General features: G+C 39.3%; 2 pseudogenes; one reads left to right on the forward strand and one right to left on the reverse strand.

The window, feature by feature from the left end:
- The first annotated feature begins 3,907 nt into the window (after window positions 1-3,907).
- LOC149174141 (indole-3-acetic acid-amido synthetase GH3.5 pseudogene) lies at window positions 3,908-38,720 on the forward strand (annotated as a pseudogene).
- A 3,562-nt stretch (window positions 38,721-42,282) lies between these two features.
- LOC149174142 (transcription factor WER-like) lies at window positions 42,283-43,996 on the reverse strand (annotated as a pseudogene).
- Between the last annotated feature and the right edge of the window lie 28,093 nt (window positions 43,997-72,089).

The raw sequence follows: 72,089 nt of genomic DNA on the forward strand, positions 1-72,089 counted from the left end.
GATCCTGCAATACCTGTAAATATATATTGGATGTGATGTGTGATTGTGGATTGCAATAATGAAAATAAAGAATAATTAGGAGCGTACTGGACGATGTAAGGACCTTCAGGGAAGAAGTACAGTTCATGAGAAACACATGATCCTTTATTGAGGTTAAAGAAGCATTAACACATAATATTAATTAATGATTATGTCTATATTGATCTAGACCTGCAAGGCACTAATCATTAGGTACCTTACTGAAAGCGCATGGACGTTGGACGACTACGATCTACAGAACCAAGATTCTACAATGTCTGTTAAAAAAACTTTGTCGAAAGAGTTGTAAAAGTTCAACTACAGATGCAACTTCGTGGAAAGAGTCGTAAAAGTTCAACTACAGATCTTGCAATACCTGTAAAAGTTTGTGGGAAAATTTGTAAAAGTTGATGCATGGGGTAAGCGGCCCTTTATCGCAATAATCACCAACAGTTGCTACTTTCGCTTTTGCCACCTTCACTTTAAATGTTTTCGTTGTCCTTGACATGTCCCCGCATGTACACTCCTCAAATATAACGGCAAGAGTTAACGGGCTTGCCAGCGGGCATAAATGCCCGATTATATGCGTCTCGATAGCTGTTTAACACGTGCGCGGTGATAAATACTGTGTGTGTTAAACAGCTATTTGTGCCCACATATAACCGGACATTTAAACAGCTATTTGTGCCCACATATAACCGGACATTTAATGCTCAATGGCAGGCCTGTTAGCTCTTGCCATAACAAAGCTCTTGCCCTAACAAATATAACACGGGGTCTCTCTTTTTCATCAAAGATTTTATGCTTTTAAGATTTTCATCAAAGTAAATATGTTTTTAAAATTTTCATTACTTCCGTTTTTATCAAAATATGAAATATTTAATGCTACCAATGCTTTAGAAGCTAAACACTTCACAAAACTACAGCTAGGTAATGACCGCATCGAGTCTACAGTTTGGTTCAAGTCTAAACCGCATCCAATCTCCATTTGGGTGTAAGTGTAAATTCATTTTAAGTTTAGTTTTAACTAGTTCCTTTTATTTTAAGGATGGTATGGTAATTTTTTTATTTTAAGGATGGTATTGTAACTTTAGAATGGTTAGAGTACAATTAATTCTAGAATTCTTAGACTATAATGATATTTAATAAGGAGTATAATTATTATAACAATATATCTAATGTGAGTTTAATATATTATAATAATTGATAGAATATATTTTATAGTTAATTTTGTTATTTTATATGGATGTGTAGTTTGGGGTTGTAATGTTTTTAAAAAATTGTGGAAGAAGATATAATGGATCCAAAAGTGGTTTACAATTTATAATCTCAAGATTAAAGGAAATACTTCCTATCTTGTCCTCCAACTTGAAGCAAGCATTTCCCCCATTGAAAGCATGACTATGACTAGGTATCTTATGCATAAGAAGAAGAAGTTAAACAACATGGAAGCAAAGAGGTTTACTGAAATTGCTTCTAACTCTAGCCTAAACCCCCACTTTAAGCTCAAGCAATGATGGTATAAGGATCACAAGTCTTGGCTACATCATTGGGGGTTAAGGAGGACATCATTTTGTAGAATAAAGATAATATTAAAAATATTTTACTTCCAAATTTAAGGAGAAATTGTCGCGTGATAAAGAGTTATAAGGAAAAAATCAACCCCAATCTCAAAAATCAAAAGTATATATCTGCCTTGACTAATGTTAAGAAGAGAATGAACATTGGTAAAATAAGAATAAATTCTCATAAGCTTCATAGTGAAAATCAAAAGTATCTATCTGTCTTGACTAATGTTAAGAAAAGAATGAACATTGGTAAAATAAAAATAAATTTTCATAAGCTTCATAGTGAAATTGGGCATTGATCAATTCCCAAAACACCCTAAGCTGAAAGAGTTTGTCACTTTTGCAGTGCTAAAAGATTGAAGATGAAAAACAGGTTATCTTATATTGTCTTAGTTCAATATACTCACATTCGATCTGATTTTCAAAATATTTATCACACTACTAACCTTTTTGACGTTTTAAGTCAACAAAACTAAGGTGATCTTGGAACGCTTCTCTTAATGTTTTTTAGCATATAAATAAAATGTTAAAGAATTCTAAGTAATCTCTTACAAGGTCGGATAGACCATATTGGTCTTAATGGACATTAATTATCACTAGCATAGATCCTTCTTAAGCACGTATCTAGCATGCACCAAGAGGAATCAAATATATTCAAGTGCAAACCACTTTTAGAGTGCAAAATTTGAAAAAATATCTCTCTCTCTCATTATGTACTTTATATAGCATTCAAAAATAAAATTTAAATATATATATATATATATATATATATATATATATATATATATATATATATATATATATATATATATAATGCGTAAATTTTCATTGTTTAAATTTTATTTTTGAATGCTATATAAAGTACATAACTTAAACTTGTAAGTCAAATCTTTGTTGGATTTCAGGGAAAATTGGCAAATTTTTTACCTAAAAAGTAGTGAGACTACTTCAAAGGTTTTAACCATAAAGACTTAATTTTTCAATTTATATTTGATAAAAACTCAATATATTAACTAAATGACTCTTCAGGTGAGGTACCTGGAGAGTGTGAGAGCCTATATGTACTAGGTTCTCCTGATTGAATAGAAGTGTATTATGTATAATGCTTGGGCACTCTCCAGGTATCCCACTTGGAGAGCCATTTAATTAATAGAATATTCAGTTTTTATCAATATTAAGCACAGATCTAGCTTGTGTCGAGAGGGTTCAAATCTCTTTAGGTGCAAACCTCTTTTAGAGTGCAAAATTTGAAAGAAAATTGCACCCCTCTTAATAGATCCTAATGAATATGTAGTGGCGCTCTCTCTCTCTCTATCCAAAATATCTTTGTTAGATTTCAGGAAAAATCGACAAAACATAAAATACCTAAAAAATATCAAAATATAAAATAGTAATATTATTTCAAATGTTGTAACCATAAACTTTTATTTTTTTCAATTGCTTTGTATGATATATACACTATTTTTTTAAACAATATATAATATATATGCATAGTTGACATAAAAATGTTTTACATAATATATGCCTATTTTTAATGTTATATAGAGTACACAACATCAACTTGTAAGTTCAAAAAATCTTTGTCAGATTAAAGGGAAATTTGATATATATATATATATATATATATATATATAACCAAAATGTTAAATAGTGAGACTACTTCAAATGTTTTAACCATAAAAAAATTCATTTTTGGATTGTCTTATATGACATATGCATAATCTTTTTTAAACAGTACATAATATATACATAGTCGACATTAAATTATATTTATGGACTACATTGTCCACATTAAAAAGTTTTTATGTTATTAACATATTTTTAAGTATACATTAATATTTTCCACCGATCGGGTTGAGTGCCTGAACCAGGCGAGGACGCTGGTCAGACATGGTAGTTATGTTATGTAAGGGAAGGGTACCACCCACCGCCCCCCACACGTTCATGGCGATGGGTGCGGTGGCCTCCCGCATGCTACCTGACAGAAGACATGGGAGAAGTGGCAGGCAGGGCCAGGGCGGAGAAGGAGGTGAGGCGGTTAAGGCAGGATGGGTGATGCGACAAAGCAAGGTGGAATGGGATTATGAAAGAAGTCGGGACAAAGAGAGGAGTATAGTCGAGATTACGGGAGGAGGAAGGAGCGAGGGCGCAAGACTGTGGAGCTACCAACAACGACCTCTACGAACCGTTTACGGGTATGTTTGTTGGCCTTATAAGCCCATTACTATGGTTACTATGTTAATTCATGGCTGGGGGGTGCGGGAGATGACAGGGGAGGGAAATTGGGGGGAAGGCCGGGGAGACCAGCATAAGCTAGGGGGATGGTGATCGCGTTTGGGCCAGAGGCTAGAGTCGAGAAAGAAAACCAGGGCTGGAACCTTGAGAAACCTCCTGTGAGTGAACGAGATAGTTGGTATACCAAAGAGGGTGGGGAGACTGCGACTAAGCATGCGCGATGGCCACGGGAAGAGAAGAGAAGAGAGGTAACTCTTCTTGGAAGAGATGTGAGGCAGCAACACTGGCCAGAGGGGCGAGGGAAGGCAATGCAAGTGGGAGTGATGGTAACCTGGCTTGATGGACTGGTGGTGAGAGCCGTAAGCATAAATTGGGTCTGCCACCGAGACATCACCCCTGTGAGTAGGCGAGAGTATTGGCATAACCAGGGGGGTGGTGAGACTATCGCAAGGCAGGTGAGAAAGGAAAACGAGAGGCAGAAGAGAGGTGCAACCACATCAGGTAGAGGAGAGACACTACATCTTGGGGCAGAGGGGCATCTGGGCAGAGGCAATTGTGATGAGAAACATGAGGGGAGGGGAACCTGCATCAATCTGAAGAGGCATGAGACCACATCCTATGAGCTAATGCATCTCGTGTGTGAATAGGCATGGAAAAGAGAAGAGATGGTCTGACCTGAAGGGGAGGGAGTCGACTCAAGTAGCAGACCCGAGCACGTCGGAACCTAGGCATGGGAGGAAGCCTGTAGAATGCCTCATTAGCGACGCGACAACAACTTACAGGGAAGGAACGGATGCAGGAATCCATAAGATTTTGGACGAATGGGAGGAGAAGATAAAAAAGGAGGAGTTCGAAGAGGAAATGGAGAATTGGTGGGTTGTAATCTCGGATCCTGGGAGTACCAGGGGCAGACTCAACCAATTTAAATAGATGCTATATCTGTACTAGCTCATGAAGAGCCTCATGGGGAAGGAAATTGAGCAAATGTCAGTGGGGATGGCTATGACCCTCCAGGACATGCCAAATTACAAAAAAGACTTGCAAACAATCCAATTTCAGCTGTGTAAGTAGGACATCCACCTTGATCAAATCCAAAGCCACATCCCTTGCATTATTGAGCTTGCTAACATGTCTGGAGACTTAGCCAAAGACCCGGCTCCAGTGGAGTCTTCCTCAGAAGAACAACAGGATTAGTCAATTTGTTGGATGTTTTTTTGTTTCTTGTGGATAGCATCTACTTTTACTAATGCATGCTTATGATAGATAGACACATAGACTCTTATCATGATACTGATACGTATATAGCTTGGTTAGATCAACTAAAACTATATTATTTTTGGATGGTTTATAACGAGGATAGGTGGCCAACAGACTTGGTTTCCCACTGGGCAAGTTGAGGCCACCTATCTCACATATGTGGTGTAAACTTGTGTTTTATAAATAGAAAAAGAAGGTCCTGCCAAGGTTAACAAAAAAAAAGTATACGTCAATATTTTTGAAAAGTATAAGGTTTAAACATCTTTCACTTTACTTCTAATTAGTTTATCTATGTTTAAAGTTGATATGAAATAGTATTACATCATGTGGACATTGCAATATTTTATTTATGACTGCAAGTGAGTGAACTTTTTTACCACATTGGGTTGCAATATCAACAACAAATCAAGTGACCATAATGAGCTTGGGATTATTGATGTTTTATAATGATTTCAATTAAAACCCATGAGGTGTAGACCAATTGGTTTGCGTGGGGTTTAGTCCCCACCAGGTCATAGTTTCAAATCTCATGGAGAATGCGAGGGGTGGAAGCCACTTTTGGGAGAAAATAATTAAAACTTTCCCCACATTGGATTGTAATACTAACAACAAATAGAATGACCATAATAAGGTTGGAAATATTGAAATTTATAATGTTTTAAAACAAAACAAACAAGTAATGATGATACACAATTTCTTATATCTATATCTTATAAAGGACATCTTTTGTAATATTTTGAAATACATTTTGCTTATGAAATGGGGAAGTATAGAAAAATAATATGGAATTGTCTTTTATAATCCTAAAAAAGAGGATATATTATTAACATGTGAAAAATATAAAAATATTTATATAAAGATGCAATATGCATGAAAAATATAACTTTATTTTTAATTATGAATATAAATCAGAATATTTTTCCTCCTCTAAAAAATATAAAAGGAAATTATTTACTTTCACCATCTTTTTTCTTGGTCTTTGACTACAATAAACACCTGCAAAGTACAAAATGAAACCGTCACATTCTCTCAATCTTTGAGATGTTCTCCATGTATGCTTCATTTATGCATCAACTAAGTCATAATCACGTAGTGAATTAGTTGACACAATTCACCAAATTAAATGTTATATTATTAATTTGATTAATTTGTGTTAGAAATAATATCCAATCTCTACATTTAATGTGTGCCAACGGAAATTTTTCCCTATCAAATTGAATTGAAATGAACATGTTAGACTCATAGGGGACATGTCTTTCTATTGTAAGATGTGTAATATGTTTAAAATGTATGAAATTTTATAACTTGAATCTAATTTTTCTGCTGATAATAAACATTGTTGTGAGTGGAGATTTTATAGTCATAAAACAATTCTAAGTTAGGTTAAGTGTTAGAAAAATCTATATGTTTTGAGTAATTTATGTATGTTTTTTTAAACTTTTTAATGTTTTGTACATGGTATCAATGCTATATGGTGTGATTTTAATGCTATAGTTGTTGCTATAAGGTTTTGCCTAAAATGTTGTTGGTGGATATTGTGAATGAGACTATTCAATCCAAGAGATAAGCCCAATGAGAATGGTGATCAATCAAAGAGTAACCAATTATGAGTATATAAATATTGTTAGATCTGAGAATTTTGTGATCCATATTGTAGATAGAAGTCTTTCGGATTAATCACATCATTAGGATTTGGTCGACGTTTCGAACCAACTAATGTAGTTCATTTTCAAGACAAGGTGAGAGAAATCATAGAATCTTCATGAATAAATAGTAAGGATGCATCATTGCCCAAGGTTAGGTTGGAGACTAGTCAAACAAGTAAATAAACTCTTTGAAAAGTTAGATTTAATATTTAATATTTTTAAATTCATAAAAAAGGGGGGTTTAATATTTTAAATTTATAAAATATTTGATATTCTAAAATTAGTTATAAAATAGATGTTAGGAGCACAGATTAAATTAATAAAGGGCGAGGGCGGGGCCGGGGGCGGGGGGGGCGCGTGGGGGTTAAGAATTAATAGTTGTTATAATAATAATGTTAAAAATAGTTGTTATTTAATATTAAATAATAAATAAATTAATAAGGGGGTTAAGAATAAGTAATTAATAGTTGTTATAATAATAAAGTTATAAGATAAAAATAGTTGTTGTTTAATATTAAATAATAATTAGGTTATAATCACTAACGAAACGAATAAAGAGAGGTTAAGAGTAGGTTAATCACTTTAGTTATACATTGGATTTTGGGAATAATATATCATAAGGAATACTCATAAATTAACAACAAAGAATAAGCTATAAAACTAAATAAAAAGGGGTTCAAGGAGATTAAAAATAAAAAGTTTAGATCTAAATAATATCTATTGAAAAGTAAAGAGAGGAAATGTATTATGAGGAAATTAGGAGAATGATAATCGATTTTAATTAAGTTAAAAAGGGTCAAAAAAGGATAAAAGTTTAAATGAATTGAGAGACGGGAAAAGAGAAACTTAGGAGCAGGAGGGTTTATTATAATTATATACATATATACCGAAAAAGAGAAAAAATATATATATAAAGGAAAAAAGGGGGGTAAGAGGATCATAAGGAGAGGGCTGGAATCCAACTCTTACTTATCTTCCAACCATCATCTCTGTTGAGATTCCTAGCATGCCTTCAATCTCAATAGCCTCCCTAAGCTTCCTATGGTAGAAATGGTCAACCCTAGCTATGACACTCGAATCCTCAATATAGACATGGTGCTTGGATTTCTACGCATATTCAGCAAGAGCCGATGAGCAGGAACGATTGTGCCTTATGTTTGTAACGTGCTCATGGATCCTTTGGTTAATCGACCGACCTGTTTCTCCAATATATGGAGTACCGCAGGAACATGGAATCAGGTAAACGCCTTTCATGTCTTTCGGATCAATAGGGTATTTAACTGAACTAAGAGAATTTATAATGGTCCTTAGAGGCTTGAACGAAGAGGAAACATTATTTCGTCTAAGGATATGGGAAATCCTATCTGTGGTCCCTTGAATAAATGGGAGATGAACCTTGGATATAGGATCAATACGAGCAGTTTTAACTCTAGATTCTTTACAGGCTCTTTGAAAGGCCTTGAGGCTCTGAGTTCTGTTGTACCCATTATTCTTAAAGACTTCAAGGAGATGAGACTTCTCTTGCTCAAGGTGGTTATCATCAGATATTCTCAGCGCACGGGTAGCAAGGGTGCTGAGAACACCAAATTTCTGAGCGGGAAAATGATGAGAACTAGCATGAAGATATTGCTCCGTGTGAGTTTTTTTGCAAAAAACATTGTGAGAAATGGAACCATCATCCATTCTAGAGAGGAGAATGTCAAGGAAAGGAAGGCATCCATCCACCTCTACTTCCATCATGAACTTAATGGATTTAGATTGGGAGTTAAGGTGGTTTAGAAATAGATCCAACTTTTCACGACCATGAGGCCAAACGATGCAAGTGTCATCAACAAACCTCTTCCACTTCTTAGGGTGAAATTTGGCTGAGGCTAAGGCCTTGGTTTCAAAATACTCCATAAAAAAGGTTAGCAACAATAGGGGAAAGAGGGGAACCCATTGCAACACCGCAGGTTTGCTCATAGAATTCACCTTGGAAACTGAAAAAAGTCGAGGTGAGGCAGAGGCCAACCAATTTGGCAGTGTCCTGGTTAGTGATTCGAGTAATGACATCAATGGCCTCTTGAATGGGGATTTTGGTATAAAGGGAAACAATGTTGAAACTAAGAAGCAGATCCCCAGGGAATAAATTATTAGGTTGAAACAAAAAAGAGTTTGGATCAAAATCCTATGTTTAAATATGATTGAATGAGACTAAAATTTAGAGTTGTCAAAGAAGGGAAGAGAAATAAGGATTCTATTGTACCCATGAGTCAATATAAGAAGTCAAAGAGAAAGATAGCATATCTAAGGAAACAATCGATTAATAGAGGTACCAAATACATTATTAGAAAAAATAGCAATGAAGAGGCGCACTTCATTGATAACATTATTGATAAGGTCAATGATGAAGTTGTCACACTATTTTAATAGTTGTTATATGCATTAGGATTATCAAACACCATTAAAATATGATTGTGGGAAATATAGCTTCAATGACATGCCTCCAAGTTGGGTGTTAGAGGATGTATGCATTTGAGGTTTCATAAGGGTAGAGGTGTGCCCATTTTTTAACTTTGTGTATGCTTAGTTGTAGATAGGGTGTTGGAAATAATCTCCAATATCCACATATCATGTGGTTTACTAATTGTTTATCGTGATTTAGCAAGTGTTGGTTGAAAAGGTGTGGGTTGTCATACTTAAATGAATAAATGTTGGAGGAAAATAGGATTGAGGTCTAATAATGGAAAATTTGTGTCCCTTTATCAAGTGAGTTGATCATTAGTTTTTGGGAGGTGTTAGAATAACATCCAACATCCATATTTCTTGTGTCTAAACATGTGTTAATTGCAAAAGTGTGGAAATTGAAATGAACGTGTTAGTAGGCATAAGACAAGTGTTTATTAGTTATAATATATGTAATATGGGGGGAGAATTCATAGTGTGTTTAAGAGGAACACTAACTTGCATATATTTTAATTAAAAACAATTATTCATCCAACCCTACTACTGAAAAGAGAGTGAAATAATTCTCATGACTCATAGCCTCAACAACAATCAGCTTATAAAGAGTGAAACATACATAATTGCATATAAAAGAGCATGTAAGCAAGTAACTTAAACATATAAAAAGAAGTAGAAATCATAAAGAAACCATGAAATCAAAGTCACACAAATGATTTGATTACGGATTTCACCCAATGTGGGTTATGTCTCGGGGCCTTGCTCAAAGTGGGGAATCATTCTTTCATTAAATGTAAGCAAAAATGAATTACGATCAACTTTACATAAATTACCCTTATACCTCCAATTTCTGTTATGGATGAAAAATGCAAAGCTCAGATGCAGAAACGAACATCACCATTGGATTCATGGCACAAAATCGAGTCAAACGACTATAAAATCGACCATATTCTGACAGTGGAACTTCTAGACCCCAAAGGAATCTTCTCAGCATCAAAAGTTACCCCTCTTCAAGGTTCCGCTCTAGACTCCGCTCCGCTCCTCCGCTGATGGGTCCAATGGAAAATGTGAAGGGTTCAAATGATAAGTGGGTGGCGGACCTTCCAACAAAGGCTTAATAGCTTGTTGGTTGGCGGTGTAAAAATAAGGCATTTTCTATTGGGAGGTCATGGGTTCCAAACCGCGAGACTCCCATTTTGGTTCCTCCGTGTTACATTTAGCATGTAGTGAGGACTTTGTTGGTTCCGCCGTTATGAATGGATATGAGGCCACACTTTTTGGCGGGTCGACCCACCGGGTCGGGCAAGTACGAATCTCGTCAGCCTCATGGTTGGTATATATATATTCGTTAGTGGTTGTGGATAGACCGTGCTAATGCCATACTTGACTTACAGTTAGTCCATGCTGGTTGGAGGGGTTTTACCACCCACCAACTGGTCAGTTTTTTTTCAAACTCTTAATATAATATATTTGTGGAGGGGTGGTGGGGTTGGTGGCCTGGCCCCTTATATTTTTTTTTAATACCAACCTTATGAACAAAATAGCGGATTTTTAGGGGTCATTAGGAAAATTAAAGAGGCGAAAAATTCACCCTTTCCGACTGCCATTTTCCGTGTGCTATCCCTTCACCAAATTGCCACCTCGTTAGTGATTGCAACTTGGCCTAGTTTGACGAAATCTTTGAACGGCTATATCTTGAGCATATGAACTTGGATTTGAGTGTCGTTCACACCGTTGGAATCGGGGCGATGAGAACTATGATCTAGTCCTAGTTTCACTTCCATATAATGACTTTGATTTTTGATATTTTTCAAGGCCACTTCTATTTCTAGAGCCACCTGGATCATTCCTCCCCATTAATGATTTTTTGGGATTCCAAAATCTTTATCAGTCAATTGGAAAGTGAGAGAATCACTCCCTCACTTTCTCCTTTTCAATCCATCGAGCCTTACTTGGATTCATTCCTTTGAAACCAATACGAAGGTACTCCACATCTCCCCGTCATAAAGTCATGTTCTTTCTGTCAAGAATGATGCCCTACAGTAGCTTGTCCAAGTATTCTGGTGCAAAGTTGTCCACTATAGGAACTTGTCCAACCTCTCTGGTGTCCATGATCAAAGGAGGCTCATAAATCTTCAAGTTTTCAACGTTCACCACTAATTAAATCTGCATGTATGTTGAAAAATCGAGATGAAAAGCATTGTTTCCAGTCTTCTCTAATATGGTGAATGGGCCATATTGGATTGGTCTCAACTTATTTCCTTCCCCTTCCATTTTGTCTTTGCTGATGTGGAGCCACAATTTGTCTCCAACCTGGAATTAGTGATCGAATCAGTGATTGGCATGTCGAGCTTTCTATTGAGCTTGACTTTTCTCCAACTACTCATGCACTGCCTAGTGAATCATCTGAATTCGTTGAATGAACTTTAGCGCTTTGTCCCTATCATCATTCCCACTGGAATATTCATCTTTCCCAAAGACCATGTCTAAGGGATCCCTTGGAAAATAGCCAAGGCATGTCTTGAACGTTGAGCTCTGATTGGATGAATGCACAACCTAGTGTATGCATGTTGTACATAGTGAAGTTACTCATCCCACAACTTGGGATGCTTGCCACAATAGCCTTGAAGTAAGTGTATCACTATGTGGTTGACAACCTCTATTTTTCTATCAGTATGCAGATGAAATTTCGTGCTCCTCTTCAACTTGGTGTCCATGATTCTCCACAAACTTGTCCAAAACTATCCAAGAAAGTGAGAGTCTCGATCAAACACAATGGATGTGAGCAACCCAAAGTGGACCCATACAAATTGGAAGAAGAGATGAGAAGTCTTCCCTACAGTGACCTTCTTTTTACAAGGCATTAAGACACACATTTTTCTAAATCAATCCACAACATCATACAAATAGTCATGACCTCTCCTAGACAAAGGCAAACCCCCTACAAAATCCATTGACACACTTTCCCATGGACGACTCGGAATAGGAGGTGGTGTCTAAAGCCCCAAATTTCTATTAGTGGGCTTACTAACTTAACACAACACAAATCCCTTTACATATCGAGTCACAATATTTTTCATGTGAGGCCAATAACACAACCTCTACAAATGACACAAAGTTTTCCCTACACCAAAATGACCTAACACAAGAGAGGTATGTGCCTCTCTGATTACATGTATTCTATAATTGGTGGGGATACAAATTTTGCAAAGGTGGTACAACAACTTTCCTGCAAATGGTAATTATCCACCTGTGATCCATGAGTTAGATTTGCATAAATATCCTTAAAATCATCATCATCAACATATTGTTCAGCATAACTTTCAAAAGATAAAGAAGCATTTTACAAAACTATAGATGCAGAAATAGGAGGGTGAGAAAGCATATTTGCCACTTTATTGTTGGTGCCCTTCTTGTATTTTATTACTAAGTGAAACTATTGGAGGAATCCTGTCCATCTGAAATGACGTGCTTGTTGAAGCTTGGTCTGCGACTAGAGGTACTGCAAAGGCTGGTGATCTGTGTGAATGATGGTCTCCTTGCCAATAAAATAGTGCTTTCACTTCTTCACACTTTGAACCATTGTATACAACTCCTTTTCATATGTGGGATAGTTCACAACATCTTGGTAGAATGTCTCTGAATGGTAACATACAGTTTTCCTCTACTGCATCAATATTGCTCGCATGGTGTATTCACCGGCATCGGTATCAATCTCAAAAGCTTTCATGCTCAAAGAAGCACAATCCTCTACCTCCAACTTATAGAGATTCTTAAATCAAATCCCTATCTTCTTTACCTAGCCCGTGGCTATGTGTCGAAGGAATGCCTTTCCTTTGCTAAAGACCACATCATAGCCTCTATCCTCCAACATGACGACTGATACTAAGTTCTTCTTCAACCTAGGTAAATACATAACATCTCTCAAGGTGAGAGGAGCACCCTGCTCCCTCTGAAAAGTAACTGTGCCCAATCCAGTAGCACTATACCTCGTGTCGTCACCCATCTCGATATGCATCTGGAGATCCTTCTCCTCTAGGTCACTAAACAGCTCCTTGTCACCAGACATGTGGAATGAAGCTCCACTATCAAGGTACCATACACTACCCATAATTGGTGACACCATGCATGCAATGAGAGTAAATTCCAATTGGAATTGAGAGGCCAAAGCCTCACCCACCTCTCCTCCTAAGGACTTCTTCTTGGACTTCTTGAGTGGACAGTTTGTAGCAAAATGTCCCATTTCATGACAATGAAAGCACTTAACTTTCGATATGTCTTTCTTCTTGCCTCCATGACAAGAATCTAATTTGGAATGGGACACCTTCCATTTCCCCTTCCTTGCCTTACCTGTTGTTATCTATGATAACACTTAGAAATAGTTTTTGAGTCAATTGGTCAAATTTGCTATGGTTTTAAATTTTCTCAAAATAAAAGTTCACGTACAAAGTGTCATTTGGTCATCTTGTCATTATGTAGGGTCAATATGATTTTAAATAGGGTCAGTCATAAAGGTTAAAATCCAAACTTCCATGTGTTCCGAGTTTATTTGTTCATGATTGGCATTTTGACAATTTTGCAAAAATTTGTAGCAACTCCCGTTAGGGAAACCAAGAGTTTGCTACGAAAGTTCCTCACATTTCCATAGTGGATCTGTCACTTGGAACACTTGTCATGCTACGAAATTGTGATGCTGTGGTAACGATACTTTTTTTTAAAAACACGTTGTGGGTCAAAGTCACGGTGGGTCATGAATACATGTTATTTTCTTTTATCCCCTAAACATTCACACTGTATAAATTCATTCCTACCTTGTTTTCTTTTCACTTTAGATTAGTTTTGTTGTCCATGAGTTGGTCTTGCTGTCTTTAAGAAAGAGTCCATTGTTGTCATAGTTGGTCTAGTTGTCTTTAGGGTTATTTGCAGGGGAAAAGTAGCTCTCAACGTTTTGAAGCTATGATAGCACATAAAAAACAATATAAAGGAGGCCCAGTTGTGAGATATGAACCAATGGATATGAAACTACTGGAGGAGGACCCTGCCTTCACCCAAGCATTTTCCAATGTGGGTTGCCTTCGTTTCTGTTAGAGGCTGCAGGGTTACCATGGTCAAATTTCCAAAGACTTTGCTATCAATTTCTCAGGGACAAGTCAAAGCATTAGAAACTCAAATTGAAATGATCAAAGCTTAGCTCTTAAAGAGAAATCTCAATATTTTTGTTGTAGTAGATGGCACTCATTGAATATGGTAAAACCCTCATTTTTTCCTATACTGTGTTTAAATAATAGTTTCAGCATTGTGCATAGTTGAATAGGATATTAGGAGTAATAAGGAAGCACAAGAAATCATGAAAAAAACAAAAACTCAGAAAGTTCATAGTTTCATAGCACCTCCCCATAGTTAAGCTAGATATTTGCTACAGAATTGTTGTAGCTTTTCATGGAGGAGAATGCAAGTAGAAATATCAGCTAAGGGTGTGTAAATGGAATGTATTTAGCTAATAAAAATCAATGAAGACTTCATCACTATCAGAAAGGTCAAATAACTAGTAGAAAGGTGTTTTTTGAAATTTTCTACCAAAATTTGCTACAGAAATTCTCGAAATGACTGTTTTAGTAGTCAATTTCGAGCTCAATTTTTGGGAAAATGGAAAGGAATTTTGGAAATATTAAGGAGGTTTTTTTTTCAACACGAGCTCATCTACAAAATCCTCTATTTGTTTTTACACCGACATCAGGATTTGGAAGATATGTACTTATCTTTGAGGCCTATTTTACAGAATTTTTCCTGGCCATATTTGTTGCAGAAATTTTGAAATTTGACTTGATGGAGGTCTAGGTCAGAAAAGTCAACTAGGTCAGCACATCCATGTGGCAAGATCACATCAGAAGTCCAGCACACTCAGCATTTGGTTGGATTCGATAAGGTTCAACAACAAAATTTGTTGATCTCATAAATGATATGAGACTCCTATTTGTATTGAAATTGTGTAAAACAGAAAAATCCCTACAAAGGCTCAATGTTTCCTAAGTCAAATAGAATTAGGTATCTTAGCTATGAATCAAGTCTATCCTAAGTGGTAGATTATTAAATAGAGACCTCACTCTATATATGTGTAATTTTTTCACTTTGAAGAGAGGTTGATCGAGAATGTGAGAAAGACCACTTTTGTATATTTTTTCAATTAATAAAAAGTACAGTTGCAGCAATACTATGTTTTTAACCTGAGATTTATTTTTGGTTTCAATTCCATCTCATCATGATTTTATGTTGTTATCAGTTTTCATAGCTTATTTGATTACTTGGAATTCAATGCTATATTGCTCCAACTTCCTTCAATTTGTTGTGATTAACTGTAAATGTTCATATTAACATTAGTAAGCCAAAAATGCCTGAGCTTCCACAAAACATTTTTGTCTGTAATTGAGTTTTCCTTTTGACTCCATGCCCATTGGTGATGATTATCACACTTTCTTTCACCTGCAAGAATCACAAAAAAATCCAAAGTTAGCCATCTATAATTGAGTTTTATCTAGAACATAATATTATTTTATTTGAGAAATCCCTCTTGTTATAGACATTTTTGTGCCTTACAGCATTAAGCATGAAATGTCCATAATCCAAGGGATCCAAAGTCCCTAAATGAGTTGTTCCTACCCCTAAAGGAACAAGGTCAACCAAAGACAGCTTCTCCCAGAAGTTCTCCACCAAAAACCACTCAGAAACAGTCAATTCAGGATCAATTCAGAGGTTCCACTAGCTGTCTGTGCTGAAATGCAAAGATTACACTGGCTAGGTGCACTGCAACGTAGGTAGAAGCACTACCAGGGTGTGTTGAGCGGGAAATGACAAATGGCAAGTTCATTCAACGAGGTGGAAAGACCCTGGAAACTTCCAGAATCTTCTCCAATGACACTTGCCTCAATGAATTCGACTAGTGATGAGTAAGAGGTTCTCAACCTCCAAGTGGAAGCAAGAACTGACAGAGAGAAGCCACAAGTCAAAACATGAGCTGGCTCATCCTCTCTGCTCACATCTATATATGGATCTCTCACCCAGAGGTTCAGGAGGCTGGAATTTTGTACTTTGCAGAGAATTGCTGTTGGTTTGAGATTGACATTAGCACATTGGGTGATGTATGTTTTGTTGGAGGAGAGGAAGGGATTCCATCGCTGGTGTAGGAATTTACAGGGTAAGTTCCTCAGAAAGAACACCAAAAGGACACCGCTCACAACCAGATCTCAAATCAATACACCAGTATTTTTGACGTGGTTAAAACCCTCAAAGTGCAAGGAGGGAAACAGTCCACGGCCTGTCCCAACGTGGGTACTACAGGCAATTTATTAATCAAAGAATGAAAATTTACATAAGCTTCTCTCATGCACGGATTACCCGAACAATGACCCTCCATGCGCTTTAAATAGAACTCATGGACCAATCGGGTGTCAAGCCACGGATCAAGTGTCGGTAATACCGAGGTGAGAGTGAACCGTCGGATCACTACATATCGTGACCGTCGGATTGTAAGTTACAAAATGTACAACGGTAAAGAAACACACTTTACCTAACTCTAACCTAACTCTATACTAGACCAAGTTGAACTTAACTATATCCTATGTGTCGGAATATCCTAACATCCCCCCTTAAGAACAACTTGGGATAGGATTGAAGGATTTACAAATATGACACAATAGGAGAAGGAAGGAGGCACTAGAGCCTATCCCCCCTTAGTGACAACTTCCTGAACTCCAAGCATATATCGAAGTTTAGTGAACTTCGCCTCTGTGAGAGCCTTTGTGAAGATGTCTGCAACCTGATCATCTGTTGGACAATATTGCACTTCAAGAACATGGTCATGAATGAGCTTTCTGATGAAGTGCATGTGTAGTTCAATGTGTTTGCTGCGCTGATGCTGGACTGGATCTTTGCATAGCTGAATGGCACTTTGATTATCACACCAAAGTGTGGTTGGATGCTGCTGCTCAAAGCCAAACTCTGATAGGATCTGACGAAGCCACAAGGCTTCCTTACTAGCTTCCACGGCACCACGATACTCTGCTTCTGCTGACGAAAGAGAAATGGCAGCCTGTTTCTTACAAGCCCATGTAATAGGTCCTGAACCAAGAGTGAAGACATAACCGGCAGTAGACTTCCGATCATCAGGGTCACCAGCCCAATCAGAATCAGTGAAACCAACTAACAGAGGAGCTGCTTTGGCACTGTAATGAATCCCAAACTGTACTGTACCTCGAACATAACGAAGTATTCTTTTAGCTGCTTTCCAATGACTTTCACGGGGGTTTTGCATAAAACGAGCAACAAGGCCAACAACAAAGGAAAGATCAGGACGAGTATGGGTTAAATACAAGAGTTTTCCGACAAGTTGACGGTATAAGGTAGCATCAACTTCAGGAGAAGTACAAGAGACTGAAAGTTTGACTCCAGACTGAAAGGGAGAAGGGGCTGGCTTACAGTCTTCCATGTGAAAATGACGAAGAATATCACAAGCATACTTGGACTGGGAAAGGAAAATACCCTCTTGGGATTGCAAGACTTGAAGACCGAGAAAATAGTGTAAGTGTCCTAAGTCTGTCATTTCAAATTTCTTTTTAAGGCTGGACTTCACATGGTTTATAAGGTTGGGATCACTACCAGTAAGAATAAGATCATCAACATAAAGAACAAGGATGATAAGAGAGTTGCCCACTTTCTTGGTGTAGACAGTATTGTCAGAATGACACCTAGAAAAGCCAGATTCTAAAAGAAAGCTATCCATTTTGGCATACCAAGCCCGAGGAGCTTGCTTGAGGCCATAAAGGGATTTCTTAAGTCGACAAACAAGGCTGGAGTCTGTTTGTATGAAGCCAATGGGTTGTTCCATATAGATTTCTTCCTGCAAGTCCCCATGCAAGAAGGCAGATTTAACATCCATCTGATGGACTTCCCATTTTAAAGAGGCAGCAAGGGAAAGAACAAGGCGGATAGAGTTCATTTTGGCAACAGGGGAGAAGGTTTCAGTGTAGTCAATGCCTTCAACCTGTGAAAAGCCCTTAGCAACGAGACGAGCTTTATGTTTATCAACTTTCCCATCTGGTCCATACTTGGTTCTGTAAACCCATTTACATCTAACAAGTTTGCGTCCCTTTGGTAGAGGAACAAGATCCCATGTATCATTTGTCATCAATGAATGATATTCTTCATTCATAGCTGCTTCCCAATGTGGATGGCCTGAAGCTTCTGCAAAAGTGTCAGGATCATGATTTACTGGAGCTTGAGCCAGTAAAGAAGAGGCTCTTTCAAACTGAGAACGTGTACGTCGCTGATCTGTAGGATCACCGGCAAGATCACCTGCTGCATCCCGAGTAGCACGGACCCATCTTGGAAGTTGAGGATCCTGAGAAGGTGGGGGAGGATTATCATCCTCGCTTTCATCATCTGAAGAAGAAATGTTTTCAAAAGTAGAAGAGATAGGAAGAGGTGGCACATCCGCCGGACTAGGCTCGCAGGCCGATTTATTTTCATCAAATTTTACATCTCTTCTAATGATAACATTTTTGGACTTAAATGGAATAAGTCTATAACCTTTTACATCTTCAGAATATCCAACAAAAGTACATTTCTCACTCTTAGGTTCTAAAGCTTTATGCTTTTCATCTGGAATATGGGCCCATGCTTCACTTCCAAACACACGAAAGTGACTTACATCTGGTTTAATGGAACTCCAAGCTTCTTCTGGAGTGATATTCTCTAGAACCTTAGTAGGAGTGCGATTGATTATATAATTTGCACAATTAATTGCTTCGGCCCAAAAACTAAGACTGAGTCCTTTAGATTGCAGCATACAATTAGCCATTTCCTTTAAGGTGCGATTTTTCCTTTCAGCTACACCATTTTGTTGTGGAGTGTATGGAACAGTATGTTGCATTTGAATTCCATTTTCGGTGCAAAAGTTGATGAATGTGTTTTTAACATATTCTCCACCATTATCAGTTCTTAGCTTAAGAATTTGATGTCCAGATTGTTTTTCAACAAAGGCTTTGAAGGCCAAAAAAGTGTTAAATACTTCGCTCTTGAGTTTTAAGAAGTATACCCAAGTGCGTCTGGAGAAATCATCAATGAAAGTTAAGAAGTACTTGCAGCCAGAGAATGAAGCAACAGGAAGAGGACCACATAAATCACTGTGCACAAGCTGTAAAGGGGCTGAGGCGTGCCAAGAGGCACGTTTGTCAAAACTGTCCCGATGATGTTTTCCGAGTACACATCCGGAACAAACACCATCTCTGCAAGATACCATAGGAAGACCTGTCACCATATTTTCTTTACATAGATGCTGAAGGGAGCGATAGTTTAAGTGACCAAATCGCTCATGCCAAAGTTTGCTCACTTCATCATTATGAGCAACAAATACTGAGGGAAGATTTGATGACCCAAAGTTGTGAAACTTATACAACCTTTTGGAATCATCAGCAAGACCAGTAGCTAGAATCTGTTTAGGATCTTTTAGATCCTTGATTACAACATCATGAGGTGAAAATTCAACAATTTTACCTTCACCTGAATGAGTTATCTGATAGACAGATAGAAGGTTGCAGGATAAGGTTGGAACACATAATACATCATTAAACTGACCATTGTCTAGATGAACAGTTCCAGTCCCTACAACATTAAGAGATCTATCATCACCAACATATATATTTTTGGTGTTACAATCATTTAAAGAAGAAAACATGGCTTGGTTTTTGGCCATGTGACAAGAGGCTCCAGAATCAATGAGCCACTCATGAGAATGAGAAGAAGAAGAAGATACATTTAATGCATAACCAGACTGAGATGATTGACAATGACATGCAGAAAGTGCCATTCCGGAAGTTGAAGTTGAAGTAGGCTCCACATGGATGTTATGTTTCTTCATTGCGGCTTCCAAGGCTTCCATCTTCTTAAAGCATTTAGATTCTAAGTGGCCATCTCGATTACAAAAGTTACAATGTCTATCAGTCTTCTTCCATTTGTTTTTATTGGTCTTATCATTTTGCTGAAATGATCTTTCATTTTGAGGCTGAGATGGTTTAGGACCATTCTTTTGAGGATATGACTTCTTAGGATTCTTTGAATTTGGTTGCTGCTGGGCGGCTAACGCTTTCGTGGAAGAGTTTCCAAGATTAAGAAGACCAAGGTGTAAGAGTTTTTCTTGTTCTCTTATTAAGGAATCACAAAAGGAGTCAAAGGAAGGGGCTTTGTAGTCTTGTCCTTGACAAATGAAAGCTTCCCTTGTAGAATGGAAAGTGGAAACAAATACAGAGTAGGCTGGTCCCAACTTAGTAAGGATGGAATAAATAAGGTTACCATCTTCTTTCTTAACTTTAACACCTTCCAAGAGATATCTAAGGGTCTTGAATTTGGACAAGAAATCTTCAATGCAAGAAAAATTATTAGGATCCAAAGTAAGCAGCTCATTTTCAAGTTGATGGGCTCTAATTTCATTTTTAATCCCAAAAACTTTAGCAAGTTTTTCTAATGCTTCATGAGGAGTCTCAAGTTCTGCAATGTGGAATCTAAGATCAGGAGAAATAGACATCCCTATCAAACCACGTGCTTGATCTTGTCTATTTTCCCATTTTGCCGCCTTGTCTTCATCTTTTGGTTTCTTCTCTTGGTCTGTGGCTATTCTGAAGAGACCTTTACTTCTAAGTAAATCTTCCATGTAGGCTACCCATTGGAAGTAGTTAGTGCTGTCAAGAATGACTTGGCATGGACTTTCCATTTTTAAAAAAAACTGAAGCTGAAGATGCTGAAAGTAAGTGTTCCAATGGATAGATCTCGAAAAAATAGGCGGTTTTAAAAAAAACGGCTCTGAAAAAGGCTTCCGGATGAAGAAGTTATGGCTTTTTGAAAAAAAATTGTTGAAGTTGCCGGCAAAGTGCGCGAATGTGCGGGAATGAAAAAATCCGCCCCCACAAAATGGAGACTTGAACCCAAGACCTCTACTCTCTTAAAATAGCTTTGAACCAATTGATCTATACAAAAAATTTGAGAGAGAGAGAGAGAGAGAGAGAGGGGGGGGGGGGCCTTGGTTTGCGTGCTTGCCTTGAGAAAGCTCTTTTTCCCTACAAAACACAAAACACAAAACCCAACACGAATATGCAAAGAAAAACGAACCTTGCGGCTCGAAGTTAGCTTTAGCCAAAAAACTAGAAATTTAAAAAAAAAATCTCAAAGTTAGCTTTAGCCGAAAAACTAAATATTTTTCTCAATGTTTCTGATTTTCCGAGATCACACTAAGGTGCAGGGAAAAGAGCATACGCATGAGAAAAATCCTTCCTTTCTGTTTCTGATTTGCCCAGATCGCACAGAGTCGCAGGGCAAAGAGCATACGCAGAAATGAAAGGTATAGATCCGGTTAAAAAAAAGGCTAAATAAACTGAGACCGAAATAAGCAGAGAGAAAATAACAGTAAACTGCAAAAAAAAACTGTATACCTCCCGATCTGAAAAATGACGCAGCTAGGGCTACCGGAAACCTTTTCGCGTGAAACGAAAGGGGTTCCTCACTGGAACAGATGCTCCGAACGCAACAGAGCAGTCCTCTCGGCCCGAAAGCAGTCAGAAACAGCAGATCTAGGAAACGACAGCCGCATGCAGTTCTACCGGCTTCAGATTTGGATCACCAACGGACGCGGCCCTCAAATAGCTCTGATACCATGTAGGAATTTACAGGGTAAGTTCCTCAGAAAGAACACCGCTCACAACCAGATCTCAAATCAATACACCAGTATTTTTGACGTGGTTAAAACCCTCAAAGTGCAAGGAGGGAAACAGTCCACGGCCTGTCCCAACGTGGGTACTACAGGCAATTTATTAATCAAAGAATGAAAATTTACATAAGCTTCTCTCATGCACGGATTACCCGAACAATGACCCTCCATGCGCTTTAAATAGAACTCATGGACCAATCGGGTGTCAAGCCACGGATCAAGTGTCGGTAATACCGAGGTGAGAGTGAACCGTCGGATCACTACATATCGTGACCGTCGGATTGTAAGTTACAAAATGTACAACGGTAAAGAAACACACTTTACCTAACTCTAACTTAACTCTATACTAGACCAAGTTGAACTTAACTATATCCTATGTGTCGGAATATCCTAACAGCTGGGAGGTAGATGCTGGATCGGAACTCACTTGGTTGTATCTCCTCTCAGACTTTATTATCTTATCAATAAACTATTTGAGTTTCTCCTACATGTTGTATACCAATGATGTGTTGTTATGCTTACATGTTTAGCTTAATCTGATCTTGAGCTTTTTATGAATGTATATCTGTATCTTTGTGTAGTTTCTCTCTCTTGTGATCTTGCAGGAATTCGGTGAAGCTGGGCCGGTGAAGGAGCAAGAAGCTGGGAGCTACTGAAGAGAGGAGTGATCTGGATCGACAAACTAGCAGAAGATACAGGTTAGTTAGATCCTTCTTCCTCACTTGCATTCCATAAAGAAGAATACTCGAATAAGTTTACCTGTTTGTTGCTAAGGCACTATCACCTCTTAGAGTGGGATAGGGGCATTCCGTATTGGATACTTTTCCCAACAACAAATTGGCGACTCCGCTGGGGAAGTATCTTGTTGGTTTATTTGTGTTTCTGGTCTTGTTCTTCTCATAAACTCAGAAGTGCTGAATCGAAATGCACTTGCCATTTTCAAGTGCAAAGTAGAGATCTGCCACTCTAGTCCACTCACTGGGCCTGTTTTTATGATCTGAACAAACTGATCCACAAGTGCTCTAACAGCCCTTTGTGATAGATCTTAGTCCTCCTATAAATCATCCTCCTAATTGTACCTAATTGATAGCTTTGATTTGGCCAAAAACTGTTGATTTAACTGCAAACCGTAACCCAGAACCCAGAAACAACTCTCGTTTCTGCTTCAGCGCAGACTCTGTGAAGAGGTTCTGCATTTCAACGCAGGTCCCGTGAAGGCTACCTGCGCTGAATGTCAAAACCTCTGTGTTGGGAGTGCGCTGAACAGTCTTTGCCTTGTGCAGCTGTGGTTCCCTGCTTCCTTTTGCTCAGTTTGATCTCTGTTTTTTGCAGCCTGTTATCAGTCAGTGTACCTATCTGAAACCCCTTTTCTTTGCCTCAATTCCGCCTCAGTTGTATAAAGAAATTGTATTTGTTCTTTGTGTATTTGTTACATCATTTGCAGTTTCCCATCACAAAAGTAAACTAGTCATACTGTCGCCTTAGATCTAGACCTGTCGTAAGTGTCGTTTTGATCTTAGGAGTGAGTTTGTTTGTTGTTCACAGTTGATTTAGCTTTTACTTTTGTCATTTGGTTTGAATTTATGCATTTCTAGTGTCGAAACAAGTAAATCATAAGGTGTCGTAATCGTCTTTTTGATTTTGAAAAAGGAACTTGTTTATGTTTTCACTTGAAATCGAATTCAAATTTATACAACAGCTTTCTTTTTAGGCATCAATATTAAGGAAGCGAAAACAAATACATGCATTTGTGCATTTGCATTTTGATAGTTTGCATGCTTTGATTTAGGAAAAAGTGCATTACAGTGTGCTCTATGCTCTTTGAGAAAAGTTGTATCTTCCTTTTCCCCTTGTAGCTAGGATTTTCATTGTTGAAAAGATATAAAAGCTTGCTTATCATCTTTAGACTGCATTTAGGAATTGTATCATACATCTCGTGGTGATCCAAAAAGGCAAACTTCTAAGAAAGATCAACCTAAAATAAATTGAATGAACTTAACAACGCTTTGTAACTTAACACACAACATAGAGGTCTAGGCTAGAGACGTGTTCCGGCGTCGTAAAACCTGGTGACTGTCGATCTCGCTGATGGTTGGGTGATTCCTCCTGAGGGATGATAGCGCCAGTACGGATTGTGCTCCCAGGTACCGTCGAGTATATATTGGGAGACCCCTATAGGCATAAAACATTTATCCTTAGGAAGCCGTGTCGGCTGCCCTACTGATCGCAATGCACTGAACACAGCATTTAGGAAGATTGACCGCCCGTACCTTAAAAAGTATTCTGCGGTTTTGCGAAAAGTTTGGCACACCCTCTACCTAGAACTCCAGAGCAGTTCCTTTTGGCCTTTTTTAGACTCTATAATGGAAAAAGTCCATCCGAGCATTTGTCACTTCGGGCTCGTTAAAACATCGAAGGAGACTAGAGTCATCTTTAGCTTTTTCTCGACTCTTTAAAACTGAAAAAGCAAGTTGTGTCTAAAGCGTCGTTAAAATTTATTTTAAACGGAACAATCACCCCTTTTTCCTGCGTTGATCTTTAGGTTGAGAAAATGGAACCCACCAACCAAGGAATTCCCCTTGGTGGAAATCCTAGTCCCTTCTCCTCTTGGGGAGATGTTGGTGCGCCCCATATGGCCACATTGTCGCTTCCAGGACTGACAATTGGCTTGCCGGTCTGGCTCTTCTCAACTAATGTCGTTCAGAACACCAATATTCCTGAACAGTCGAATCAACAGTTAGATCAATCCAGAGTTGCCCACCAGCCTTCTACATCCTCTAATTCCTCCTCTCCTCCTTCCTCTTCGCTTGACGGAACTGGTAAAACAAAAAACCAGGTTCCTAAGGAGAAGAAGGAAAAGAAGAAGAAAGAGAAGAAGAAGAAGGAGCCAAAAGCAACTGGGGGCAAACAAGTGTCGTCTGACAGAAATCCACACACAGCACTGACTAGGCCTAAATCGCCATGTGTCATATGCAAGGGAGACCACTTCCACAGAGATTGTCCCTGCATCCCTCGGATACTAAGGGACTGGTCTCCCCGTTTGCACAATCTGGTGGCATCAACCTCTGATAGCCATGTTGAATGCATACCGTCAACTAGCGAAAGTGAAGTCCCTGGACAAAAAGGGAGAGCTAGATCTCCCTGTAGACTGTGCGAAGGCAACCACGCCATCCACTGTTGTCCCTTCTTAGATGAAGCGAAAAGAGTTTTGGATGATCGTCCGGTTTCACCGTTACGACTGAATCCTCCTGGATATAAAAAACTCTTGCTGAGTCCTTCGTTAGTTGAAAATCCAGCTGGCCTGCTCAAGTGGTCAGCTGAAGCGCCGGTCATTGAAGATGAACCAGCTGAATCCATACCTGACGAAAGTCAAAAGGTCGAGGCGGCAGTTGACCCGGTTTTGCCTTCAGAGGATTTATATTCGAATGATACAGTCACTGAAGAGGATAAAGATGACACCATCCAATTTCTCTTCATCAACACAGACTCCGACGAGCACGGGGGCACTCCCCCCATTCCTTTATCACAGGAAGGAAGTTCGTCAGAGCGATACCCGGCCGTTTACTCGGTCCCACCACCAAGCAACCTGGTTGTCTCCTTCGACTGGAACCAACTAGGCAGACCCCGTTTGCCAGCAAGCATACCATTCAGAATTATCGTCCAAATATACAGAATGGTCATGGCTGGCACCATCATTGATGAAGGGGCATCTGTGAGTATCCTTTCCTCCACTGCTTGGAAAGCGCTTGGTTCGCCAGCGCTTTTGCCTGAAATGAGAAATCTGACAGGCTTTGATAAAGGAACCAGTCGACCTTTAGGGATCCTCCCCGATGTGCCTATCACATTGAAAGGGAAGACCGTTCAAATGAACGTGATGGTCGTTCAATGACCCTTGGATTATAACCTACTCCTTGGATGAGACTATATATATTGCATGGGAGCCATCGTCTCCTCACTCTTTAGAGTAATGTGTTTTCCACACGAAGGAAGAGTGGTCAAGCTCGTGGACCAGCTTTCATTTCCCGGATCACGCATCGCAAATAGTCATATACCTTCCCTAAATGGTCTCTTCACGCAAGAAATGTCTCAACCTACAGTCCGTCCTCCCGATGAGCGCGAGTAATTCGGAGGGATATGACTGGAACCCAGGGGGCATGCGTCCTGGTCTGCTTCGGCAGGAAAACTTTGGGTATAGGGTAGGTTTCCGCGGGAGAATATGACTAGTCTGTACCCCGTCCGTCTTGGAAGAGGGGTTATTCTAGAATAAGATTCTTTTGTCAAAGTTATGTGAGTTGACAGACGGAGTCTCTCACCTTTGTCTATTTCGGTAGACATTGCCGAAGAAGTGTTTTGTTCGCTGCATTGATGAAACAATCTTTGGGTAACCTGAAAGAGGTAGGCCTTTCCTGGTAAAACAAATGTTTTATCTGCAAATTGAGGGGTAACCTTGAAATCGTACTTTATGCCTGGGGGCATGCAAACCTTTTGGAGTGCAAGCAAGGGGCAACTATTTATTTTTTAAATTTTTAGGTCCTCCCTTTAAACCTGTAGGTCTAACCCTTTAAACTCGTAGGATTAGTCGTTGCCGAACTTGCATAACGAAAGGATGCGCGGCATAGCTTTGGTAAGGTGCAAGCTCCATAAAAGATGGAATCTTACATGAGACATTCTTATCATATGACTGGATAATCGAACAGTTTTAGCACATAGTTCATGCTCGTTAAAAAATAAACATAAGATTGAGCAGTGTTTTTCCGCGTTTAAGCTCGTTAAAAAATGAACTATCCCCCCGGTAAATAACCACCGTGAATGTAACATTATCAGCCATTAAAGCCTTGGTCGTGTTTGCACCGTCACCTCCACTTTTCCATTGGCCAATCATTCACCTCCATATGATTGTTTACCGATTTTGAGGAACAGCTGCGAAGAGTGATTTCACTAGCCATCCTTGTGACACTGCCGTGATTGGAAAATTCCAACTCTTACCTGGAATCAGCTGCTAACCCGTTTTATCACTCGTTCCTCAAAAGACGAGTCTTCTTTAAGCTCTTTTCATTTGACTCGTAAAATATGAAAAGATTGCCGAGTTTTGGCCTTCCAGCTCGTTAAAGCGACCGGAAGTGCTATCCCTCCTCTAGATTTTAATCTTTTTGGACCTGAGGGATTATTGCACAAAAAGATCGAGCGCTTGTTTTGTTCGGCTCGTTAAAACTATTGAAAATTCATCCCTTCTGTATTGTTTTATACTTTTTTGGACTTAAGGGATAAGATGACGAAAAAGGACTTTCGGAGTTGACTTTACGTACCGTTTTAGACTCTCTAAAAATGAAAAGGACCGAGTTATCTTTGTCGTTAGACTCGTTAAAAACATTAAATAGCGACAAACTTGTCTTTAGACGAGAACGAGTTTCACTATCGCTAGGCTCGTTAAAACATAGCAATGGGTTTGCCCGAAGGGAAAATTATAGAACAAGCATATGTTATCCTCCTCAAGCTTGACAAAAATAAAGAGGTACTGGTCAGCAATGACTGGGGAAAAATTGGGAAGAAACTCAAAGAACTTTATTAGTAGCAAGTCGCTCTTGAACATGACACTTCCACTCCGTGCCTGAGTCGGGTTGGGTTGTTTCATTCACCGGTCACATCACCATGGTCTCGCCATACCATCCACCTTTGGGGTAAATGCTACCAATCCATCACACAAGTGTCGCCGATATGTTCAAGAGAAGTCATCCAGAGAAGTCAACCGTGTCCCGTCCACTACCATACATTATCTTTCATCCTTTCATGACCGCCACCCTGAACCATATATCATCAGATCGTTTTCACCTCCATTAAAATCATTTGCTCCGTTCCGTGTCACTGATGTGGGATACATTAAGGCCCTCCTTTGATGGATCGCTTCTTGTCGACATCAGCTCATTATCCAAGAAGTTGATCTAGGAACAACCCCTTCAGTACTTTGAAGCTTGCATGCCTCAATGACAAGTTTCTCACTTCCAGCGACAGGTATACATCAATGACCTTCGACCGAAAGATTTTGCGTGGTGTTCGACGCCAAGTCCTTTATTCACACCACGTGAATTTTACTGCAGTACCTTGAGGGTCATTATCATTATTGGTGATTCCTCTCGCGCTTGTTAACGGTTTACCTCATTGACCGGTAATCAAGTGATGTCTTTCCATGTTCGACTTCAGAACATCTCTCACATGGATCGACTTGTACTTAGAGTGAAGATTGAACGAGTTTGAAGACCCCGGATCTAGTTTCATCCATCCGGGCTGCGATATATATTCAGGAAAGATAAAGACATTGACATGTACAGCATTACAACAGATAATCATCCTACCAAAAGGATGATGATTTCATCAAAATTATCAGTCTATCATCAGACGATTGTCTGTTCTATGTACAGAAAAATGAATTTATAAAGCTGAGCATGGGAATGCCCGCCTCAGCTAGATCATGAAAGCAGTATGAAAAATAATGTATTGTATTGTATCTTATTACAGGTCTCCTCCCAGCATTGGAAGAACTTCGGATCCTCCTAATAAAGCATTTCACCCGATAAACGGCCTCATACTTTAGGGGGCAACTGTTATAGACATTTTTGTGCCTTACAGCATTAAGCATGAAATGTCCATAATCCAAGGGATCCAAAGTCCCTAAATGAGTTGTTCCTACCCCTAAAGGAACAAGGTCAACCAAAGACAGCTTCTCCCAGAAGTTCTCCACAAAAAACCACTCAGAAACAGTCAATTCAGGATCAATTCAGAGGCTCCACTAGCTGTCTGCGCTGAAATGCAAAGATTACACTGGCTAGGTGCACTGCAACGCAGGTAGAAGCACTACCAGGGTGCGCTGAGCGGGAAATGACAAATGGCAAGTTCATTCAACGAGGTGGAAAGACCCTGGAAACTTCTAGAATCTTCTCCAATGACACTTGCCTCAATGAATTCGACTAGTGATGAGTAAGAGGTTCTCAACCTCCAAGTGGAAGCAAGAACTGACAGAGAGAAGCCACAAGTCAAAACATGAGCTGACTCATCCTCTCTGCTCACATCTATATATGGATCTCTCACCCAGAGGTTCAGGAGGCTGGAATTTTGTACTTTGCAGAGAATTGCTGTTGGTTTGAGATTGACATTAGCACATTGGGTGATTTATGTTTTGTTGGAGGAGATGAAGGGATTCCATCGCTGGGAGGTAGATGCTGGATAAGAACTCACTTGGTTGTATCTCCTCTCAGACTTTATTATCTTATCAATAAACTATTTGAGTTTCTCCTACATGTTGTATACCAATGATGTGTTGTTATGCTTACATGTTTAGCTTAATCTGATCTTGAGCTCTTTATGAATGTATATATGTATCTTTGTGTAGTTTCTCTCTCTTGTGATCTTGCAGGAATTCGGTGAAGCTGGGCCAGTGAAGGAGCAAGAAGCTGGGAGCTACTGAAGAGAGGAGTGATCTGGATCGACAAACTAGCGGAAGATACAGGTTAGTTAGATCCTTCTTCCTCACTTGCATTCCATAAAGAAGAATACTCGAATAAGTTTACCTGTTTGTTGCTAAGGCACTATCACCTCTTAGAGTGGGATAGGGGCATTCTGTATTGGATACTTTTCCCAACAACACCTCTCATGCTAGAAGGGCTAAATTCTAGCTACAAGTGGTTTGAAATAGTTACTCTTTGTTGGAGGTTGACATAGCCCAACCTATCTAGCCTAGTGATAACACCCTCTAAGGTACAATTTTCCTCATCATCAGTCTTCGATGAGGAACCATCTATGGTGTTCCTTCTGATCTCCTCCTGCATCAAATCCGACCACAATCGTTCTCAATCTGGAAGCTTCTCCCTCCCATTGACAATGTCCTGATAGCTATTCCAACTCTTGGGAAGTCTTAGGAGAGCTAGGCTCACCATATCATCCTCGACAACAATTTTCCAACAATTCCAAGCTCATCATGAAAGTGAGTGAACTTGGTCAAGTATTTTGGAATGGTCTTTCCTTTCTCCATCTTTATTTTTTGAAGTTTTCCTTTCAGTGCCAACTTCCTATGGCCACTGTTGTTCTAGAATAGGTTCGTCAATGCTTTCCACATAGCATATTGAGTTTCCTTCCCATGGAGACTCGAGACAATGTGGTCTCGAACTCCCTCAAGGATTATCTGCCTCGCCTTCGCCACACACTTCTTACATTCACCTAGATTATGTGCATGCGATGTTATTGGCTTAGGAATTTATTGATCAATGAATTCCTTAAGGCCATTATCCTCCAGAACTGCCTCTATCTTGTCCTTCCAGGCCATATAATTTGAGCTACCTTCCAAGGCATACTCGAGCCTCAAACCATAGAAAGTCGTTGCCGATCCGGAAGTATGTATTGCAAATTTGAATTTCACTTGTAACCCGAAACTTAAAAATTCGAATTCTCCTCTAGTATCCCGTCTTCAGCTCTGATACCATGATTTTCCTATAGATTCACAGCTTATGTAATGTATGAAAATACAAGATAAGAATCTACTTTACTCTTTAAACAAAAGAAACCAATAGATCTATGAAAACAATAATCGACAAGAGGAAGATAATCAAAGACACATAACACATTTTTTCTTTGGGGAAAGCCACTGCTCAAAACTCTGACTATCTATTGCATTAATCATAAATCTGAGTGATAATACAAGGCTTTTTCTCACTAGAACAATTCCTACACAAGTATGATCAACTCTCTTCCTCGCAAGCCCACTATAGCCAACACTTATCCAATTTTTCTACTTGCCAAGCCCCTATTTCCTTACACAATTCCAGTGAGTATCAACCCATATTTAATTTGGAAATCCTTTCTCCATAGCTACACAATCCAAAAATAGGTCCTTCTTTAATTTCATGCATGACCTGTACAACTCGGATCATCACACAACTGGTAATACATTGTCCCTGCACTCTAGTCTCAACTGGGTCTTTCTCTAAACTAACATGCATGAGTTTCTCATGACGGAATCTTCAGTTAGTTGGAGTAGCACTAAGGATGCACTAGTGCACCAACTCATTAGTAGACCTCTACTAGTTCCACAAACAGTTAGAACTAGTTTAACTATGTATAACTCATTCAAATTGAGTTGTTATCTAATTACAACTCAAATAAACTCATCCTGGACCCCTAAAATTTAGGGAGAACATATACATGACTACAGAAATACTTCCAACTTGAAATTCCTAAGCTAATTAAGTTAATTAAACTTAATTACCTATTTACAAGTTGTTATGAGTATAGAATTCGATTTTAATTCAAAGTTTAATTCAAGGGAAAATTAAACTGGAATTTCTTGTTACCATTTCTCAACATTGTGGAATCTTAGGATATATATTTAGTTTATAGAGTTATTGTACATTATAAGAGACCCTTCTTGGGCTTTCAAACCATGTAAAAAGGTTTTGTATCAAGTCAAAGATGAATTATGTGTCCTCCACATCATGTCGGCCTAAGGACCCCCATTCAACCCACTAGAAGCCTATATATTGAAGGAGGTCGAAGTCATTTGAAACACTCACTCTCAAGCATGTTCAATATCTCAAGAAGAGCTAGAGAAGTGTGAATTCTGTTGTCGGGAGGACGAAAGAAGTGTGAGTTTGAGGGAGTCTCTAGAGAAGAAGAAAATCGAACATTTGGTGCCTCTCTCTCCGTTTCGTGGTCTGGGTTGGGAGATTGAAGTCTCCTAAGATTTCATTGTTGTCGTAAGTTGCATGTTGCCGGAAGCTATTGCCTAGCTGAAGTTGCTGGAAGGGGTCAAAGGTCTTGGAGGCTGACAAGGTGTGGAGGGAAAGTCTAGTCTTGTTCTAGGGTAAATAATCTCAAAGAAATTGAAAGGAAGAATTATCTTGACTGGGTTTTCCCCTCAAGGGGGGCTTTTCCCTCGCATGTGCCTATATCTTGTGTCTCTTGTTTTGTGATCTTCATATATGTATGATTGCTTGATGAAAGATAAGATAATAAAGAAGTAAAAGAAGCCAAAGCACTCACAAATAATTATTAAGAAAGGAGAACCAAACCCTAATATAATATCCTTGATTTTCCAACACAATGTTCAACACGAGAGAGTAATACATAGGTAATTTCGGATTAGCAAGTGAGTATGCCTTATGGTTGTTCAGTTGCAGAATGTATTAAGGTTCTTCTGCAGAAGGGGGAGAGAAAAGTGATCCTTTTAAAGACAATTAATAGTAATAATCTATAAAAGACGCACAAGCATGACATATAAATGAATAATTGGAAAACTAACGAAATAATTCACTTAGAAGCAACGATTGTAAAAACACATACAACACACCTTCAACAAGATAAGCATCAAAGCCACCAAAATATTTTAATTTCCTTAGTACATATGAAAAAAGAATACATCGCAAACATTCAAAGAATAGCCTTACAATATTTACGACATACGCATGAAAGTGTGTTGGCTCAGCGAACTTCTGAATTAAGTAAAAGTTACAAGATACATAAAAACAACGAACACCACTAGCCCCAATAGTGGATCATTAGAGAAACCACTTTCTCCTCCAAAAGAACTATCTTCCTTTCTAATGCCTGGTAGGAGGAGCCAAGGTGAAAATTCCTTTACATGAGCAATGAGAGTGTATATATAACAAATAGGGTGATTTCTCACCTCCCTTGTGAATCTTGGATTTCCCTAATGATTATTTGACTTCTCAATGAACTTTTGACTTCCTACATGACTTTTCACATTATATATATGACTCTTGGACTTCCACTTTACATTACATTACTCCAATATTGAATTTACATAATTGAAAAATGATGTGGCACATGATGATTCATGACATGACATGACATGACATTGATGACACTGACTTCATGTTAACATGGCAGTGTCAATCCACTCTTTGTTGTTTCTTTCTTTGTGTCTTCTTGAAAGATGAACATGGTCTTATTATTCCTCCTTATGGCTTGAAGATAGGAGTCTTCAACGTAAAATTGATCTCCAACTACTGTCGTAGTTGATGTCCCTTTGTCTTCTCTTGATTGGTCAACTTGTTCTTGCAGCTTCAAAAGTGTCTTTTAGCAAGGTCTCCTTCTTCATTCCCTTCATCACCATTCTATCATAACATGATAGAATACACACAACTGAAATCCACTCATGGCAAGACGACATTAGTTTCATAAAACCCCTAGTCTAATATGATTCATAACAATCCATTAACTCAGTTGAAACCAGGTGATAGGCTGGGAGTAAGGCTGAAGGATTGTGCAATTGTGCAGCTCAAGATGTTAGGGTCAAGGATTGAGCCTTGAGACTGCGCAGTGAAAAGTTCAAGAGGGTAAAGACTTGTCATTTGAGCAGTTGAGGGGTTCGAGAGGTCAGGTTGAGGGATTGAGGCTTGAGGTTGCCCATTCCATAGTTCCGGAGGGACAGAGGCCGAGGGATTGCGTAGTTACACAATTCAAGGGCTCAAGGCTAAGGCTTGATGCTTGATACTTGAGATTGTGTAGTGCGCAGAAGAGACTGGCTAAGGGAAAGGACTGCGTAGTTTTGGATCTCAAGGGTCAGGACTGAGCATTATGACTGTGCATTTTGCAGTTCTGGGAGGCAGGTATTGTGCATTTCTTAGTGCCAAGAGGCAAGGATGAGGCTTGAAGATTGAGATTGTGTAGTTCACAATTCAGGAAGGTTGGGTGATGTCAGATTGCTCGGTCGGGAAGTTCGTTGGATCCGACTAACTGTGGGATCAGTGAACCCGAATTGAATAGTGATAAGACTTGATTATGATCGCACACTTAGAATACTTGACGACATAACATAGATCACCTAGAACACATGAACAAGATACTTTCCTAAATGCGATGACATTGTGACGTCTTACCTCAAGTGTGACATCGAAGATACACTTTGCGACGACGGTGACAACACTTGTGTGGATGTTCTTAAAACTTTGGAAATGAGTGTGATACATGTATACATACTGAGAATAACCCATTAACATAAAGACCATCCCTTTAAACAAACCAAAACCACATTTATGTGATGTGCGATGCTTGCCTATGCTAAAAGATGACACTTTGATGTTCTTCAAAAAGGCACAAGAATTCTTAGAGAAAATACGTGTGATGACTCTTAATGTTTGCGACAAAAGCATGCAAAGAAAAAGTAGGCTCCAAAATTGGATGTAGGCCAAAATTTTGGAGGGTGTTGTAGCAACGACAACTCTAGGCAATAGTAAAACTTAATATCAACATTCCAACCAGATTTGATGATCCACTTATTGCAATTTAAAAATTAGTCCATCAACTTGTCAACCATAATGATAAATTGGATGATCAAGTAAATGAGATACAAGATAGGGTGACAGTTCAAGGAAATCAAGAATTGTATACTATAATTCAGAAGGCTCATGAAGAATTTTTCCAAGCAAAGAAAGAGATAGAGTAGAGATTGGATCATAGAGTTACACTTAGCATGGTTCTTATTAATCTGCCAACATATTCATCATCTAGATGTAACCAAATAAATACTCAAGCAATTATAATTTATGAATTGTGCTCCTAACAAGTAACTCAACCTCAAGTAAAGTTTTCCCATGATAATCAAGTTACACAGGAGAAAAGGATTCATGCTCAGCTATTGCAGGAGGAGAGACAATGGTTTAGACAAGGGAAGAAAGCACAGATAGAAGCCCCCAATGTTGTTGAATATTTGCAAGGAATTTTTAATAAAGTGCATCAATTGTAACAAAAATTACCAGTTGATCAATGATTATAAGAAAACGTCATTAGCTGAAAAAGTATAGTATTTAGAAAAATTAAAAGCATTGAATGCGTAGTTAAGAATAGTTGTATGAGAATGGTCTATATTCGATTAACATCTCCAAGTTCTTGCACCAATTATTTATCAAACAACATTCCCTGAGACCCCAACCCTAGCGCCTGCATTAGCGCAATCATCTTCGTCATCTCCATTGTGACCTAAATTTAATTTCTTTGAGCCAAGTTCTCCAGGATGTCGTCTGGCCTCTGACCATCACTCTGAAACTCAGGAAATCGAAGTCAAAGGTTATAATTGGTCACCCGAGGAAAGGCAAAGAAGAATAATTCGCAATTTAAATCTGGTAGAATTATTTCAAGAAGAACGAGTCGACCAGGCAGCTGGATCTGCTTATCAGCGAACCACCTATCCAGAAAAACTTTAATTTCTTTCTAAACATTTATTTTATTTTCTTTATGATGTATCAAATTTTGTAAGACTCTAAATCTCCCCTTCTTCAGGACAAAGAAGGCATTGAGGGTGTGGGAGATGTTGGAGGGGTGGTCAAGTCAGAAATCCACATTGTAAAGTCGATCAAGTCTCTATTCAGGTCGATCATCTAAGACATATAGGTTGAGACGATTCTTATAGTTAAATTGTTGTAACTATTCGAAATAGTATATATATATATATATATATATATATATATATATATATATATATATATATATATATATATATATATATATATATATATATATATATATATATATATAGAGAGAGAGAGAGAGAGAGAGAGAGAGAGAGAGAGAGAGAGAGCACAATATATGCGAAAACGTCGTTAGCTGAAAAAGTATAGTATTTAGAAAAATTAAAAGCATTGAATGCGTAGTTAAGAATAGTTGTATGAGAATGGTCTATATTTGATCAACATCTCCAAGTTCTTGCACCAATCATTTATCAAACAACATTCCCTAAGACCCCAACCCTAGTGCCTGCATTAGCGCAATCATCTTCGTCATCTCCGTTGTGACCTAAATTTAATTTCTTTGAGCCAAGTTCTCCAGGATGTTGTTTGGCCTTTAAACATCACTCTGAAACTCAAGAAATCGAAGTCAAAGGTTATAATTGGTCACCCGAGGAAAGGCAAAGAAGATGAATTCGCAATTTAAATCTGGTAGAATTATTTCAAGAAGAACGAGTCGACCAGGCATCTGGATTTGCTTATCAGCGAACCACCTATCTAGAAAAACTTTAATTTCTTTCTAAAAATTTATTTTATTTTCTTTATGATGTATCAAATTTCGTAAGACTCTAAATCTCCCCTTCTTCAGGACAAAGAAGGCATTGAGGGTGGGGGAGATGTTGGAGGGGTGGTCAAGTCAGAGATCCACATTATAAAGTCGATCAAGTCTCTATTCAAGTCGATCATCTAAGACATATAGGTTGAGACAATTCTTATAGTTAAATTGTTGTAACTATTGAAAAGAGTATAAAAGAGTATATATATATATATCACAATATATGCATCAATGCACTTGTTTTGATTTGCTTCTCAAGAGAATATAATATAAAGTACTTCCTTGTTGGTTCTTTTCTACTTTGTGTCTCTTCTTTTATTCTTATGTTGCATATTTTTATGTGAGTTCCTTTTGTCCTTTCCATCGGTAACCATTGCGCACTATTTGCTAGACTGCAACAACAGATGTGGAGAAGAAGGTGGTAGAAATATATAGTGTTATATCATAGGACCAAATTTTAGATGAATCATTGGGCCCCATCTACTCGAGAAATCAAGATACAAAGTTCTACAAGGTTGGAGAGACATTTTGGATGACCAAAATTATTGTAGCATAAGAAATTGAAAGATACCTAGTTCTCCACGATGACACACTACATGCACTTAGAGTTTTTGAAGGGAAATTTGAGTTGATGTGCAAAGGAGTACATGGTATTGTTTTTTTAGTACCACCCGCCACAAATGGAGATACAGAGCAAAGTCACAAAGAGACAATTAGGGTACTCCTGCCAATTCCATCTTCCTAGAAGAGGATGAGTAGCTCCTTGACCCAAATATTAATCATTTTCGACTTTTTAGTGATGTTGAGAGGACTAGGATAGAGAAACAACCTCAACCAATAATATGGTTGATCTTTGGTTTCCGTATAGGGCAGTCACCCAACAGCTTGTTACATGTACTCTATATTCTGAATAATATAAATATATATATACCCTATATTTTCCTTATAGTGTACATATATAGTTATTTTTAGATTAAAAATATAGTAAAAACTTAAAATAACTTAATTTTAAAATTTTAAAACATATAATTTTAAAGAAACTTATTTAAAATTTAAAAATATATTAATATTAAACTTTAATATTAATTTTATTATAATATAATACTAAACCCCATATATCAGCTGATCCATAAGCAGATGAATTGGACTCAGACACTAGACTATGAGAACACAACTTTCAGATGTAGAATCTGCAAACAAACAGGACATCTACAAAATATGTGCCCTGAAGGCAAGAAAGACACTCGCAGAAAGAAGAAGAATGGGAAGCAGCCCAAAGGATGGAATTTCCCTCCACCCCACCAGGCCGAGGAGGAAGATGAAGCAGAGGAGGAACCTATACAAACCAGGAACAACCAGACAACACAGGTCCCAGAAAACCAAGGGGTAATCCCTTAGGACCTCAATGAAATGCAGGAAAACCAGGAACAAACAACAAATAATCCAGAAGATATGGAAACAAGTGGGTATAAACGTACCCATTCAACAGACAACTCAGACTCAGACAAGGATAATGCAAGACTCTATCAACTTGCACTTGTCTCTGATACGTCATCTCAAGGGGAATGGCGCAGGGTGGAAAAAAAGAAGGGGAGAAAAGCCTAGCTTTTCTCCTTATTGTATATTAGTTTGTTTTTTTACGTATTTTTGCTTATCATCAATAATTGACTCGATGATACTTGGTTCTCATTAAAATGTAACATGTAATTTTATTTTAACTAATAAAATGACGCCTTTTTCCTGGAAAAAAAAATACTAAACCCCATATACATATATATAATTTAATAAAAATAAATATCATATATTTATGTGGTAAGGCGTTCCTCTCTGAAATCAACTCTCCTCTCTGCCCACCTTTCATCCTTGTATGCCATAGGATTATATGTCAGAAGATTGCAAAAGTTTCAGCCTTTCGATCGAAATGGTTATAAATTCGTTGCGGAAACGGTTTGCGAACTTGTCGGCATAACAGATTACGGCGTGGTATCTTGAATTCATCATTTCCAACACAAGCTTCCTTCTTTACTTACGATAAGGGCAAGAATACAATCTTGTCATCACCACATATGCAGGTATTGATTTTCAACAAAAATTGTTTCTATAATGTGTGAAATAATGTTTAATTGATTAATCTCCATGCAGGTTTGTAGCTATATAATGGGGGACGTGTTGCGGGTGACCGACTTTCACAATGCGACACCTCAATTCCATTTTGTTTGCAAACAGAATGTTGTGCTAAGTATCCACATAGAAAAGACGGATGAAGCAGAGTTTCAAAGTTCGGTAGAGAAATGTGTTAAGCATCTCAATCCTTTCAACATCACATTGATGGACTATACAAGTTTCGTCGACATATCCACATCACCTGGTCACTACGTGTTATACTCAGAACTTTGCTATAACACCAAAGAAGTTGCAGGTGCCGTTACTTCCACTGTTTTTGAATATTGTTGTCTCACCATAGAAGAATCGTTGAATTCTGTCTATCGGCAAGGAAGAGGGGCTGATAAGTCCATCGGCTCCTTATAAATTAGAATAGTTGAAGAGGGAACGTTTAAAGAATTGATGGATTATGCTGTCCGCGAAAAGGCATCAATCAATCAATACAAAGCACCCCTATGTGTGAAAAGCAGTTGTATGGTGGAGCTACTAAATTCCAGAGTCACCCATTCCTACTTCAGCCTGCGGTCGCCCATGTGGGCTCCCGGAAGTGCAGTGTCCCAATTACTGGGTTCATGATTAATCAAGAAATGGGTGTAACATAAATTTATGTGAATTGAAATTATTGTGTTCGTTATGGTCGTGAATTAGAACACTAATAATAAATTGTTGCACATGGTTCTTGTGGCCGCTGTCCTCTGTCCTCAATTCATCATACCAATGTAGAGCTGTAAGTATTGCAGAAATTTGTAGGTGGATAGTTTTATCTCAAAGGCATTGTGACAGTATGTCCAACCGTCAACGTGCTACTCCCTGTGAAGGATATATTTGCCATGTTTTTTTAATAAGTTATTTTTAATAAGTTATTTTTCAATGACGTGAGTGCGGGAAAAGTTCAGTTTTCCTTCTCGTCAATAAATATGTCTAAAATTGTTTGGAAGTATCAGGTTGTGCCTTTTGATATGCTCACCATCCATATTTTTAGTTTGAGATCGACGGTTGCTTGCTCCATATGATGTTACTTTTAAATGAAATGGTTTCACTTTGTGAATAATTAAGTGATTGGGGTGATAGATAATTCTTTATTATAAATAAATTAGGAGAGAGAATTTTCATTTATATTTGTGGAAATTTATAGAAGGTTGGAATTATTAAGTGTGATTCGGATAATTAATAACTTTTTTATTATAAACAATTTAGAAGAAAGAATTCGATCATAAAAGATTTGTAAGATTGGGTACAAAATTTAGGTTAATGGTTTTTTAAAACATTTTTGATATAAATGGCTTTTTCAAAGTAAAGATAAGAAATGAGGTACATAAATGGCTTTTTCAAAGTAAAGATAAGAAATGAGGTACATAAATGGTTTTTTCAAAGTAAAGATAAGAAATGAGCTACCTGATTTAAAGTTTCATATTAGATTATGTTTACATTTTCTTATGCAAAAAAAAATTGTGTTTTTCATTAGCAATTTTTCCTAATTTCTAAGTATAAAATTCTCTATTAATATATTTTCATTTTCTTGTTTTGATTAGTAAGAGATATATAATTTCTCTTTTATTGTATATTAGATTTATGTAAGTAATGTTTAAGTCTATGTCACCTTCATAGAACATTAATTTGGGAATGTAGGAGCTCTAAATCTTCTGCAACAAAAGAAAACCACACAATATTCTCAAACAAATAATGATATAACCATTGGAATTACCCATCCTCAGTATCTACTCTTTTATAGCATTTGTAAATGGACACCACATAACACAAGTATGCATGATCACATCTACTCCATATTTCTCAATTTGTAGCATATGGGTGAATAAGGGTGGCGATCTATATAGTGTCTTCGAGAACAATTATATATTCGACAACATTTATATGCTCTCTTCATAGTAGCATCGCATACAAGTTATGCCACTTCATGTTATCAATGGTTAGTTCATAAACAAAAGAAATTATCCTCTCTCATATGGAAACTTATCATATCTTGCTTATGAAGACACTCATCAGTGATCTAGGAAATATTTGTATTCTTACTTATATTCAATAGGAACTCTCATCCTCATGAGCATCATACACAATAGAATTGACTCATGCTTCAACACACTAAAACACTTCCCTGCATAATTATGAAACTCAAGTATTTCCACACACATGCATGCACACATACGAATACACATAATGTTAGGGATTCATGAGGACATTGTTATCCATAAGGGAATATATTGTTCATCCTTGACATTTTTAAAATATTAATCATCCATACAACAAAATGTAATCTACAACCATTGATACAAAATCAACACAATAATATAATCACACAAATAATCCACAAATATGTATACGGATATAATTTTGAAACCTAAATTATTTCTATAATTTTTTGTAGAATATAAATTCAATGGCTCAAAGACTTCATATTAACTTATAAAGATTGCTGGTTTGTTAGGTCTGAGGCCATACCAACCTCAACCATTACCTTGCATCATTAATGAGATCTCCTTTCTTCTTCCTCAAGCCAACTTCTATTATTTCTGCAAGCTACTCTTCTTTCCTTCTTAATGTTGTATTTATTGAACTTCAACAAATTGATCACCTTCCACTTGCAAATGGTCTTCTCATACTACTTTGATTACCAATCCTCATGCCCTTCTATTTTCAACTTCTTCCTTTTCATTTCCATCTTGGAATAAGTATATTAGGAAATGAGGGCTTCCTTTTTGGGAAAAGGGATTTAAAATCCAAGGGAATTTCATACAAGGATCAATGGGGAAATCGCCAACAAAGGATACTCGATCAAAATTTGTCTTATCCTCCACCCATGGCATGAATCAATATCTTAGAAATAGGTTAGGGTCATTAGGGTATGGGATATAGGAGATGGCTTCCTATTAAACCCACAATTCCTAGCCTAAAACACATAATAATGGAAACACTAAAACGTTTTTGGTTCAAAATACAAGCATACGTTAGTTTCCTTAAGGAAACTAGCGTATATGTGCACTTTGTTTCATGAGAGTTGTGTATATACGAACCCAACTCATTTTTTTTAAAGATTTCTTTTGGGAAAAATGTATGCAATGGGGATAGGGATGATAAGATCAAGCCAATATGTATATCTTCCAATCAATGTGGGGAATGATACTATAATAGAGTCCCCATAATCGTGAGTTCAAAAGGGTATTTAATGGCCAAAAGACATTATATAAAATTGGAAAGATATTATCAAGTTGCTTAGGAGGAGTTCACTAGACAATGGACCAAAATACACCCACAAAAAAAACCAACTTAGTACAACACATTTACTAAGGTGGGAAAACCCATGCTTAGAGATCAAAAAACATCATCATCAATCAAGTACATTGTTTATATATATATATATATATATATGAAAAGTGACAACCATGGCCATTAAGAGATTACACCATGGATCCAAGATAATAGGTCATAGCCATAAATAATGCATAGTTTAGCTATGTTTTAGTATATAAAGCAAGAGGATTTTTGGAGCAATAAACTGAAAAAAAAATATATATATATATATATATATATATATATATATATATATCCCTTATGCCTTACGGCGTTTCCTTTGCAACATCTCATGCAAATGCTAGTTATAATAGATTTAAATTAAACATAAATACCCCATTCAAAATATGTATATACACCATTTAAATAAATTTTGATAATATAACTCCCATATTAATACCCAATATATCACTTCAAAACACATATAAGCATAGAAATAAGTTTTGATAATACAACTCCCATATTAAGAGCTTATACCATTAGTATCCTATTTTCGTGTGATTTGCTTAACAAAATTAATACATGTAACAAGTTTATTATTAAACCAATGAAAAAATTTCCACATGCCCACTCACTCCAGCTCCATTTTCAATGTATTTTTTTCTTAAATTTATTTTATAATTAATTAATTATAATATTTTATGTGGACATAAAATGCAAAATTCATAAATTTATTTATTGTGATAAAAAATAGCATAAAGATTTTAACATATATTTAACAAATTCAATCAAATTGGATATTAGTATAATTTTATTTTTTTTTGGTATTTCACTTCAATGAAAACATAGATGCTGACTGGACGTTAATCACCATATATGATTAAATTCTGCACATCATATACAATTAACTTCTGTACAACATTCAGAGCTCTCCACATCAACTCTGACTCAAACCAAAGATACAGGCTCTTAAAATCAGCTGAACACTAACAGTTTCCCACTTTCTGGTCTCACAAAACATCAATAGGTGATGAAACCCAAATATGTACTTGCCCAGTCATCCTTTGAATGCAGTGCCAGGATGCAGATCAATATGGATAGGGAATAAAATTGAAGAAATCTGCAAACTCATCCTCCAGAGTGTCTGTGGGGACAACTTCAGGGAAGGGCAAAGAACTGTGAGGGGTTGCATACATCTTCTGGTCAATGAAATCTTGACAGACATTTACAGTATCAAAGGTACAAGAATATGGATGGCCATTTTCCTCAGTATCAACATTAGAGTGGTCAATATGCAGGAAACTCGAATTGGTCCATGATGAAGGAAGGATAAAATTTAATTGCAACTGATTCCACAACTTCATCTCTGCCGATACGGTACCTGCATGTAAATAGGAGCTTGGATTTTGTTTCGTGGGACACATTGAGTTTTCGGATTCAATAGAATTGGAAGATGTCGATCCCTTGTTCAACTCTTGAGCAATAACTTCGTCTCTTTCACCCAACTGGTTGGCGTTGGTGTTTAATGTTTGTGTCAAATTGACAGCCGCTTCCTTAACATCTGGCTCTGTCGGTCTAACGAACTTCAATCTGCCAATGCCGCCATTGGCATGAGTTTTCTTGTTCAAACGAGTATTCCAGTAGTTCTTGATTTCGTTATCAGTTCTGCCCGGTATACGTCCCGCAATTAATGACCACCTGCCATTACAACGGTTCAAGAATCAAGATGGATAAAAAACACAACTGAAACAACATAATCTATTAGAAAATCGATATTTCCTTACCGGTTTCCCAGCAATTTATGGAGTCTTATTATAAGGTCTTCTTCATCGGGTGAAATGTTACCACGTTTGAGGTTTGGCCGAAGATAGTTCATCCAACGAAGCCTGCAACTCTTTCCACAACGCTTCAGACCTGTATTTAGTCATGCGATTGATGTTCAGGGATCACCAATACATTTACTCTGTATATTGTTTTGTATTGTTTATGATTAGAGGAATTGGTTCCGTCAATGATATTGGGTCAATTTCTATAATTGATGTAATAGTAATTGTTTATTTATCTTTTTTAGGGAATTACAGGTAAAGAAGATTTTAAACTTCCTAAATAGAGAGATTTTAACTTGGAATTTTTTAATGCATAACATTTCAACTTCTTAAATAGAGAGATTTTAATTTAGAACCTTTTAATATAAATAAAAAGATTTTAATTTAGAATCTCCCCATACAAACCATTTCAAATCTCTGAATACATATCATTTCAAGTAAATAAAAAAAATTTAATCCAAAATTTCTTAATTACTTCATAATCAAAACAATAACCTATTAAATTGATAAAAAATTATTCACCATATATTATTTATAATAACTAAGAAATTAGCTGCTCCCTTAAGAGTCATGCACTATAAATTGTTTGTAATAATAAGAGAAGTAATATTGAGAGACTATAAAATGCAGATTTGTACAGAATTCTTACCTGCATTTTTGGCTAGAGCAGGCCAGCGTCCTTCACCATGAGCTTCTATAGATTGGATCAAGATCTTCCTCTTCTGTCCAGGGGCCTTTATTTACTCCATCTTTTGCATTATAGCATGGCTTTCGTCCCATTATGGCCAAGCTAGAACCAGGTGTGCTAACATAGGTCTACTTCTGCTAAAGCCCAGCATATGAATTTATACTACAAGATGGAACTGAAATAAAATAACAACTAAATAATATTACACGCCTTTAAATAAATTAAATAAATTATTATTACACTGCTTGTGTCCCATAGGTGTGCTAACATATGTCAGGTTAATGTTCAGGTTGCCCAGATCAATGAGCACTGTAAACGTACCAAAAAAAAATAGGAAAATAGTGATTTTCCACTAAATCTAAGAAAGGACAGGCGAAATGGGATCCAATGCTCAGTATGAGAAATATTGATCAGATTATAGAGAATATCAGGTTCAGGTTGTTTCATCAGTTTAGGAAACAGGATTGGATCATAAAATTACGTCGTGACAGAGTATGAATAGATTTAAAAATCGCCAAAACTCTATCAGTAAAGTGATAGCTTTCAGTCTTGTTTCACTTGTTGGCGAAGTAGCACAGATCGGTAATCATTGAGTTGTTGGCGAAGTAGCACAAATCGAAATTCATTGAAGAGATTATGTGGAGCCGTAGCATGAAAATTATGTCATTTTGTAGAGACCTTTTTTGTGTGATTTTCTTACCTGAGGAGGACACAAGTAAATTTGTTGGGTGGTTCCTGTAAATTTGTTTGGGTTAAATTGAGTAGTTTTTGAAAAAGTATCTATAATTTTATCTATAATATTTATGTGAAATACCAAAATAAATTGGTATTTGTGACTAATAAATTATGATATTCATGTGAAATACCAAAACATGGTATTTGTGACTAATAAATTTCAGACAATTATGTGTTTAGATACAGCACTTGTACTAACAGTGAAATCACTTTTCTCCTTATAAACAAATCCTGTATGCAGTGAAAGGAAAACAAGCTTCATGTCCATATACGAATCGGTGTACGCAGTCGCACGGAAAAGAAGCTGCATTATTAGGAAGGTATATTATGTCACACCAGCCTTCTTTTCACCAAATGTTCATTTCCAACCTTCTGGTCGTTTGTCTTCGTTTTCCAACCTTCTGGTCGTTTTATTTTCATCTTGATGCCAAAGGAAGCGAGAAGAGTTGTTGTGAGTTGTTGAAGCAAAACGATCTCTGATTTTGAGAAAGCAATACCGTATAATCATGTAGCCACAATGATTTTGAGAAAGTAATATTGTCAAATCATATGGCCACACATTCCAACTTGTCAAACTTTATCATTTTATCATTTTTTTTTATAATTTTATCTTTTTTTTTTAATAAAACTTTAGTTATGATATGAAGTTGAATTATTATTATTTTTATCAAATTAAATTAAATTTTATATTTTTTTAGTAAATGAGAAAATGGTTATTGATTTTGGAGGAAAAGAATGAATCTTTGTCAATTTAGATATATTTAAACTCTGGATCTATCAAGCATCCGAGGATCAAATCTCTTCTTATTTTGAAAGAGGTTTATATATCAAGATATTTGATCCCTCTCAGAGCTAGGTAGATCCAAAGTTAATATGAATTTGGGTTGGTTTAATTTCCCCCTTTAAATATGCTATATGTTCCACATGAATACCATGGGTCAGGTCAATACCATGGATCATTTATTATTATTATTTTATTTTTTATTTTTTTGATAGAGTTAAGATGTTTACTTTACATTACATTAATCTTCTTATTTAATTTAATTTTTATTTTTATTTGTATTTTTATTTACACAACATTACATGACATTACGTCACAACATTTCTACATATTGGCACCTCAGCGAGCGCAATCAATGGAATTTTAACACCATCAAAGTTAAACTCTATATTCTTTAGCAAGGATTCCAAATGGCCAATAACATTCAAATAAAAAAATCTCATTGTGCTACTCTTATATAGCAATCATCAAGCACATGTTCTACGACACCAATCTAAGAGGCTCAAGTCTCCCTTCCATTCTGGAAATTACAAGGAAATATTGCTTCAACTATGAAGTGGTGAATTGATACCATACTTTTTGAGAAACACTAAACTAAGAAACTCATGTCTTCCTTCCATTTTGGAAAGGATGAGGTAGTATTGCTTCGGCTTTGAAGTGGTGAATTGGTGCCATATTTTTTGCGAACATAACATGAAAGTGGACTCAAAATCCAATACCTCCTAGAGGAAATATTGCTTCGACTATGAAGTGGTGAATTGATACCATACTTTTTGAGAAACACTAAACTAAAAAACTTATGTTTTTCTTCCATTTTGAAAAAAATGAGATAGTATTGTTTCAAATTTGAAGTGATGAATTAGTACCATATTTTTTGCGAACATAACATGAAGGTAGACTCAAAATCCAATACCGCACATGAACGTAGACTCAAAATCCAATACCTCCTAGAGAAGAAACGGGAAACATTATATATTAATGATAGAGTGACTATTAACAAGACCTAACCATCCTTGTTACATGCTTATATTAAATCACATGGAATATAGCATGACAAGCCACACTTGTATTAGCTCACACGATATCTAATGAATGTTGAACATCAAATATCAAGCGTGAAGGTTGGATTATGGCATTGTCACTGCAAGAGAAATTCATTGTTATTCTTTCCTTTCGACACTTTTAACATAAACTTTAAATAAATTCTATCCTATTTTATATGGTTTTCTTAATTGATTATATGGTTTTCTTAATTGATTATACCCAAAGAACATCTCCATATGTGGGTGGCCATTTTTTATAATTTTGTATACCGTGAGTTCTCCTTAAATAACATCCCCATTACTCCATTAACGGTAGCCATTTTTTAATAATTTTTTAAGTCTTGGTTTCTTTTTTCAATATAAATTTCCACAGATCTATATTAATTTTATATTTTTATGAAATTCATATTAAATTCTTCTTTTTCCTACGTATAAATTTCCAACATCCATATTAATTTTATATTTTTATTAAATTCATATTAAATTCTTCTTTTTCCTACCTATAAATTTCCCACATCCATATTAATTTTATATTTTTATTAAATTCATATCTTCATCTTTGGAGAAAAAATTGTTATACATTTAACTTCAAATATGGTTCCAATTTATATTTTTATTAAATTCATATCTTCATCTTTGGAGAAAAAATTGTTATACATTTAACTTCAAATATGGTTCCAATTTTTACCTTCATTGAGAATTTGGCAAACGTGATCCTTTTTATAGTTTAATCATTTATATGTGTCCAGATCATAAATGAAGTTCAGAACGAATTGAGGAAGTTTACATCTGTATGCTAAACTGATAGACATTGGATGTCATGTGTGATTGTGGATTGCAATAATGAAAATAAAGAATAATGTAGGAGCGTACTAGATGTGGAGTACAGTTCATGAGAAACACATGATCGTAGATAATCCTATATCGAGGTTAATGATTAATGATCTAGACCGGCAAGGCAGTAATCATTATGTACCTTCAGCAGAGTTTGTGGATGAATCCATGATCCATGATCAAGGACGTTGGACGAATTCAATCTACAGAACCAGCCTTTTGTTTTAGTAGCACTATGCGGAAAGAGTTGTAAAAGTTCAACTATATTTTATATGGATGTAAGGTTTGGGGTTGCAATGTTTCCAAAAAATTGTATAAGAAGATATAACATATTTAAAAGTGGTTTATAACTTACAATCTCAAGATTAAAGGAAATACTCCCTATCCTATCCTCCATCTTGAAGCAAGTATTGCAAGTATTTCCCCATTGAAAGCGTGGCTATGACTAGGTATTTTATGCATAAGAAGAAGTTAAACAACATGGAAGCAAAGATATTTTCTAAAATTGCTTCTAACTCTAGCCTAAACCCTCACTTTAAGATTAAGCAATGATGGCATAAGGATCACAAGTCTTGGCTAGACCATTAGGGGTAAAGGAGGAGATCATTTTGCAGAATAAAGATAATAAAAATAAAAATTTACTTCCAAATTTACTGTCGAGTGATAAAGAGTTATAGGGAAAAAAGAACTAAGTAATTATAAGTAGATGATCAACCCCAATCTCAAAAATCAAAAGTATCTATTTGCCTTGACTAATGTTAAGAAGAGAATGAGCATTCCTAAAATAAGAACAAATTCTCATAAGCTTCATAGTGAAATTGGGCATAATGTTAAGAAGAGAATGAGCATTCCTAAAATAAGAACAAATTCTCATAAGCTTCATAGTGAAATTGGGCATTGGTCTATTCCCAAAACACCCTAAGATGAAAGAGTTTGTCACTTTTGTCACACTAAGAGATTGAAGATGAAAGGAAAATCACTTTCTTTTAGGTTGACTATTCAGTATACTCACATTCCATCTTATTTTCAAAATATTTGTCACACTACTAACTTTCTTGATGTTTTAAGTCAACAAAACTATGGTGATCTTGGAACGGTTCTCTTAATGTTTTTTGAGCATATAGATCCATCTTAAGCACGAATCTAACATGCGCCGAGAGGGATCAAATATCTTGAATGTAAAATTTGCAATATATATATATATATATATATATATATATATATATATATGAATTGTATAAGTTAAACTTGCCAGTCCAAAAAAATTTTGTTGGATTTCAAGGAAAATTGGCAAAAAAAATTGCCTAAAAATAGTGAGACTACTTCAAACGTTTTAACCATAAAAACAAATCTTTTTTGGATTGTTTTATATGACATATGCATAATCTTTTTTAAATAATACATGGTGCATTGAGACATTATATTCATGGACTACATTGTCTACATTAAAATGTGTGGAGAAAAACATTATATAAACAATGAAAAACTATTATAAAAAAACCTTTTTGTAATATTGTGAAATACATTTTGCTTATAAAATGGGGAAGTATATGTAAATAATATGGGATTATCTTTTATAATAGTAAAATAGAAGATATGTTCTTAATATTTAGGAAATAGAATAATATTTATGTGAAGATGCAAGATGCATTTAAAAAATGTAATTTCATTTTTATTATGAATATAAATAGGATATTTTTCCTCTTCTCCATAGAATATCAAAAGAAATTATTTACTTTGAACAATTTTTTTACTTTGAGTACAATAAACACATGCATATTACAAAATGAAACCGTCACATCATTTCAATGTTTGAGATTTTCTCCATGTATGCCTCATTTATGCACCTCGCTATAGTGTGGTTGGAAGATTACCGCCAGTGTAGGGGCATGACAGGTGGATGTAAGGACCTACAGTCCGGGTCACCTTCACCATGCGAAGTGCGTGCGAGGAGCATGTGAAAAATGCAAAGTGAACAAGCCAAGAAATGAGTTTATAACGTGTTGGGCAAGTTGAGGGGGTGGTCCCACGAGTTGGGCGGGCCAACCCTCCTCATGGGCGAGACAACACATTGTGAACGAATCGGCTTGGGCATTGGGCGTAGGTCGGCCGGGTGACACAACCTGCCACCCGCTCGTATATATTGGTGGAGCGTTTGTGGAGACGAGCCATCATCAATCGATCATCATTCGATCAACACGAGTTCGATCAAAGGAGTTCTGCGGTGTGCGGATGAACTCGCACGACGAGCAGAACTCGGGTGAGAAACTCGTGCAGAAAAGTCCGGTGAGAAACTCGTGCAGGAAAGTCGGGTGAGAAACTTGTGTGGAAAACTCGGGCGAGGTCGTTCAGGCAAAACTCGGGCGAGGTCCTTCAGGCAGAACTCGGGGGAGGTCGATAGGCAGGCCGCACGAAGGCGCGCCCGCCGGGTCCTGTCATGCCCCTACACTGGCGGTAATCTTCCAACCGCACTATAGCGAGGTGCGGCACCACCGAACACTTTCTTTTCACCAATACTTATGTTCATGGACTACGCATAACATTCGTACTTAGTTTATTTTTCGTTACCAAGTATTATCTTTGTCCTTTATACAGATGAAAACCCATACATATTCATCATCAACAACAATTAACACATATACAATTACACAACAGTATAAAGGGAGGGGCAACTCCTTGCAATATGAGTCTGCTCGATATCAATATATATAATTTTCCACTCTTACGAAGTATAAGCTAAATCTTGGGAATCCCCAAATTTACACTTAACCAAATTTCCAACTTCGGAAAACTCGGTTTCCCAGCTCGTCGGCGCCTCTACACAGTCGCTGCATGACTCACCAACCCTTCATTCACCTCGTCGCACGTCTTTACCCAACTCGCTCTCCATTTGTTCAGCAAACGCCCAAATCATGCTATCCTGCCCGACCTCTGTTCAGTGGACCACACGCAGTCCCGCCTGCCCGACTCTCGTTCATGACCTTCGGTTCTAACCTTCATTTTGGTGTGCATGGCACGCCCTCGCCCGGTCACCTGTCCGCACGTCCACCCGCGCCTTCACATGACTCACTCGAGTCGCCTTCACACGACTCACCCGAGTCCGCCCGAATGCCTTCCCCCGAACACGTTCACCCAAACGACTTCACCCGAGTCACCACACGACTTCACCCGGGTCGCTCGGCGACTTCACCCGAACTCGCCTGAACGACTTCACCCAGGTCGCCACACAACTTCACCCGAGTCCGCCCGAACGAGCTCACCCGGTTCGCCCGAACGACTTCACCTGGGTCACATGACAACTTCACCCGAGTCCGCCCGAACGACCTCACCTAGTTCGCCTGAACGACCTCACCCGAGTTTCTTGCCCAACGACCTCGCCTGAGTTTCTTGCCTGAGGACCTCGTTCGAGTTCTGCTTGAACGACCTCGCCCAAGTTCTACCTGAACGACTTCGCCCGAGTTTTCTACATGAGTTTCTCACCCGACTTTCCTGCACGAGTTTCTCACCCGACTTTTCTGCACGAGTTTCTCACCCGAGTTCTGCTCGTCGTGCAAGCTCATCCACACACCGCAGAACTCCTTTGATCGAACTTGTGTTGATCGAATGATGATCGATTGATGATGGCTCATCTCCACAAACGCTCCACCAATATATATGGGCAAGTGGCGGGTTGTGTCACCCGGCCGACCTATGCCCAATGCCCAAGCCGACTTGTTCACAATGTGTTGTCTCACCCAAGAGGAGGGTCGGCCCACCCAACTCGTCAGACCGCCCCCTCAACTCGCCCAACACCTTATAAACTTGTTTCTTGGCTCGTTAACTTTGCATTTTTCACATGCTCCTCGCACGCACTTCGCACGGTGAAGGTGACCCAGACCGCAGGTCCTTACATCCTCCCCCACTTGAAGTCATTGTCGTCCTCGACAATATCTCATCCCGGCAACCATCTATCACCAAGATATCCATACCAAGGCATACACCCCACCGGTATGTCATACATCTGAAAATCATTTCAATCCATGATCATCAACCACCTCGTCACAATCTCCACATGCTGCTCTCCCGTGGAAGGCTGGCCCCTCCATCTAAAGCTACATGCTTCTTGCAACATATCGTGTCGACCTCATCATGTATCGTCATCGTGTGAACTGTTGCTATGATACTCCAACATAATGCTAACACATCTCTACACACTAGTACCCCTCATGACTCATTGACAGATTGGAGAAGGGCACACACTTGAGTTGCTTGGGTGAACTTCTCATGGCCGAGACCAGGAGCAAATCTTGGTGGAACCTTTAGTGGGGGAGCTATGATGGAATGTGATGATGATATGGTTGGGTGACCGTGTTCACTAGACCGAATATTACAAGCTTGGATGGGGATGACCAATTGCTGTGATGGGTCTACTTAGTTGGACACATGGGCAAATTAGTCATGGACATCAGGTTGGAGACATGGAGCATGACAGTCTTATGCAGGGACATTATGCAGAAGCACTTGTAGAGGTGTCACTTATGGGCATCCAATGAGGAGTGCCAAGGCAGGGATGTTGTGCAGGTAGATTTGTTGGTGGGACATGGAGATGTTTTATTTATGAGCCGATGGAGAGGTTGTGCACTTATGTACAACAAGGCCATGGACTTGGATGGACTTGTGAGCAGACTATGGAGCATTCCTACTACATGGAGAGCTGAGGCATCTTGCAGAGACCTTTGGGCCGAGACTTGTATGCTTGTTGGGATGTTGGTTGGAGATGATTCATGGAGCTCGCTCGAACGACTTCACCCGAGTCGCCCGATGACTTCACCCGAGTCCACCCAAACGACCTCACCCGAGTTTTCTGCCCGACGACCTCGCTCGAGTTTCTTGCCCGACGACCTCGCCCGAGTTCTGCCTGAACGACCTCGCTCGAGTTCTGCCTGAACGACCTCGCTCGAGTTCTCTACATGAGTTTCTCACCCGACTTTTTTGCACGAGTTTCTCACCCGACTTTTCTGCACGAGTTTCTCACCCGAGTTTTCTGCCCGTCGTGCGGGCTCATCTGCACACCACAGAACTCCTTTGATCAAACTTGTGTTGATCCGATGATGATGGCTCATCTCCACAAACTCTCCACCAATATATACGGGTGGGTGGCGGGTTATGTCACCCGGTCGACCTATGCCCAATGCCCAAGTCGACTCGTTCAACATGTTGCCTTCGCTTGAGTGGAGGGTCAGCCCGCCAAACTCGTGGGACTGTCCTCTCAACTCGCCCAACATCGTATAAACTCGTCTCTTGGTTGTTTCACTTCGCATTTCGCATGAGCTCCTCGCTCATCCTTCGCACGGTGAAGGTGACCTGGACCACAGGTCCTTACATCCTCCCCCACTTGAAGTCATTGTCATCCTCAACAATATCTCGTCCCGGCAACCATCTGTCACCAAGATATCCATACCAAGGCATATACTCCATCGGTATGTCATACATCAGAAAATCATCTCAATCCATGATCATCAACCACCTTGTCACAATCTCCACATGCTGCTCCCCATCGTGGAAGGTTGGCCCCTCCATCTCAAGCTACATGCTTCCTGCAACATATCATGTCGACCTCATCATGTATCGTCATCATGTGAACTACTGCCGTGATACTCCAACACAATGCTAACACATCTCTGCACACTACGCGTCCCCATGTTTTGAACTAGTTGGGTAGCTAATCCAACTATCACGCCCAAATCATAAGAATGTCCATCCATATGCCATCATCAATTGTTTCTCAGAATATCCTGTCACATCATCAACTCGATCAAGAATCCATCTCCATATAAGTGTAAGCCATGCCCAGGTCCATGAAGTAGTCCCCATCTCATTTGCAACATGCTATCCATGTGTTTGGTGTCAATGTGCTGCATGAAATCAGCCACATCTATCCCCACATCATCATCCATTTGCAAAACATCCATCTCCTCAAAGTGAAGAGATCATCTCATCAAACCCGACTCTCGATGTGCCACATCCAAGTCCATGAAGTAACCTCCATCATCTCTGTTATGTGCCATCCCTCAAGTCTACCATAGAAACAAGTATACATTTGTCTCATCTCCCATGTGTCAAAGTGGTTAAGCCTCGGCTCAACCCATGCCCAAGTGTTGCCACAAAGGCATCATCATCGTTGTAACTCCATCACTCCAAAGTGTCTCATATTGATCCTCCACATCAAGTCACTCTTCCAAGCCACACCCATACATGTACTTGAAAGTATGCACCCCATTCTGCATCAAAGTCTTTGACCTCAACTCCTCAATGCATCAGATCCTCCAAGTCCACCATATATGAAGTCCTCAAAAGTCACAACCTCATGTCATCATGAGCTCCTTGTGTCATCTCCAACCAACATCCAGCAAGCATACAAGTCTCGGCCCAAAGGTCTCTGCAATATGCCTTAGCTTTTCATGTAGTAGGAATGCTCCACATTCTGCTCACAACTCCATCCAAGTCCATGACCTTGTTGTACAAGATTGCACAACCTCTACATCGGCTCATAAGTAAAACATCTCCATGTCACACCAGCAAATCTACCTGCACAACATCCTTGCCTTGGCACTCCTCATTATATGCCCATAAGTGACACCTCTACAAGTGCTCCTGCATCATGTCCCTGCATAAGACTGCCATGCTCCATATCTCCAACCTGATGTCCATGACTCAAGTTGCCCATGTAGTCCAACCCAATAGACCCATCACAACAATCGGCCACCCCCATCCAAGCCTGTAATCTTTGGTCTAGTGAACTCCATCACCCAACCATATCATCATCACATGAGTCTCTCCATCATAGCTCCCCCACTAAAGGTTCCACCAAGACTTGCTCTTGGTCTTGGCCATGAGAAGTCCACCCAAGTATCATTGTACTCAAGTGTGTGCCCTCCTCCAATCTGTCCATGAGTCATGCCGGGCACTTAGCTAATTCTCCATGTGGCTAAAGCATGACCCATTCCTACGATCATCATGTTCCTCCCTTGTCACAGGCCTTTGTACCTTCTACCATAATGTCACAAACAACCCCAACAAGTCCTGCAACAGTCAACAATCCTTGCTTCTCCATACAAGATCTCATCGTAGACATCCATGGTAAGATGCTCCCTTGCATCGAAAAACTGATTTTGCTCTTCCCTACATACAATTCATCTACCAAATGCTCAAGTGAAACACACATATCAATACTTACTTCATCATCATGAGGCTCGTCCATGTGAGTATCCTCATCCATCCATGTCTGCAAACTGCATGATTCTGGCCCAACTTGATCAATCTCAAGTTCATCCTTCATCGTTGTCACATCTGCAATATCCTCAACTATCACGTCTTCCTCTTCCTTGTCAGCACAATCTGCAACTTCATCCTGCTCCATTGTCCAACCAAGTTGAAGAAGTTCGTCTTCAACATTCTTTTCCAAGACTTCAAGTTCCTTTTGAATCCGGGGATTCTCTTCTTTCATCCGCTTCAACCTGTATAAGGTAAGAAAGAGCTTCCCTTCGCATTCTTCCAAACCTGCCATGCTTTGTTGTTCAACTTGGCCCAAGCACAAGGCTTCACCTCTGCTAAACCTGCTTCACCATTCACCTGAATCACCCTGATATTCCACCTGTCACCTGCAAAACTTAAACTTCCTTCCAAGTCTTCGGTCTTCATAGAATCAGCTCCTTGATTCAGTTCACCAAGTTTCCTGCAAAACTTGGTCCAGCTCTGATACCACCTGTCACACCCCTACACTGGCAATAATCTTCCAACCGCACTATAGCGAGGTGCGGCACCACCGGACACTTTCTTTTCATCAATACTTATGTTCATGGACTACGCCTAACATTCGTACTTAGTTTATTTTTTCGTTACCAAGTATTATCTTTGTCCTTCATACAGATGAAAACCCATACATATTCATCATCAACAACATTATACAAGAGAAATGTACAACAGTATAAAGGGAGGGGCAACTCCCTGCAATATGAGTCTACCCGATATCAATATATATAATTTTCTACTTTTACAAAGTATAAACTAAATCTTGGGAAACCCCAAATTTACACTTAGCTAATTTCCAACTTCCGGCAAACTCGGTTGCCCAACTCGTCGATGCTTCCACATAGTCGCTGCACGAATCACCAACCCTTCGTTCACCTCATCGCACGATCATGTCGTTTGCCCAACTTGGGCGCGCCTCGTCATAACCAAGTCGCCACACACGGGCGCCTCCGCACAAGTCACACCTCCGTTCACAACTCCAACACTTCACCGTTTCCACTGTTTCGTCGTGCACGACGCACCCTACCCAAGTCGCCCATCTGCAAGATCCTTTGTTTCGGCATGCACGAGGGGCCCTCGCCCGGCCGCCCGTCTGCACGACTTTCTCACCCGAGTCACCCGCCCGAGTTTCTCAACCGAGTTCGTCCGCCCGTGCCTTCACCCGAACTCGTTCACCCAAACGACTTCACCCGAGTCGCCACACGACTTCACCCAGGTCACCCATCGACTTCACCCAAACTCGCTCGAACGACTTCACCCGAGTCGTCTGACAACTTCAGTCGAGTTCACCCAAATGACCTCACCCAGTTCGCCCGAAATACCTCACCCAAGTTTTCTGCCCGACGACCTCGCTCGAGTTTCCTGCCCGACAACCTTGCCCGAGTTCTGCCTAAACGAACTTGCCTGAGAACTTTGCACGAGTTTCTCACTCGAGTTTTCTGCACGAGTTTCTCACCCGACTTTTCTGCACGAGTTTCTCACCTGAGTTTTCTGCACGAGCTTCTCACCCGAGTTTTCTGCCCGTCGTGCGGGCTCATCTACACACCGCAGAACTCCTTTGATCGAACTTCTGTTGATCGGATGATGATGGCTTGTCTCCACAAACGCTCCACCAATATATACGGGCAGGTGGCGGGTTATGTCACTCGACCGACCTACGCCCAACGCCCAAGCGGACTCGTTCAACATGTTGCCTTCGCCTGAGTGGAGGGTCGACATTATGACACAGGCTTGGCACTATGGCACAGGTATTTTCCTTGATGGCAACTCACTCGGCAAATCACTCAGATGACAGTTCAGGATCACAAGTTCTCAGAATAAAGGAAAATGAGGTATACGTAGGTTCCCGTTGACAAAGCGGCGTATACACGCGGATTAGCAGACCAAAAAGCGCATATGTGTATACACGCACTTTCATGCATAGAAAAGCGCGTACAGTTTTGAAAGCTTGGTTTTTGGTCCTTGGTATTCAGACCTATGTTTTTGGACCATGGTATCTCGTCTGAAGTGTTGAACCCAGGGATTTGGACCCAGGTATTGGTTCTAAGTGGTTTTGGACCATAGTATTGAGTAAAGCCTAAGACTATAAAAGGGGAAAGAGATCATTAGGCAAAGGCACTCAATTATTGGATATCTTATGAAGAACAAGATCTAGAATACTGGTCATTGGGTTATGGTGCATAGCTGGATTTGAATCAAGGAGGAACTTGAGCGCTAGGAGAAGGATGAGTTTTATTGATGGGTCAAGATCTTAAGGCTTGAAGAGAGGTATCTTTGTGTGATTTTGATCTGTTATATTTTGCACATGACTTGATCTATAAATCTGATGATCTGGGTATAACTGATGTCTGATTAATTGAAAAGGGTAAATTATCTTTTATAGATTTGTACGCAGGTTCAGCATATCAAAGGCGCATATACAGGCTAGTTCGGTAATTGAAAATGGCGTATATGCAGGTTTGCCTTAATCTGGCAGCGTATGCATGCAGGTTATACATATTGAAGTAGTGTACATCTCATAAAATTTGTTTTAGCTACTTCTGTTTATTGCTGCAGTGTTCTGGGTTCAGGATTGGTTTTTGGGTACTGTTACTATATTTTGGTTACAACAATCAGAGAAGTGATTGATTGATTTAGTTTTTGGTTGGTGCAAAGGAGATTGGTTGATGTAGATATATTTGATGTTTGATTGATGTTATTAATGGATCCAGCCTAAAAATTTATGAAACGTGGTCCCTAGAAGAGAAGATAAGGTTGTAGCCTTCTGTAGGTCAGCACCTATGTACTAGTATATCAACTAGTACAAGAGCTAAGGGGGTAGTAGCTCCCTTCCAGAAGAAACTGGAGAACAAGAGAAGGTTGTAGCCTTCTGTAGGTAGAAGCCTGCGTACTGGTATAAGTCTGCACCAGTATAGAAATATTGTAAAAAGAAGTTTCTTATTAAAAGAAGATACAAACGAATTGCAGCAGGTGGTTTTCACCCACATTGGGTTTCCACCTTATATCTTGTGTTCATGTGTGTGATTAACTGTACTGTTTACTACACTTGATTATTGTTTTATGGTTATGATACACAGATTAAGATAAGCTAACTAAATTAGAAGTCTGCAAGATATACGCGGTTTTCTCAAAACACAGTTGCGTATATACGTAGGTTTAATTAACAAAATTAGCGTATATCAATTTGTTTATGGAAATGGAAAATTTTTAAATTGCTAATACTGATTCACCCCACCCCCCTCTCAGTATTATTTCCAACAATTGGTATCAGAGTAGGTCCTTCAGAGGAAGCTTGATCACTTGAAGGAAGATCTATCATCATGAGCAACTATGAAAAGGAGGCATCTATCAGGCCACCAATCTTTGATGGGAGCAACTTCGTCTATTGGAAGGTAAGAATCACAGCCTATCTTCAATCTCTTGGTACAGAAGTTTGGGATATCGTGGAAGGAGGATACACATTTCCATCAGCGACTCCTATAGATACGGCTAGTAAAAAGCAGTATGAAACAAATGAAAAGGCTGGCAATACTTTATTGGGGAGTCTATCTCAATCAGAATTTGTCAAGGTGATGCAGCTCAAAACCGCCAAAGAAATATGGGACAAGATCGTTCTGAGCTATGAAGGAGACGATCAGGTAAAACGTGCAAAACTACAATCTCTCAAAATTCAATATGAAACTATCAGAATGCACAATGATGAAAGTGTGGCTAATTATTTCTTACGTATAGATGAGATTGTGATGTAGGAGCATCTGGCTGATAGGGCAAAGACAACAGTGAAGGTGATATGGTCTCTGAAGGGGACGAAGGAGTTAATTCACTGAATGGATAGCGTACTTGTTTTTTTTATTATTTCCTTCTTTTATTTAGTTGCCTAAGTTGATGTAGTAAATTGTAATTAGAAACAGTAGGAATTAGTTAGAGTCATTGTTTCCAGACAGTTAATTTACTGTTATAAAAACATGAAAAGAAAATATGCTAGACAACCAAGAAAAGTTCCGTATGAGGAATAACTGATGTAACCAATTGAACATAACTAACAACAGTTAGTGACATTTTGAGAACTCTGATATTAAAAAGAGGGACAAAGCACAATGTAAGGGTTCAACTGACAAAGAAATAAAAAAGGAGAAAATATAAATTTTCTGTGCATATTCATCCCTATAGCGTCCCAAACACTGTGTATAATAATTCGTGTAAAATTACTTTTTGGAGATTGTTGTTATACCACTACAGGTTATAAAACGGAAGAGGAGATAACCGAAACCAGAGGAGAAGTGACAATGCCCAGATCACAGGCGGACTCAACCAAACAAACAGACATAAAATCACTTATGTGAACAAACGATACGAAGTCGGAAATTGCAAGTCCAGATAAGCAAACAAATTCTGTAAACACTAGGTATGTGAATTTATAAATATAGTCCAAATCAGTTCTAGAGTTGAATTCATAGAAAACATAAATACAGTCATCCCATTCTTTGCTCATTTACATTCTGTTCGAAACAAAGGAACGAACCCAGTTCATAAATATATGACTCATACTTATAACAAGTGGAAGCCAAACCCCATAGTCCTCAACTCATTACCATAACCCAATGACAGTGACAAACTACAGAAGAATCAAATACAGACGACGGCTCAGAGGCCAAAGATATACCGACCCTACAGTTGTAACACTAAAGCCAAGCAAAAACAACTAACGAACAGAACGACACTACCCGTGGTCAATTGGAACGACCGAGTTTCCATGCACTGAAACCCTCGGCTGGCTCTACCTGCAAAGAGAAACGACAAATGAAATGAGTTCTTGTGAAATGGAACAAAGGGGAATCGAAAGTTGAATAAAACAATCAATACATATCTGGTTACCTGACGGAGGCAAGCCATAATTGCAACCAATCCTCCAGGTTTTTCCCTGCTCACGAGGAGCCGAAGACGTTAGACAACTGAGAAAAAAGGAGCACGTATATCCAGCATAGAACAGGGGACTTACCCAGATAAATTGGTGGAGGAACCGAAGGAATTCGCCACCTTAGTTCTGCCAGGCTCGTAGAGGAATTGAACTTGGAGCTGGAGAAACATTACCAGGAACAACGCAACCAACAACCGACTGTAAGACTCATGGAAAGCATAGATAACGAACCAAGACAAGGATGCACGGAGACGGAGACATACCAAGTTGGATACCAAGCATACCATAATAGTCAGCATTCGAGAAGGAGACCATGAAGGGAGCAAACCTTACCAGGGTTTCAAACCTTTCCGAACGAATGGAAAAATTTCCAGGTAGAGTCCCGAACCAGTAAAGCAAGACAGCAAAAACGAAACCCACATTGAAGCCGTGAAGACCGCCGAGAGCACACAGCACAAACGACCGAGAGAATAACGAATGAACCGAATGAGCGTAAAGGTGGTGAAACCCTATACCAAGGCGGGCTCGTGGAATCCCAAGGAGGGACAGATGTCCAACACATAAAAACCATCGTACTAATCACCATAACCCTCATTTAATTCAACACAGTAAAACAATTTGCATATATCAAAAAAATCTATGTTAAACACTATTATCTGTTTGTACACCCATCAAGTGGAACGCGTTGACGGCGAGATCACGTGGGCTGGCCCCATCAAGTGGTATCAGAGCAGGAAGTTGAAAAAAAAGGGAGATGGAGGTTCAAAGACAAGGACGTGGAAGAGGTGTGCGCAGAGTAGCAGATGAGGGCTTGAGGGAAGAATTGAGGGCCCTTACTGCTCGCTTGGAAGCAGTGGAGGCAGGAAGGAGAAGAGACCCAGAACTTGGGGATGACAGTGAAGAGGAGGCAGTAACTGCTACGGATGGATCAGAAGAAGAAGCCCCAGAGTTAAGACTGTTGAGATTGGTACTGTTAGCCAGCAGCAAACCCAAACCTGAGATCCCTAACTATGATGGAAGTCTATCCGCAGATGTTCTGTTGGATTAGGTAAGTGAGTTAGATTAGTATTTTGAAAACGAAGAGATCAGTGAGGACAAAAGAGTCAGATTTGCTACAACCAAGTTAAAAGGGCACGCTGCTTTATGGTGGGATAGTGTCCAAGTGGACAGGAAGAGGATGAACAAGCTACCGATAAGGAAGTGGCCAAGGATGCTGGCAAAACTGAAAGGCAAATTTTTGCCTAAATACTATCAAGTTGAGCTTTATCGACGGGTGAAAAATTTAAGACAGAAAGGTATGACCGTAAAGGAATACACAGAGGAGTTTTATCGTGTAAACTTGCAGGCTGGTTATACTGATGATACTCCAGAGAAGATAGCGAGATACGTGAATGGCTTGAGGCTGGAAATACTAGATGAGATCAGTATTCTCTCTCCACGGAATATAAAAGAAGCCTTTCAGAGTGCTGTAAAGGCTGAAGAGAAGATTAACAGGAGACAGAATAACAGGAGAGAACGAGGAAATAGCAGAGGATGAGGACAGTCTTACGGTATAGGGAGAACTACCACTAACAGCGAAGAAGGCAGCAGCTCCAGAGCTTCAGGGCCAGCAGAGAAGGGAGATAGCACTAGAGGAGGTCGGCCATATAAGCGGGGAAGAGGAAATGGTCGCGGAAGGGGGACTAATGTCCAGTGCTACAGGTGCCATAAGTGGGGGCACAGATCCTTCGAATGCCCGGAAGCCGAGCACGCTGGCCAGAGGGGAGCATTTGTTGCGCAGCCTGAGGAAGCTGAAGCACAGCCCCGGGAGGTAGAAAATGTGGCAGAAACAGGAGAGGCTTTAGTTTTAAACAAAGTATTGTTGAAGCCAGCTAAGGAGACGGCTAGGCAGACCCAATGGAAGGCACTGTTCCAAACAGTTTGCAAATCACATGGAAAGTGTTGTAAATTGATCATAGACAGTGGAAGTACAGATAATTTAGTTGCCACCGAGATGGTGGAAAAGCTGGGATTGAAGCGACTTAAGCATCCCACACCTTACAAGGTGTCGTGGCTACAGAAAGGCCACCAACTATTAGTTGATGAACAATGCGAGGTTGAATTTCACATTGGCAAATACCAGGACAAGGTTGTCTGCGATATCATGCCAATGGATGTGTGCCATATACTGCTAGGGAGACCGTGGCAGTATGATCAGAAGGTGACGCACGATGGGAAGATGAATTGTTACAAATTTGTGAAAGATGGAGTCAAGCATACGCTTGTACCCATCAAAGAGGAGGATACAACAGAAGCAAGTGGAACAAAAGCATTGTTAATGGGAGGAAAACAGTTTGTTAAGCAGATCGAGGAAAACGAGGTGAATTATGCGATTGTAAGGAGGACTAAGACAGTGTTGCTGAACACAGAAAAGTCAGAATTGCCTACAGAGATTCAGGAGCTGTTAGAAGAATTTAAGGACATTGTAGTCGACGACTTACCAGATAAGTTGCCTCCCAAGAGGAGCATTAGCCATCATATCGATTTCATACCTGGAGCAAGCCTACCGAACAAGGCAGCATATAGAATGAGCCCGAAAGATAATGAAGAGATTCATAAACAGGTGCAAGAGTTGCTGGATAAGGGACTGATCAGAGAAAGCTTGAGCCCTTGTGCGGTACCAACAGTACTCGCACCCAAGAAGGGTGGAGAATGGTGGATGTGTACGGATTCACGAGCTATCAATAAAATCACTATTCGGTACAGATTTCCCCTACCCAGAATGGATGACATGATGGATTGTCTTAGCGGGGCAGCTTATTTCACGAAAATTGATCTGAAGAGTGGATATCATCAAATCAGGATTAGAGAAGGAGATGAGTGGAAGACAGCCTTCAAGACCAATGAAGGGTTGTACGAGTGGCTAGTCATGCCATTCGGATTGAGCAACGCTCCTAGTACTTTTATGAGATTGATGAATGAGATGTTAAAAGAATTTATTGGTAAGTTTGTGATAGTTTATCTTGACGATATTTTGATTTTCAGCAGAACAAAGGGAGAACATCTTCAACATGTTCGAAGGGTGCTAGATAAGTTACAGCATAACAAACTGCTGATAAAATTTAAAAAATGTACTTTCCTGCAGAAGGAACTGGTCTATTTGGGGTTTGTAATTGTGGAAAATGAATTGAAGATGGACCCAGAAAAGATTACGACAATCATGAATTGGCCGTCACTAAAGAGCTTATTTGAGCTACGTAGTTTTCACGGATTGGCAAGTTTTTATCGGAAGTTTATTAGGAACTTCAGTGAAATCTGCGCGCCAATGCTAGACACCATCAAAAAGGCTAGTCAGCCATTTTGTTGGACCAAAGCAGCAAAGGATAGCTTTCAGCTTTTGAAGCGGAAGATTATAGAGAGGCCAATCTTAAGGCTACCCGACTTTAACAAACTTTTTCAGGTTCGATGTGATGCAAGTGGGACAACTATTGGCGCTATGCTCAGTCAGGAAGATAGACCGGTGGCATTCTTTAGTGAGAAACTGAACGAAAGCAGGCAGAAATACTCCTCATATGACAAGGAATTTTATGCCATGGTCCAAGCTTTAAAGCATTGGAGACACTACCTGCTGGGCAACGAGTTTGTATTATTTTCTGATAATTCAGCGCTACAGTATGTGATGCAGCAGCACAAATTAAACCATAAGCACGCCAAATGGGTAGAATACTTGCAGAGTTTCACTTTCATGTTAAAACACATTAGCGGGCAAGCCAATAAAGTGGCAGATGCCTTGAGGAGGAGAGCTTTGCTCTTACAGGAAAGTAGAATACAGGTGATGGGATTCGAACATCTAAAGGATTTGTACCAGACCGACACAGACTTCAAAGAAGCCTTTGAAGCCTACCAAAATCCCGTGTTGAGGAATACAAGTCCATGGTTGGACTACAATTTGCAGGAAGGACTATTGTTCAGAGGTGGACAGTTATGTATCCCGGACTGTTCGATGAGGGAAAATATTGTACGGGAGAAACATAGTGGTGGTCTAGCCGGTCATTTTGGCATAGACAAAACTTTGGAGCAGCTCGGACACTTTTATCACTGGCCCAGAATGCGCAGGGATGTACAACGATATGTGAACAGGTGTAAAGTCTGCCAACTGGCGAAAGGACATAGTCAGAATACTGGACTTTACACGCCACTACCTGTTCCGAGCAGGCCATGGGACTCAGTTAGCATTGACTTTGTCTTGGGACTGCCTAGAACGCAGTGGGGGTATGACTCAGTGATGGTGGTGGTAGACAGATTTTCAAAAATGGCGCATTTTATCCCTTGCCGAGAAAGTAGTGATGCCACGTATGTAGCTCAACTATTTTTCACGAAGGTTGTTAGATTACACGGCCTACCCAGATCTATCATTTCTGACAGGGATGTAAAATTCACAGGACACTTTTGGCGCACCCTGTGGAAAAAGTTGGGCACGCAATTGAATTTCAGCTCTGCGTATCATCCGCAGACTGATGGACAAACGGAAGTGGTGAACAGGAGTTTGGGGAATTTATTACGGAGTCTGACTGGGGAAAATTCACGGTTATGGGATTGTGCTCTCGCTCAGGCAGAATTCGCTTATAACGATTCGCCAAATCGTAGCACCGGACACAACCCATTCCAAATCTTGTACGACATGCATCCTCGGGGAATACATGAACTACGAGATTTGGGAAAATTGGAGCGGAGAAGCGCGGATGGAGAAGATTTTGCCGAAGCAATGAGTGAACTACATGAACAGGTAAAATTAAAATTGTAGGACAGCGTGCAGAAATATAAGCAGTAAGCAGATTCAAGGCGGAGAGAAGTACAATTTAATGTTGGAGACGAGGTCCTCGCACACTTGCGCAAAGAACGATTTCCTAAGGGTGCATATAATAAATTAAAATTTAAAAAAATTGGTCCCTGCAAGATCTTGCGTAAATTCTCAGCCAACGCCTACGAAATTCAGCTGCCACCTGATATAGGCATATCACCTATTTTCAATGTGGCGGACCTGTTCCCATATACTGCCCAAGCAGAGGAAGACAGTGTGGTACGGCCAGAACGGGACACCCAAGTTGGAGACAGTTCTTGGATGAGGCATATGCCTTCGGCTCAATCCCATGAGATTGAAGGGATTCTCGGTACCCAGATAGCCAAGAAGACACGTAGGAAGGAATATCTACGATATCTCGTCAAGTGGAGAGACCGTCCAATGGAGGACAGTTCGTGGCTCGACGCGGCGCAGATACAGAAGGTTGGCTATTCGGTGGAGGAGCTCATGGAACGGAGCCATGATTTTCTTTTACCCTGGGAGCCTGATGCAGGAGCATCTGGCTGACAGGGCAAAGACAACAGTGAAGGTGATATGGTCTCTGAAGGGGACGAAGGAGTTAATTCACTAAATGGATAACGTACTTGTTTTTTTTATTATTTCCTTCTTTTATTTATTTTCCTAAGTTGATGTAGTAAATTGTAATTAGGAACAGAAGGAATTAGTTAGAGTCATTGCTTCCAGACAGTTAATTTACTGTGATAAAAACATGAAAAGAAAATATGCTAGACGACCAAGAAAAGTTTCGTATGACGAATAACTGATGTAACCAATTGAACATAACTAATAGCAATTAGTGACAGTTTGAGAACACTGATATTAAAAAGAGGGACAAAGCACAATGTAAGGGTTCGACTGACAAAGAAATAAAAAAGGAGAAAAATATAAATTTTCTGTGCACATTCATCCCTACAGCGTCCCAAACATTGTGTATAATAATTTGTTTAAAATTACTTCGTGGAGATTGTTGTTATACCACTATAGGTTATAAAACGAAAGAGGAGATAACTGAAACCAGAGGAGAAGTGATAGCGCCCAGATCACAGGCGGACTCAACCAAACAATCAGACATAAAATCATTTATGTGAACAAACGATACGAAGTCGGAAATTGCAAGTCTAGATAAGCAAACAAATTCTGTAAACACCAGGTATGCGAATTTATAAATATAGTCCAAGTCAGTTCCAGAGTTGAATTCATAGAAAACATAAATACAGTCATCCCATTCTTTGCTCATTTACATTCTGTTCGAAACAAAGGAACGAACCTAGTTCATAAATATATGACTCATACTTATAACAAGCGGAAGCCAAACCCCATAGTCCTCAACTCATTACCATAACCCAACGATAGTGACAAACTACAGAAGAATCAAATACAAACAGCGGCTTGGAGGCCAAATATATACCGACGCTATAGTTGTAACACTAAAGCCAAGCAAAAACAACTAACGAACAGAACGACACTACCCGTGGTTGTTATAGACAATTTTGTGCCTTACAGCAACAGACATGAATTGTCAATAATCCATGGGATCCAAAGTTCCCTAAACATGATGTTCCTACCCCTAGAGGAACAAGGTCAGCAAACCAACAGCTCTCAGATCAGTTCTCCACCTGAAAATACTCAAAAACAAGCAATCCTGAAATCAAAGCAGGTGCTCCACTAGGTTTCTGCGCTGAAACTCAGTTGCTCCATGGTGTACCTGCGTTGCAAAGCAAGTGGGACAAAGGCCACCTGCGCTGAGCGAGATGGGACAAGTGGCACACTGAGTCATTGCTCTGGAATCTTCCAAAAATGACACTTGGATCAGGTATTTCGCCTTGTGATGAGTCAGAGGCTCTGTTTCTCCAGGTGGAAGCAAGGTTCTCCAAGTGGACTCAAGAACTGAAGATCAACTAAAGATTAACTGAAGAGAGAGAGGACACAAGGCAGCTACACATCAGTTGCAAGCTGACTCATCCTTTCTCAATTCATCTATATATTGAGCTCTCTCCTATTAGCTCAGGAGGCTGGAATTTGGTGCAAAGTAATGATATGCTGTTGGTTTCACTATAGAGCTATTGGGTGATTGTTTGAGAGAGGTGAAGAGGAGAAATTCTTTCTGCTGGGAGGTGTTGCTGGATTGGAGCCTTCAATGGTTGTAATACTCTCAGAACCTTTACTTCTTCATTAATAAAAGCTATTGAGGTTCTTCTATGTGCTTTTGTTTCAATAATATATTGTGATAATTGCATGTTTGGTTTACACTAATCCTTGAACCAGTTATGATTGCATGCTTCTTGTAGTTTCCTTCTTTGTTATTTTGCAGGATCTCATTGTAGCTGGGCCAGAAAAAGAGCAAGGAGCTGGGAGCAAGCAGCCAAAGAGAAGAGTTTGGATTCGACATTAAGCGCAAGGCAACGGTTAGTGCATTTCTCCATTCTCTTTTGCTTTCATAAAGAAGTAAACCTTAAGTAGTTTGTTTTACAGTTGTTGCTAAGGTACTATCACCCTTAGAGTGGGATAGGGTCATCCGAGTCGGATACTTTTCCCTACAACAAACTGGCGACTCCGCTGGGGATCGTATCCGTTTGATTGTTTGTAGTATTTTGCTATTCATTTCCTGAACAAAAGAGTACCAAATCGAAAAGCTTTTGACTATATCAAAAGCGAAGTAGAGGGCAGCTACTCTAGCTCATTTCTGAGCAAGTTCATGATTTGAAGAGCTGATCTACGAGGATCCTTGTAAGCTCTTAGTGATAGCTTTTCACCTTCCTAATCATCCCTTTGAGTGTGCTTGACTGATTGCTTCTGATTTGAGCAAAAACTGTGCATTTTTGAGAAAGTTATGACCCGGAAACTGTGAAAACGCAAGTTTTGTTTTCCAAAGCAGGTAGTACACAGGCTACCTGCTTTGCAACGCAGGTCCCGAAGGGGCTACCTGCGCTGAGAGCCAGATTGGCTGTGCAGCACCTGCGTTGGCCCAAATTTGCCTAGTGCTGTTGGGGTTTCCTCCTTTTCTCTTGCCTGTTTTCACTATTGATTTGGCTGCCAGTTACCAGTCTTGCACCTATTCTGAAACCAATATTACTTGCCATCATTCTGCCTCTGTTATATAACGAAATTGTACTTGTTCTTTGTGTTGTGGGGAAAAGTATCCGACTCGGATGACCCTATCCCTACTCTAAAGGTGACAGTCTTTAGCAACAACTGAAAGTAAAGCTTTGATGTTTTCCTTTATGAAAGTACAGAGAGAAGGAAGAAGAGATTAACCAACCTGGTGTCTTTCGCTTAGTCGATCCTTATCCTCTCTCTTTGTCTCTTGTTCCCAGCTCCTTGCTCTCTTTGCCGGTCCAGCTACACACAGATCCTGCACAAACAAGAGAGGAAACTACAAGATACAAGTACTCATAACTGATGCATGGATTAGAGTGAATCAAATATACGTGTAAATACAATACATCAATGCAATACAAGTATATAGGAGAACATGCAAAACTTTATTGATAGAAGTAACAGGGTTCTGAGAAGGTTACAACCAATGATGGCTCCAATCCAGCAGCACCTCCCCAGCAGCAAGAACTCTCCTCTTCACCTCTAGTAAAACAATCACCCAATAGCTCTAACTGTAAACCAACAGCACCTCCTTGCTTTACACAAAATTCCAGCCTCCTTAGACCTCATAGAAGAGCTCTATATATAGGAGAGAAGAAGAGAGGATGAGTCAGCTTGAGACTGACATGAAGCTGCCTTGTGTCCTCTCCCTCTTTAGTTAATCTTCAGTTCTTGAGTCCACTTGGAGATCCTTGCTTACACATGGTGATCAAGTACCTCTTACTCATCACAGGGCGAATCTCATGAACCAAGTGTCAGTTTGGAAGCTTCCTGGGCAGTTGACACCTTGCAGAATGACTGTGCCACTTGGCCAATCTCGCCCAGCGCAGGTAGCCTTCATTAGATTTGACTTCCAGCGCAGGTACAAGGAGGAGCAGTTGCATTCCAGCGCAGATGCTCAGTGGAGCAGCTGACATGATCCAAAATTAGCCTGTTTTGAAGTGTTTTTCAGGTGGAGAACTGATTGGAAGTGCTGTTGTTTGATGACCTTGTTCTTTTAGGGGTAAGAACAACATGTTTAGGGACTGAGGATCCCTGTAATTATTGACATTTCATGCTCCATGTCGCGAGGCACAAAAATGTCTATAACAGTTGCCCCCTAAAGTATGAGGCCGTTTATAGGGTGAAATGCTTTATCTAGAGGGTCCGAAGTTCATTCCAGTGCTGAGGAGGCGCCCTGTAATACAATACATTATTTTTCATTCTGTTTTCATGATCTAGCTGAGGCGGGCATTCCCATGCTCAGCTTTATAAATACATTTTGGTACATAGAACAGACGATCATCTGATGGTAGACTGATAATTTTCTGCTGAAATTATCATCCTTTGAATAGGATGATCATCTGCTGCAATGATGTACATGACAAATGCTTTTATATTTCCTGAATATATATCGCAGCCCGGATGGATGAAACTAGATCCGGGGTCTTCAAACTCGTTCGATCTTCACTCTAAGTACAAGTCGATCCATGTGAGAATTTCGCTGAAGTCGAACATGGAAAGACATCGCTTGATTACCGGTCAATAATGAAAATCGTTAACAAGCGCGAGAGGAATCACCAATAATGACGATGACCCTCAAGGTACTGCAGTACAATTCACGTGGCGTGAATAAAGGACTTGGCGTCGAACGCCACGCAAAATCTTCTGGTCGAAGGTCATTGATGTATACCTGTCGCCGGAAGTGAGAAACTTGCCATTGAGGCATGCAAGCTTCAAAGTACTAATGGGGGTTGTTCCTAGATCAACTTCTTGGATAATGAGCTGAAGTCGACAAGAAGTGATCCGTCAAAGGAGGGCCTTAATGAATCCCACATCAATGACACGGAACGGAGCTAATGATTTTAGTGGAGGTGAAAACAAACTGTGACATATGATTCAGGGTGGCGATCATGAATGGATGAAGGATAATGTATGGCAGTGGATGGGACACGGTTGACACTTTCAGAATGACCCCTCTTGAACATATAACGACACTGATGCGATGGATTGGTAGCATTACCCCAAATGTGGATGGTTTGGCGAGGACCATGGCGATGAGACCGGTGAATGAAACAACCCAACCCGATGTGGTACGGAGGAAAAGTGTCATGTTCAAGAGTTTTACCATTAAACTTTGATGTTCTCCCAATTTTTCCCCAGTCATTTCTGACCAGTACCTCTTTATTTTTGTCAAGCTTGAGGAGGATAACATATGCTTGTTCTATAACCTGCCCTTCGGGCAAGCCCATCGCTATGATTTAACGAGCTTAGCGATAGGGAAACTCGTTCTCGTCTAAAGACAAGTTTGTCGCTATTTAATCATTTTAACGAGTCTAACGACAAGGAAAACTCGGTCCTTTTCATTTTTAGAGAGTCTAAAAAGGTACAGAAAGTTAACTCCATAATCCCTTTTTCGTCAGCTAATCCCTTAAGTCCGAAAAAGTATAAAACAATACAGAAGGGATGGCTGTTCGGTACTTTTAACGAGCCGAACAAGACAAGCGCTCGATCCTTTTGTGCAATAATCCCTCAGGTCCAAAAAGATTAAAATCTAGAGGAGGGATAGCGTTCCGGTCATTTAACGAGCTGGAAGGCCAAAACTCGGCAAACTTTTCATATTTTACGAGTCAGTGAAAAGAGCTCAAAGAAGACTCGTCTTTTGAGAAACGAGTGATAAACAGGGATAGCAGCAGATTCCAGGTACAGGTTGGAATTTTCCAATCACGGCAGTGTCACAAGGATGGCTAGGTGAAATCACTCTTCGCAGCTGTTTCTCAAAAGAGGTAAACACACAAATGGAAGTGAATGATCGGCCAAATGAACAGTGGAGGTGATGGATGAAAACACGATCAAGGTTCTTATGGCTGATGAATTTACAATCTCAAAAGGTTATTTACCGGTTCGTTTTTTCTGAATGAGCTTGAACTCTGAAGGAAAGCCTGCTCATAAACTTATGTTTATTTTTTAACGAGCATGAACTATGTGCTAAAACTGCTCGGATCTTGCGTTTATTTTTTAACGAGCATGAACTATGTGCTAAAACTGCTCGATATACCAGTCATAATAAGAACGCCTCCTGTGAAATAGCTATTTTTTAAGGAGCTTTATCTCACGAAGCTATGCTCCAATTTTGGCAAATTTTACCTTTGCCCCACAGGCTTTCTTCATGTAAGGTCGGAAACGGCTAATCCTACGAGTTTAAAGGGTTAGACCTACGGGTTTAAAGGGAGGACCTAAAAATTTAAAAAATAAATAGTCGTCCCTTGCTTACATTCCAAAAGTTTGCATGCCCCCAGGTATAGGATAGAATTTCGAGGCTGCCCTTCCTCTCCCCTACCTCTGCTTTTCTTTGGGTGTTCACAGTTATTTGTCATCTTACTAATCTAATGTTAACGATACTTGTCTTCTCGTTATTTTAAGGGGTCTTACGCAGTACTCAGGCTTCCCGTCGGCCCACTTTTAACAAACAGCTATTTGTGACAATAGAAGAACACTACTCAAAGATAAAACATTGGTATTATTGAGGGAGGCTTGCCTCTTTCTTATTATCCGAAGAGGGTTCTATTCGCTGCCGCAAATCAATCTCTTTCTTCGGCGGTGTCTATCATTGGGTTGTCCAAAGATGGTTACCCTCTGTCACAACAATATAGTCCCCTTCTTTGTAGGCTGCCCCTGCTTATCCTTCAAAACATATGTTTTAATGGGCGAGGCTTGAATTCAAAGATGTTTACTACTTGTCGCAATAAGGGAATTCCTACTTGGGCATTGCCCACTTTTTTAGACAAAGGTGAATGACTCTTTTGTCAAACACATAACTTTAACAAAAGATTATTATTCCAGAACAACCCCATTTCCTTCCACGGACGGGGTACGGACTAGTCATATTCTTCTGCGGAAATTCTTCCTTACACCCGGGGTTTCTTCTGCCCGAAGCAGACCAGGGTGCATGCCCCCTGGGTCCCAGTGTTTCTTTCCGAATCACTCGCACTCATCGGGAAGGAGGACTGGGGGCGGAGGTGAATCTTGAGTGAACAGACCATTTAGGAATGGTATTTGACTATTTGCGATGCGAGATCCCGGAAACGAAAGTTGGTCTACGAGCTTGACCACCCTTCCTTCGTGTGGAAAACACATTACTCTAAAGAGTGAGGAGACTATCGCTCCCATGCAATAAATATAGTCCCGCCCAAGGAGTAGGTTATAATCTAAAGGTCTGTGGACGACCATCACGTTCATCTCGACGGTCTTCCCTTTCAATGTAACAGGTACATTGGGGAGGATCCCTAATGGTCGACTGGTTCCTTTATCAAAACCTGAGAGATTTCTCAACTCAGGTAAAAGCGCTGGGGAACCCAGTGCTTTCCAAGCAACAGAGGAAAGGATACTCACAGACGCCCCTTCATCAATGATAGTACCAGCCATGATCATTCTATAGATCTGGACAATGATTCTGAATGGTACACTGGCTGGTAACCGGGGTCTGCCTAGTTGATTCCAATCAAAGGATACAACCAGGTTGCTTGGTGGTGGGACCGAATATACGGCCGGATATGACTCTGATGATGTTCCTTCCTGCGATAAAGGAATGGGCGCATTGCCCTGACGCTCATCGGAGTCGGTGCTGATGAAAAGAACCTGGATGGTGTCATCCTTATTCTCTTCAGTG

The sequence above is a fragment of the Pinus tabuliformis genome, chromosome 4_1, assembly GCF_031772625.1.
Source record: "Pinus tabuliformis cultivar Carrire ecotype Pingquan chromosome 4_1, CPIR1, whole genome shotgun sequence".
NCBI lineage: Eukaryota > Viridiplantae > Streptophyta > Pinopsida > Pinales > Pinaceae > Pinus > Pinus tabuliformis.